This window comes from Passer montanus, unplaced genomic scaffold, assembly GCF_014805655.1.
Source record: "Passer montanus isolate IOZ18808 unplaced genomic scaffold, ASM1480565v1 scaffold4, whole genome shotgun sequence".
Lineage (NCBI taxonomy): Eukaryota > Metazoa > Chordata > Aves > Passeriformes > Passeridae > Passer > Passer montanus.
The window spans coordinates 2795670-2867073 of record NW_024368818.1 but is presented as its reverse complement, the minus strand read 5'-3'; the positions used below and the strand labels follow the sequence as shown (position 1 = coordinate 2867073).

Below are 71404 nucleotides of genomic sequence, written 5' to 3'. Positions count from 1 at the left end.
AGCAGCTGGAACCCAGCAGATCTCTGGGGCTGAGAACACAAACCCACTCCTCTCTGAAGCTAAAGCCACCCATCTGCTTGTCTCATCAGACTCAGGGCTCAGCACCTCCTGCCAGCTGTGTGCCACTGCTGGAATTCATTATTACTTCTATGGAGAATGTCAGGTGAAGAAGTAAACAACTTCACCTCTGGTTTCCCAGCCTTCAAAGCTCTGGGAAATGTTCTTCTGCCCCAGGGCATTGCCGGCAACAGAAGCGACAAGGGGAGAGGGTCCTGATCCCCTGGCAGTGCACAAGGGAACCACAGGCAAGGATGATGAACAGCCACACTCCCCTGATGACCCAGCTAATTCAACCTGTCACTAGGAACAGGAATGCCAACTATCAGGGTTTTCATCCTAAATTCCATTTAGGGATTTTCGAAAGATGAGGGAGTGATCTAGAATAAGTGAGGATTTTCTAAAGGAAAGCAGTCACTTTCTCTTCCTGCAAGATCTCAGCAATAAATGCAGCCTGCAGCCTTTGCAACATGGCCTGCCTGAAGGAGTTTACAGGGTTCCACCCTGAGATGGAAGATAGGGATGGGGAGCAGAATGAAACCCCAGATTCCAATAGGAAATGTTTAGTTATCCTGACCTGCTACACCATTTAGACACAAGTCTATGGGTCTGGACAGGATTCATCCAAGGGTACTGAGTGACCTGGTTCAAGTGTTCATGAAGCCACTTTCCGTCAGAGGATAGGTTTAAATTAAGTATTAGGAAGAAATTATTTACTGTGAGAGTCGTAAGCCTCTGGAACACATTGCCCCAGAGAAACTGTGGATGCTCCATCCCCAAAAGTGTTCAAGGCCAGGCTGGATGAAGCTTGGAGGAATCTGGTGTAGTAGAAAGTGTCATGGCAGGGAGATTAAAACTAGGTGATGTTTATGGTGCCTTCCACCCCAATCCATTCTACAGTTCTATGGTTTACCATAGTGGGGGGTGTTTCAGTTGGCTGGAGGTCAGCAAATGTGATGCCCATCTATAAGAAGGGCTGGAAGAAGGATTCAGGGAACTGAATCAGTTCCTGAATCAGCCTGACCTTGGTGCCAGAAAAGGTCACGGAGCAGGTTTAGTGGCATCATGCAGCACCTGCAGCACCATGAGGGGACCACACCCAGCCAGCATGGGTGTGTAAAATCAGCCTGATTTTACACAACACATCAGGTTGTGCTCAATCAGCCTGATCTTCTTCTGTGACAGGGTGACAAGCTTGGTAGATGAGGCAGAGGCTGTGGATGTTGTCTGTCTGGACTTCAGTAAGGCATTTGAAGCTGTTTCCCACAGCATTCTCCTGGAGAAGCTGGAATGATCATGGCTTGGATGTGTGCACAAAAGGCTGTTAAAGACAGGACCAATGTCCAACATCTTCATTCCACCTACAAATTAGAAAGTGCAGTTTGCTTGTCTCTGCTTGAATTAATACAAGGTAATTAGCACATCCCTTCAGTAACGCTGCACAGGCACCAGCTGGAGGGATAAATTACAGCTTGGGAGCTGATTTCCCAAACAAGCCATGGCAGGCACAGGGCTGAGGCTGGGGCTGGATTCGAGCCAAGGGAGGAAGCAGCACTACTGCCATCAGCTGTGGGGAACAACAACTGCAATTTTCTGTAACTCTTTAAAAAAGATAGCAATATATTTTTGTGTTTCAATAACTGGAACGAGCCCTCTTGACTTTGCCACAGACTGTTGGATGTGTAACAGCTTAAAGTGAATAAGTTTTGCCATAACTTTTTGTGATTATTACAGGGTGTCACTTTAGTTATTCATTGGGGAAATTGGAAGGGGAGGAATACCACATTTTGAATTATCACTGGAGATAGAGGTGCTGACAACTGTGCTCAGGTTTTTAGTGCCTAATTAGCAGCATGCTGGAACTGCACCTCCTCTCATTACTCCTGATTACAGCCTCACTACATTTTGTAAAAAAATAGTGTGATGTTTATAAAACACTTCCCCCAGAGTTTGTGTCTGAGGGCTTTTGTGTTGCTGCCAAGCTGTTCACCTCCCCTGGGGGCACAAGAGCTCGTATATTGACAAGGAAAAGGGAAGGGGGTGCTGGGGAGCCATACCCCCCCACGGGGTTGGTGTAGCTATGCCAGGGGAACCACTGCAGCAGCAGCTGGAGAAGGAGCTGCCACCAAAGGCAGGAGCAGCAGCACCCGCTGCTCAGCAAGTGGCTGGGAAAACTCCATTTCTCTTCATTGAAAACCAGTGTGTCAAACCAGACTGTTGTTTGGATGGATGGGTAACAGCTTACTCCCCGTCACTTCCCAGGGGTCCGTCCTGCAGCCACTCATTACCTGTGGATAGAAAACCAGAAATCCTCAGGGCTGCCATGTGTTCTTGGCTAGGCAGAAAGCATCCCTGCAAGCTTGGTTTGTCATGGCAGAACTGAGGAGTTCTGGGCTTGCTGTTAAACCCAGGAGCAGGAAGACAGCTGAGGGCAGGAAAGCTGCTGTAACACAGTTTTATCTCAGCGTTTCCTTCTTGCCTTACCTGGCAGCTGCTGGGTTTCGAGGTGACAGAGTTTGGGCAAGCTGCCCTGTCCTGAGGCTGGGGGTCACTGCAGGGCAGCTGGAGCACTGCACCCCACTGCTGCCTCACTGGGACCCCCCGCATGGCCCCAGCTCCACCACTGTGGCTTAACCACAGCATCAGGAAAGCCCAGTGTGTCTGCTGTGCTGGACAGGAAATTAAAATGGCAATGCATTACAGGCAGCTGAGAATGAGGAATCCTATGGCAAACAGTAATTAATGCCTCTTGCCACAGATAATTATTGCTGTGGTTTACCTTCTCCAGCATGCAGGGACCCAGCCCCACTGGACTTAGGCTGTATAAACTGGTGGAAATAGGCTGACCCCCCCCTACAGTTTCAGGATAACACACCAACTCACTGGGAGATATAAACAGATACGAGCAGTGCAAATTTAAAATTAGAAAATGAGAATAAATAGGATATTATTACCATCAAACGCAGTACCTCAGGTAATTTACAGGTGTTCCAAGGATAATTTTTCTTGAGAAGAAGATCATGAAGTGAAGTCACCTTTCCAATGATTTTTGTTTATAAATTACTAAATCTTAAGCAGAGCCCTCATGTTACTCATAAATGGAGATGAAGAAAAAGGTACTGTGACTTTGCTAGGAAAATGAAGCTGACACGGCTGCCCAAGCCAAAGTGCAGATAGAGATGAGGAGCAGACCTCTGACAGGTAGGAGACCTCGGCACTGAAGTGTGTAGCTTTGTATGGTACAACAAAAGCTCTGCACAGGAGTGTCCAGGCTGAAAGCAGAGTAAGTGGCAATGTCCCCTCTGGCAAGCAGCACTGCCCAGTCTCTGGTGAAGGTCCCCCCAGTGTGACATGGACTGCCTGGAGCCTGGGAATCTGCAGCTCTCAAAAGGCAGAACTCAGGAGTCAGAAATTAAATTCTGGTGGGGGTTAGGCTTGAATGTGCAGCAGAAACATCCTGCTGCTGAGCCCAGGTAGGGAGAGGCCAACAACTTCCAGTCTGAATGCAGAGGAGACAAATCTCAGATCTACCCAAGAGGAGAGGGAACAGAGTAAGAGGAGAGCAGGACTGGAGCTGGTGGGATGAGCTAGGCTGGGAGTAGAGGCTGAGGAAGACAGAGGGAGGAACAGAAAGCAGAATCATGTGGGTGCAGACATTTGCCCAGAGACAGAGTTCACAAGTGGGGAGCAGGTCCTATGGAAAGTGAGACTTACACACAAACAAAGAAACTTGGAGGGTCAGGGAGGGTGAGGTGAGGGCAAACACAGGGAAGAAGAGATTAGCCCTGTCAGGGGGACGAAATTGCTGGTTCAAACCAACACATACAAGGTCACATGAAAATTCTGATGGCAGATGAACAGAAAGGTACTGAGCTGCAACAAGCAGCCTTGCAAGAAAACCTGCAAGAGGCACCTTAAATGAGGAGACATTTACCACTTAGAGGTGTCCCCCAGGAGCAGCAGGATGAAATCTACAGCTCTGTGATACACAAGGGGTCACATGAAATAATAATAGGTCTTTGATTTTAAAACACAGAAGATGAAAGCCAGGCTATTCTCTGTGGTACGCAGTGGGAGGATGATTGATCATGGTCATAAATTGAAGAGGGAAAAGTTCAGACTTGCAAGGAGAAGCTTTCACAGCAAGCACAGTCAAGCAGTGACACAGGATGCCCAGAGAGGCTGTACCATCTCTGCCTTGGGTATTTTCAAGACCAAAATGGACAAAGCATGACCAGAGATGCTGTTTGAACACAGATTTGGGAAGGGAATAGCTCCTTCTCTTTCACTAACTGTTTTTAATTCTTTACAGTGAAAAGCAAACAAGAGAATGGCATTGAGAGAAAATTCCAGAAACTTGCCATGGGCAGACATGAAAAAACAGGGTTAAGTGGGAAACAATGTCCTCCAGCCTGGGGAGCCAGAAGATCATCCAAGATCATAATTTTTTTTTCAAAAGTCTCTGTGAAACTCCTTTGCTATCTCCTATGGTTTTTTTTTAATATCAAAGTCTTCAGAAGCTAATCCTGTGAGCTCAAATGAGTTTTCTGTACATATCCAAAGTTTTCAGGTCTTCTAGATACTGACAAATTATCAGCAAAATAAACCACCTCTCTCCCTGAAGACACAGGCTTCTCTCCCTGTTGTCTTTCAGTGAAATCCAGAAGGTTGCACAGCCAAGCTTGCAAAGGTAGCAAAGGGAGGAAGGCAGTCTCAATCCAGCCCCTTAGTGTGTGCGTGTTATCAGGCTTATCAAATGTTCCATCTGAAGCCACTGTATCTTGTGGAGAACTAAAACAAGCACAGCAGACTCAAGATACTAGTCTGAAACCCTCATGACTACCCTGTAGTGCTCCTGAAATCTGGACTCCCCATAAGCCCACCCAATGAGCTGGCAGGCAAGTGAATGGATCACTGGCTTCACTCTGCAGCTGTTTCACCAAAACCTGGTGAATTACACTCCCACAAAGCATTTCCGTTTTCACAAATCATCAGTTTCTAACAAAATTTTCTTTGCTGGAGAATCCCTACCCAGTTATAGCTCTGAAGGCACAAGTGCACAAATACAACAGGAGCAGACCCTCTTTGGAAAAGCCCATACCCCATTAGCGGATTTTACCCTGGCCCTCGGTGGTTTGGTGATCTCCAAGCCACCAAGACTCAGGGAGAGATGGATGGGCTCTGAGGAAGTTGAGACACATTCCACTGGTTCTCTGAAGACCAGGAACAGCACAGTGGATCTGTCCTGCTGGCAGCTAGCACAGGGCTTGGCATGCTGGGGTGCTGTGTGTGCTGTGACAAGTGCTGCTTGGTAGGTGCCCACTGCATGCTCAACAAGCTGGAACTCCTTCTATGCTCCTTCTCCATTCCCACTGCTTGCCCAAGCAAATTGCTGGATTTTATTTTGGTGTGGAAAGAGAAACATGTTTCAACAGAACCAGATTCCCTTTTCTCAGAAAGCTGCTCTTGCAGCCCTGATTTTAAAAGCATGTATTACTGACATGAACACAATTGCTTTTCCTCACAACAGCACTCTAAAGCAAAAAATCCCTGATACACCATTAGTCATCAGCAAAATTCCTGATGGCATTGAGTATTTATTACATATACAAGGCACTGCCTTGGCAGGACTGGCTCAATGTGTAGGAATTCTGCAGCAGAGTGCAATGTTTGTCCTTCCACAAAACAGCCAGAGCCAGTCCTGGAGCCCAGGTCCCAGAGTATCCTGGTGGGATCACTGCTCCTCTCAGTCACAACCACAACGTTTTGGTCTGCCTTGCTCTTAGGACATTGTTTCCCACTTAACCCTGTTTTTTCATGTCTGCCCATGGCAACACTAATGGCTGCTTCTATTATCCACACTGGCCACTACTCCTCGTGGTTTATCAGTCCTAATCCAGCAACAGGAACATCAGATTTAGGCTTTAATCTCAGGGCACAGCAGAGGCACAGGGGTAGGCACATGTATACATTCAGTAACCAAAGAATGACTTACAAAACAAAAGATCCAAACCCTGCAGTCAGGTGGCCATTCTGTAGCCTGGAATTGCACTTTATTAGTTAACATCATCATCACCATCAATGTTTATTCCAGTATTTTATGAAAGCTATAGAAACGGTTTCACAGAATGGCATATATAAAATAACTTTGTCATTTAGTTTATAACATATTCTAGCAGGGAGCTGTTCTTCCAAATAGCTGTATGATCAAAACAAAAAAAACTTCAGGTCAACAGCATAAGAAAGCAGACTAAGCACAATTTTCCAAGTCTTATTAATTGAGTTTTGAAGATTTAAAATTCTATACAGGATAAGTCAGCAATTACTGACATGTGAATGAAATAATTTTAACTATGCTTGTCTGCATACTTCACTGAGTTTTAGGCTAAAACCTATTCACTTGAATTTATAAAATCATCCAAATTTACTGCAAATGTTTTCTCCAAGCCCCAAATGGTATCTGAACGAGAAAGAATAGTTCAGTTAACTGAGGACAGTAAAGTTATAAGCAAAGACTGCTTTCAAAAGCCTCTTTAAAATTGAACTGCTTTTTCACACATAACTTGTGAAAGCTTCACTGCTGATGTTAGTCTTTTTGTATGAACAGTATTAATCATCCATAAACACAAGCCTTTGCTCACACAGGTTTAAATATGCCACACTTAGGACACTCCTAATGCTTTGACCATTGCTATTTCCAGCTCCAGTGATTTTAAGAAAACAAGGATTTTTTCATGCAAAAAAAAATTTTATCACCAGGCACAAAGTGGATTCTTTACCTTATGTAAAGCTATGGAAAATTTCTATTAATAAGTCAGGCCAAAATTGCCAACTCTGTATAAAAAGTAAAGCTTCTAACTCCGTATTGAGCATCCACATTGTAATGACCTATCCAAAGACACTGGGATTATGTAGCTCCTTTTCATTTCAGGGGACTTCTGCTGTTAACACTGAAAAAATATTCACAAGACAAGCAGCATTTCAAATCATATTGAAACGATTAGTTTCAGGCACTTACATTTCAGCAGTTTTTGTTTTTAAATCCATAGCTTGATTCCCCATACCAAAGTAGCACTTTGAAAACATCCACGTTTAGACACCACACTTTAAGCACTTGCACATCTACATTCAGCCTACATTTGCATGAATATGTCAAAACGTTTTTTTAATTCCTCTTCACACTTTAGGAGAAACATTCAAGAACTGACAGATTTGTGGAAAAAACCCCTCAAGTTGGCCATTAGCAAGAAGTCAGTAATTTACATATAATTATCTAGACATCCACAACAGAGCAATCAACCAAATAAATGGAACGCTAATGTGACAGCTGAATTCTGATCTCCACATCTTCCTTAACATAATTTTAAAAATAACAGCAACAATGGGAAACCAGCCTTGATACAAGACAACTTAGAACCTTAATTCACCAAATTTAATAATCTGTAAGAAGGATTCCACTAAATCATTAATCACAAAACAAAATGAGGTGTTTTTAATGAAAAACACCTCAAGCCTCCAAAATTACTGTAGACCTTGCCTGCAGAATAGGAAGAATACTTCATTGCTTTTCATTTCCCCAGAAAAGGTAAGATCTGCACTGGATCAGCATATGAGATAATACTCAGAGAGAAATGCTGCGCTTTGAGGGTCCATATACTCTTAGGGAGCACTTGAAAGGTTTGTTCTCTCAGATATTCAAGGCCATAAACTTTCATCACTCCTTGCTTCCATGTGAATTATGTCTTTCTTTTACATGATCTGTTTTCCTCATCCACAAAAATATTTAAAATACATAACTCCTATTAAATTTAATGATTAACTGGATTTTTGTAACCTTCCTGCATGTTGACCCTACAATCTTACCCAAACCTTGAGGGAACCAAACAAAAAAAAACCATTTCTGCTTTTAGTACGTAGGTAAACAGGCAAGAATATCAGGAAATGTTTTCTATGCACACCCAGCCAGGAATGGGAACTGGAGTCAGATCATGGTTCAATGAGATAATTGCCACGAGCAGATGGTAAAATGCCCCTCAGTTAAAACCACCAAACTGAGCAAGTTAGAACAAGATGTCTCAACTGTGAAAACCACTGAGCATATGCTAAGCCCTTGAAGCTGCTATGCCTGTTGCACACAAGAGGAAGAGCAGGCAACCAGTTTAGGCAGCTTTCTATCCAGGCTTACCACTAATTTTGCAAGGAGTGTTTTGTAAGAAGGAGTTTTTATCGCGCTTCACGTAGGTGGCTGCAACACTAGAACACAGCAGGACAAGTGCCAGGCAGGCCAGACCTCCTGAGACGTGTGGCAGCTGTTTGAAGCACACACATTTTCTTGATGGAAAACACTGAAGTGGGACTGGATTACTCAGGACTCAGCATCCCCATACGAATCCGAGATTTATCTTTTTGGGAGGGGGACACTTGGCAGCTGCCTTCTCACATTCTTCCTTTTCAGTTTCCAAAATGGAAGTTGGCATTTGTGCACTTAGAGTGCTGTCACTATTATCCCAGCCATGTTCCTGGTGGCAGTTTCCAGCTGAACACACAGCTGTGTCTCCTGAGGTGTGCAGATGTACCTGAAGTACAGCAAAGCCACCAGGAGATGCCAGGTTTTGGACACACGGACTCACAGTGCAGGCTGACAAATGGCGTAATATAGACTGCCCCATCAGCCAGAGTGTCACTGTTTTTAGAGATTTCAAGGCTCTGGGGCTTTTTTCATCTCACTATAATCCTTGTTAACAAGCTTTTGGTATGCTATTATTGTTAAATTAACCAAATTTGTCTAAAAGCAGCATTTCACTGCTTTATATTTTTCAAAAATTTTCTTTACTCACTGAAATAAAATTATCATGCATTCTACATTTTAAAAATGACCAAGTTATTTTTCAATTTCTTTTTACCCCCACAAATATATATTACCTTGCACACAATCCAATAATTAATAAAGAAAAAAGACAATTTAGGAGCTATAGTAATTTTTGTCTCTTTTCTCCTTTGGTGAATTATGAATAATTATACATGCAAAATATGGAAAAAAAGAGGCTAATTGGTGTTGTGATATATTTGTGGAGCACACTTGTTGATCTCAACTTGTAGTATCTCCCTTTAATACTCTCCAATAGAGGAAAAGTTACCAGAATTAAAAACCAACAAACAACACCCATGACAAAAAAAAAAAAAAGACAAAAAAGAGTGAATACACAACCTATAAATATTGAAATTGTACCTTTAAAATGGTTGGTCTCTCTTTTATGAAAAAAAAGGAATGGAAGAGAGTCTCAGAGTATGTATACTCAGAGTATACATACTCAGAGTATGCAGCAAGTACAGTCCTGATTAATGCAGTTTTTCTCACAATATTCACTGAAGGTTCTTGGTGGCTGCTCTGCAAAATTTGGGTCGTGTCAGACTGGGATTAGCAATTACAGTGACACCTCTTTGGCATCTAGCTCCTAACAGGTCTTCTCATAACCTGCTTCTGATGTAACGGTGCCATGCCATGCCATGAAACTCTAAATAAGCTCAAAAGCAATCTAAAAGGCATCCTCTGTAAAACAAAGATTTCATTTTTCAAGTATGTTTTTGATTAAGTAGAAACACTGCATGTCTTTCATAGTCTCCTTACAAAGAGGAGGAAAAGGGTACACCAAGGTTGCATTTGTTCAATCCCACTATTCCAATTTTCATTTTTGTATTGAAGAATATTTTCACCAGAGACATGACAATTTAGAAAACAGAAAGCACTAGATACTTTCAATGCAAATACCTCGTATCTCATCTCTGACACACAACCCAATGATGTACCAAACATTGTCTGAGGCTGTGTATCGGCAATCTTTCCTGACATGGAAGATGCAGAGAAGATGGATGTGACACAACATTGGGATAACGAGCCTCCGGAAAGCCAAATAAATGTGTGAGCATGGAAATAGGCAACTCGAGCTGAATGCTGTTAGCACATCTTGTAAGAGCTGATCACAGCAGTCACTGAAACGAAACAACACTCAGTGAAACAGAGTTGAAACAACAAACAATCACACCTCAAAGCAGCTGATGCACATCAAGTTGTGCTATGATGTGATGACACTCAAATTTACCTGATGAACTCAAGAGCAGAGGCATCCCTAGATATTGAATCACTTAAAACTACAACTAATAAAATATTCTCAGACCTTCACTATTTTTTTTCCCTAAAATCAGTTACAGAAAATACACAAATGGGTCCTAGTGAAGAGTCAGAAACTCTGTAGATTAGACCACTAAAATACTACACTCCACATATGCACAAATTGTTTCTGGAGGAGCACTCATTAATACAATCATATCAACCTTAAATATCTGTGTACAGACAAAAATTTCAAATAGACTGAAATAGCAAATTAAACACACACACACAAAGGCATGAAAAAGCCCAGAATGGCAGGATGTTTTGAGCACCCCCTAAATTCACCAAATACCAGAAATCTGCACCAAATACAATATTTTGTCTTTTAGGGGAATGCTGCTTTCACATCTGTTGTGTCAGTAAATAATTGTAAAGCTACGTCTCTCTACTTCCAGACAGACTCCTGCTGTGCATTCTCTCTCCTGGATTACATAACCTGCAGGATGCAGATCAAGGACACAAGTGATGGTCCTCCTGTAATTAAGAGTTCCCTAATTATGCCAACATGGGTTCTATAACAGTGACCTGGGTGCAAAGTACCTTGCCCTCTTCTGAGCCCTTACAATCTCTTATGCAGGAAGTAATCACAAGCCACTAGAGAGAAAGAAAGAATATAATTTATTTGTGCTTTTATTAAGAAACTCAAGGATATTACCTGTTCATTTTGAAACTGGTGATATCTACAATCTTCCTTATAAATCCAACACATTATTATAGAAGTACAGAAGTTCCCCAAAGAATATATTTTAGCAAAGACCAAAGAAAGTTCATTACTGCCTCATTACCACACTCTATCATTAAAGCTGGAAACAATGGATTTCAGGGATCTCTGTATTTATGAAGCTCGTGTTTGTTTGCATGGTAGTTGACTTGCACAGTTCATTTATAGCAATCAATCAAGTGGCAAAGCTGCTGCAAAGTGAACCACCCTTGAATACAGATTGTGCAGAATATTAATTCAGTAATAATTGAGTTCTTGGAGGCTCACAGGTAAAGAGACTAATGTATTATACATCTCACATTACGCTGTGAGAGGTTAGAGGACTTTGAAGCCTTGTAAGACCAAAACCATTAATAGTGCATATTGCATTGTCAAGAGGGAAAAAAACCCCCTGAACTTCTAAGACACACAAACTTAAGATCAACTCGGACAAATGTGGGGGGAAAGTGGAAACCTTACAAAGTAAAGCTACTCTTTGGAAGCAAACAATCAATACCTGCACTGTTTAAACTTTTAGAAAAGCCACAAAAGTACCATCAGTGCAATACTGCAGCCCACAGGTAATTAACATTTTCTGAAACGTTTTCTTCCCTTAGAGATAAAGGTAACCAAAGAGATGGTTTCATCTATGAATACAATTTCAAGAAACTGCTCTCAGGCAACTTTTAAAACCCCCAAATCAACAACAAAATGAAAATAAAAACCAAACCCACAGATCCAAACCACCACCCTTTTCCACAGGGAACAAGTCAGGATGTCCTACCAAGCTTCAAGCTGCTGCTCCAGAGGGACACAGATCTGTGGATCTGACATTAATCTGCCAGCCCCATGCAGATGGCACAGACTGTGGTGGGGATCTGAAGTGGCCCCAAATCCCCATGTGCTACCAGCACCTGAATGCCACCTAAGGAGATGCAATCTGATTTATGACTAAATTCTGAGAACACAACTTGGTTTAGCCATTCAGACATGTACCCCAACACCTAAAAGTCACCATTTCTGGGCAATGAAAGACTACAGATACAGTCATCACAATTATGAATATGGCAGGGTCTGAACTGTTTGTGAAACCCCACATTCATTTATTTGAATTACAAAAGAAGAGGGGACTCCAAGTGAAGAATGATTCCAGATCATCCATGGGTACTGCAACCAGCTAGTTTGTATTTGTGATATTGGACTCCAGTCCTTTGTCAGTCTCTAACAAGTTAATGCTGTAAATAATCCCATTTTTCTTTCCTTCTGTTTTCCCTCCCACAAGGTGGCAATCCAAGAAATCCCTTGGGTAACTCAGACGTGTGTTTTGTGGGAAGGTACAAATTTGTTTTTAAGGGAGAAGTCCAGGAAGAACACTCCCTTCTCTTCTACCTCAGAGACGTAGGATTTACCAAAAACTATTCCTAGAGAAGCACACCACCCCAAACATGGCTGCCACCCTATGATTTCCCTAACAACACACTGAGTAAGATACTTAATGCAGTGTACTCAAACACACCTCTCTGCACAGGTCTCAGGGCAGTTGGCCTAATACAGCAAGTTCCACATAGTTGGGGTTTTTTTCAAACATTTTAAAGTACAAAAAGGCAGCTGACTGACCATCTGGGCTCCACAAAAGATACAGCATGTATCTTTAGAGAACATAACTTTATTTAATAGAAGTTTTTTGCTCCAATATACAAAATAAGGGACTGCAATCCCAAGTGACATTTACATAGTTACACAGCAAATAAATTCCACCATTTACAACAATTGACAACTTTCCCACACTCCTCACTGTATTACAGTCAAGAAAAATTTCTATAATGTTTTACATACCAATCAGTTATATTTTGTATTTCTGTCTCTTTTAATTCTGTTTTAAGTTGCAGTTTCTGACATCAGTTTAATTAAGAACTTACAATTATTTCAGCTGCGCTAAAAGAAAAACGAAATATATAATTTGGAATACTATCTCAAAACCCCTATACAAAATAAAAGTCAGCATCTTATAAAAATACATAGCAGGAGTAAAACCAGTGAAACAACAAAAATGTTTTGAATTTTGTTAAAGTATAAAACATTTATCAACTAGCCTCAGCTTTCAACTACATTAAAACAAAAGAAAAAAAAACCAAAAAAAAAACATAAAAAAAAAGAAAAAAAAGACCAAACAAATTAGCAAAAGGTAATATGACAGTTCTTTTGCAATACTGTACCTTTAGTATGCAAAGGACTTCATCCTTCTAACATGCACCATTATTCAACTGATTTACCCCTTAAACCCTTTTTCTATTGAAAGCCAAAAAGATGTTAACATTATTCGAATCCTTTCAGAAAAATCCAATCATATTTTTCTGCACCTCCCACAATATTTAGGCTTTACTTTACAATGCTGGTAGTTTAATCATGATACATAAACTTCTATAAAAGAATTCTAGCCAAACCAAGGCATTAGAAACTCTGCATCTTACAAAAGCGATTTGTTATAGTATGACAGTTGCTAAATAGCCCAATTTATTTAGTGACCCTGTTAAAGATTTGTTCAACTGAGTGAATAGGTGAAGTCATTTCCTGAGCTAAAAGATACAGGTAAGTAAATAGTCAGTTATAGCAGCAGACAAATCTTTTTAAAAGTTGTAAGAGTATCAATAAAATAACCTTAGAAAATTACAGTAATGTAAAAATCACTAGCTGACAAGGGAGTGACAAGGACATCCAAGACCTGATTGCCATAATCTGGAATGCACATCCAATGACCTTCCAGAAATTACATTCAGTTACTGTCAGACAATGTACTCCTAAGTGAAGAATGTCAAATAGTTCACATTTCTTACAGATCAGGTGTTCTGTCAAGTTTTAATTCTTAATGCTGTTTCATAAGCCTAAAGCAAGGTAAACTGCTTAATTTAAAAAAACTTCCACTATACAGGACTTAAATATTATTATTTTACAGGTATGTGGTATCTTCAGTCTCATGAAATTCCAAATCTATTTCTTCTTATTACTCAGACTTAATTTAATGCTTAAGAGAAGTTGATCTGCTTTTAGGAGAGGAAATAATATTCTTAAAATATTTACTTTGATCCAAATCATTCTAATTTGCCTAGAGTATGAACCATTAACAAATCATCAAAGAACTACAAAGACTGGTATACCACCACTGCACCAACATTTTCTTATCATTTAAGTCTTCTACATAACAGTTTGATCACTTTTTTTACCCGTTAATGGGAAGAGTCTATTCTGATTTTATTTAATGAAGTACCTGAGTTAGATACCAGTTCCCCCAGAAGGAAATCTCTCTTCTGTGTTATAAATTTTTTCAGATATCAGAGGTGTTGCTTTTGTAATTTTTATTGTCTCTCCTTTAATATTTAAACATAATTAGTTTAAATTCAAATGAATATATAAAATTCCCAGTACTTGTTAGAATGAAGGACAATACACAAGATCCTAAGTTACAATAATTTATAAATAAAAAATAAACTATTACAAACCCAATCTTTCCCCATACGGAGATGAAAAGCCATAACCTTGACTGATTGTTCCCGATCACACGTTATAAATAATGTAAGCTTCTCCAGAGAAGCAAAGCATCCTTGCCTCCCTGACACCTGAACCTTCAGTTCAACCACTTCCATCAAGAAGGCAATTGAGTTGGGCCCAGACATAACTTTTTGCTAACATGTTAACCTTCCAAACCTCATTCTTTTGAACTTAAGCACAGGAAACTAACTTCACAGGGAATCCTTTACCTTTTATACACAAAGTCTGTATGAAATACAGATTTCTAACGCTCCTAACTGCACCAATCTGGCAGCACAGTGAGAACTGATCCAAAGGCCACTGAAGTCCATGGAAGGCTTCAATGGGCTTTGAACTAGGACCACAGAGATGGCATTCCCAAAGGAAAGCTCCTGCAAGAGTGGCTGGTATCTCTCTTTTTGCTTTTATGGGATGCAGTGGAGATGTGCAGTCAGCATGATACCTGAGCAAATAAAATGAAAATGGTACAAACATTTTAAGAACCCCAAACTCTTTTCTTAGTTGTGTGCAAACTGTGCTATTGCCCCTAGAGCTCCCTGCTTTCCTTCTCTTCAGTGCTTGCTCCATTCCAGGAAAGAGAAGATGTGAGACACAAAAATCTCTCTTCACTACAGCTCCCCCTCAGTCCCGAGACTGATAGAAGAGGATGTAGCCAGACTCAGAGTTCTTGGAGATGTCTGATGTCAACCCGTAGAATTCTTCAATAGCTTGTGCATCAATTTTCTGGATGTAAAAACACAAAAAATTGAAGCAATGAGGAATGTCTTGCATAATATCCACATAACATTAGGTTGCACTCTAAAAGTCACTGTCAAACCAAATTAACTTTCACATAATTACATAAAACAATAAAATCCAAATAATTCTTAAACTTGTTATGTCTCAGCTTCCCCTCAGCCATCAACTGCACAGAGGGCAGCAGCTATGTATGTTTTATATATAAATTTTTAAGTGTTGTTGTAACTATTGCATTAAGTTCCTATATATTGTAAGCTAAAACCCAATTCATCCATATCATTATTTGCCTTCTTGCCACAGAAAAGTTTATTAAACAATGGTGAAAGACAGTGGTCATAAACAAAAGAGTTTCTTTTAAGTACAAAAGCCTAAATGCAATTCAAAGTGTTGTACAGTCAAATTATAAGGCACAGCTCTGCACACACAGTTATTGCTCATTTAGACTGGGGTTGAAGCCCCTTTTCATCAGCACACCAGTCACTCCACTTTAAATAATCAGATCCACAAGGGGGGTGCATGTGCTCTGGTTGGGCTTACCTCAACAATATCATCATCAAAAAGCAACCAAAAATCATGACTCTTCACTATTGCAATATAATGTCCTCTGTTAGGGCCACTGTAAAATAAAATTAGGAAAGAACATAAACCATAACACACATATTATATATGTGGAGAAGCATTCCCTTAAATTACTTTTCTTGTAGAAAATGAATACTTAACAGTAATTAAAATGGCTACCACTACAATTTCTGTTTCGATGTGTCTTGTCTTTTTTTTTTACTCTCTACTTACATCATCCTCATAATACAGTCTTACTTATTATGCTAAATAAAGGATTACAATTTCAAATAAGGAATGAGCAGCACAGCCACTGAAAACATAAATGAAATCTTAAACAGAGACAGAGAAGTTAAATCAATAAAGCATTCTGATATTTCATGGAGACAGAACAGATCCCAAACTATTTCTGATCTTCAGAAAGAAAAAAGCCTGTAGAGCTGCTGCCTATCTCTGTTTACAGTGGACCAGATACAGTCTCTGTATCTGGTCCAGTGTAAACAGAAGCTGAATTAAATGGGCAGTTTGGGAGTCTCAAGAAGCTCAGCAATGAGAAGGGCTCCTAATTAAAACTGTTACAATGCTTAGCCTCTTCAGTTGTGGCAGACAAGAAATTTCTCCACGACTATGCCAGAAAAAACAACCCACCAGGTCTTTAGGATTGTCTTATTTCTCATCAGGTTTCCAGTAAGGAAAAAGTACAATTTCTGAAACAGCTGAACCTTACAAGTGAGAGTGCACAACCGAGTTAAAGCAGTTGTGGAGTTGCTGTAACTGGCCAGCAGCACTCCCATGGCTCTTGTGTCCAGGTCAGAGAGGGAAGGTGCCATCCTGAGGGAGATGTCTGTGCACCAGATCACCAACACCATGAAAACAGCATGGGCATCTCCCTCCTGCCCATGGCTCCGAGAACAGAGCAGTCCCCAAGAAGGCAGAAATGGTCAAAACGGCCAGAAAGAACTTCCCTTATCATCCAGAACAAGAGTGTCACAGAAAACTACAGCACAAAGGCTTATTTTCCAAAATTGTCCAATTTGAGATCTATTTATCTTAACTCTTTAGTCATTGTGAAAAGACTAAGTGGAGTAAATTGCCCAAAGAGAAAGGGAAATTAGGATTCCTAGTTATGAAACTGTGACCAGTGCAACCTAATCTAATGTCAAAGTTACCCTGCTTTGAGTTTTAGTATTTGACTTTGCAACATAAATTATTCTATCATTCTAGATGTCAACTTGTAATTTTCAAGTTTTCAACTTGGGGCTTTTATCCACTCAATAAGCAGTTTGTAGAACAAGCTGGTTTTGAGCCTTGAAGCCACAAGAACATTTGTTGAATATAGCAAAATCAAATACAAATCTAACAGTCCTATTCTGAAAGCAATGAAACAAAGTAATCAACAAAACTGATAATATACGGATATATTTCAGAAAATGTTGCTCAAGCCTTAAGAAAAAAAACACACCCTAAAGAAAATGCTTTATAAATTAATCTTTCTATAATGCTTTCCTTCCTAAGGAAGCTTTTTTCCTTAGAAACTGTTTTTAAATACTATTATACAATAATGTGTGTTTTGTGTTGTTGTTTTTTTTTTTCAACACAGTTAAGTTCATATAAAGATCTGTAATGTGAAATACAGTTGCCATGTTTCACAATGATCTCTCAAAGCAACAAGGCCATAATTTCTGTCAGGACTGATAGCTTTTCCCCATATAATTTTTTTCTTAAATAAGTTTCTTTTCAAAAGGTATTTATTTGCTATTGATTTATATGACACTGGGTGCTTTGTGTTGTTCTTTTAAGCACGGTTACACTCATAAAAAAATCCCTTGCTTAAAGCAGAGTTATTACCTTCCACAATGAACTACCACAGCAACAAGGTCATACATTCTGTCAGGATTGGTGGCATCTCCTGAGGTGTTAAATAAACGAAGCTCTAAAGGAAAAACTACTCTATAAGAGAGTTTTGTGTATCGATGCAGCTGATCCATGTACTTAAATCTCTTCAAATGGAGAGCTAGAATCATAGGCAGCTTTTTTACTTTCATCCTGAAAAAAAGAACAAACCCAAAAGGCCAACAGTGTTTCCAATATTCATCCTAAACATTCAGTCATATCAACAAACAAAAAACTTGTTTTACTGAAGTCTTTAAAAACCATTGCAAGCATTAAAAGAAACCAAAATAATTCTGTTTAAAAGTATCTTGTGTTGCTAAACTAAAGGAAGATTTTTAACTAAAAGAGAACCAAAAATGTATTTAAAACAGTAAGATATAGTATATAAAAGCAGCTATGATGAGCTCACATAATAATTTAGACATAAAGATCACATAGCACAGAATTCAATTTTTAAGTTTATTTACCCATAGCTTTCCAGAGTTCCAAAAGCAAAACCTACATCCCACTTGATGTACAGGGCAGGTTTTGCAACAGAGCTATTTCAGAGGCCCTGTTCCAGCTGAATTTCCCAGTAAACCAGCCAAGTCAAACAAGCTCTTTAAAATAAGCTTTGTTACACCACTTTGTCACATAAGTATTACTCCAAGTTTTCCTAGCCATTCTTTTCCAAGGCATTCATTTAAAATTTCCAAGGGACACAAATAGCCCACTGTTATGCACCTACCTCCTGCTATCCAAACAAGATAAGGCTGAGCTCTGGCACAAAAATTTCGTACAAATGTTGCAGCAATGTTTTACGGCAGTCAGAGCCAGAAAGGGACCCAGTTCTACTGAGGGCTCAATAGCCCCTTTCCCTAGCATGACGTACTGAGATCTCACATCAGTGCCCACAAATCCTGCTCAGCCAACCAGAGTTGGCCTGGCAGCAAACACAGACTTCCAAATTTTGGGCAATCAATCTGCCCATCTTAACAGAGCAACCAACAGAGCTCTGCTTCTTGGCACAGCCATGTCCCTTAGACCAGCACAGCGCTGACTTTTCAAACTTTCAGCCCCAAAAGGCAACTCAGAAGTCTCTGCAATACAGCCCAGGCTTCAGACATGCCTGTTAAGACCACACTTTCAGAATATCAGGAAATTTGTAAAAGACAACCCGTTTTCAAAAGATAGGGGGCTGTGGACAAATTCCTTGGTAACTCACCTGCCCACAAGGGAACTAGGACATGAAAACAGCTGGAGCAGGGCAGAAAGATAACAAAAACTATTTTTTAGGGTGAGTTACATTTTTATTATATTATGGCTACAATTTCTGCTCTCTTTTCAAAACTAGGTCCTCTCTTTATGATGTAACTGTGTTTGGTAATTGGAGCTCTTTCAGTGGTGAAGAAATTTGGTACACCATCTTTGCTAGCTGAGTAGTCCCCACCACAGATAAACTGTTTTATAGAGATGGAAGAAGAACATGACTGCAGTGAAACTGAACTTATGCCCCACGTGAAACCCAAAATATAAGCAATCAAAGCTGTGTTTTGCCACGGAACTGCCTACAGTACAGATTTATGTCAACACAATTTATATTGGTCATGGCTCACGTTACCTTCCACACAGAAAAAGAGCTCAGGCAACAGAAAACAGGCCTGGAGTCACCATCTCTAGCAGACACCAATTAGTAAGCTTAGGCAACATGTGAAGGCAGACTTGGCAGATGAGATATGCAAAAGCTGTGTGTGCGATCTGTGGCAAACCAAATAACCAGCAGCAGTGGTCTAACCAGTAGAGCACGTCAGAGCTCCCACTCCTTCAGCCAAATACTTTCTCAGATAATAAATAACCACACAGCACACAAATTGACAGGTTTTTCAAAGGTGTAAACAAGACTAGAATTATTAGGCAGACAAGAATTGGTTTTAAACAAGCATAATGCTTTTCAGGCTTCCACAGAGCTTCTGATGATTGTCAGGAGCACTGTCAAGCAGTCTAGCACAACTAATCAAACTAATTAATTTAAAACTAATCTTAAACACGTTTAAGAAATCAGAAACTCAGTTAACAACAATAGTTAGAAAAAGTGCTTTCAAGCTGAATCTTTCAGCAACTGGAAAAATTATTTCTTTTCAAAACAAAACTAAGTGTAAGAAGTCACATGCAATCAATGGCTTCATCATTGCCAATTACTTTTGATTAGTCCCCAACAGTTTGTTTTAATTGGCTTTTTAACTTTTTTTTAGTCTTAAGACTATTCATTTTCTTGTTTGTAAAATAATGATCAAAGGAGTCCCAAAATGTTTTATATGGATTCTCACTACTCATGGAAAGAGACACATTGAATTCTAGCAAGAGAAATGAAGGCAAGTTACTTTTAAGTGGAAGAAGAGTGGAAAAATGAAGGGGAAAAGGGTGTTCTCTCCTTTACACACACACACAGAAGTAGTACCAGAGTATTTTCACTGAATGCATGGGTTATTTGTCTCCTTCCCCAGCTGTGCTGTACCTTTTATGTGCTTCTTGCTTACTGCGACACTCTTCACAGTAATACTTGTATTCACTGCACAGAGTTTCTGTGTTGCTGAAACCCCTGAGTAAAAAAAAAAACAAAAAAAAGCTGTAAACGCTAATTTTTTTTATATATGCTGTACCTTTTATGTGCTTCTTGCTTACTGCGACACTCTTCACAGTAATACTTGTATTCACTGCACAGAGTTTCTGTGTTGCTGAAACCCCTGAGTAAAAAAAAAAAACAAAAGAAAAACTGTAAACGCTAATTTTTTTATATATTAAATATCCATATAAATGTACAATATCATCATAACAATACACTTCAATCTACATAAGATAGAACTGGCAGCTTATTTCCTGCTTTCTGGGTAACAGGTAAAGGCAAATCACAAAAATTTAGATTTTTGTGCCTACCTTAAACAGTGAGTGATTGAAGTATTCTGCTCCACGTCAACTGAAAGGTCTAGGAAGTCTTCATCCTTGCTGCTTACCTGCATGAAAAGAAGACCCAACAGAACATAGTTAAGACAAATAATACTAATATGCCTCTGTTTTTCAGTACTACTCTCTATTGACAGAATGCATCTTTTACTCTATAATATCCTTTTAAAAATGTTTGCAAGTGGCTTTTTTATTTCAGAGATTTGCTATATTTTCTGGGTTTTTTTTTCAGGAAGTGTGAAATGTGTATGAATCTCTGGGTGTATATAATGCCAGTTGTCATTATGCTGTGATTTCAGATCAATTATATTAATGCCAAGTTTCTTCTACAACTCAGATTTTTCAAAAGAACAGAATCAGTGTGATTGTTCTTCTTACTGCTCTCACTTCTGTTGTTCTGACTCCCTTGAACTGAAAGTTATGTATTTGCATGTCACAGTGTACCCAATAAACAGCATGAATATTTTGAAGCCTCTTCCAGGCTAGACTCATACTCTTAAAGGAGCAGCACAGTAAATTTGGCAAATGAGAGCTAGGGGCTTGGTCTGGCAGAGGCAGAATAGTAGCCAATTCTCACAAAAATGTAAGAGTAACAAGAAAGTAAAACAGAACATTCTAGAAGCAGAGAATAAATTCCACCACACACCCTGACAAATGAAAACATCCACAGCTGCCCTGAAAACCAACTATGTTATTGAAGTTTCAAAAAACAGTTATGTGTAACCTTAACTTTTGCCTGCTAGTGTGTCCTCTCTGCATTTAAAGATAGACATTCATGACAATGGTCTCTGCCTAGATACAGAACTAAATGCTCTTAGGAAAGACACCTGGCTGCAGTTTCTTGACTGAATGCAGGAAAAGTGATATGGCTACAGGAAAATAATGTAAGTTGATCTTTTAAACATACAAGATTTATGGTCCCTTTTCAACTCAGAATGGAAAAAAAAAAGTGGAAAGTTGCTCTCTGATAATCAAGATATGAAAAACACACAGCTCCTAAGGGCAGTGTACATGGAGAAAAAAAGAAAAAAGCAGATGGTTGAGACAACCATATTTGAGCATTAAAAACACAGGGCAAATCCAAACACCCAGGAAATTAAGCAGAAAGCTTCTGTTAATACCTGTGAGAAGACTGGGCTCCCACTGTTCTGCCCCTAGTCTTTCCAAGAGTTAAGTGTGCATCTCAAAAAAGCCACTATGTCAGTACACATGACTTCAACTGCAATATTCAAATGCTCAAGTATAGTGTTTATACTTTTAGAGATCACAGAACACATAAGGAAAACTTCCAAAATGTTCAGAGTGGGAAAAAAAGCCATGTGCATCTTCAGCATGCTGCACATTTCCTGTATGAATGTATCATGGTTTAGTTGTGTGGTCAAATCTTCAAAATATCCCCTTGCAAATCACTCCTGGAATTATCAGACCTGCATTTATAACATGAAGAACTCTGGTAGAAATCATTGTAACTGGGGATTAAGAATGACTCAGGAAAAAAAAATCAGTTCTAGAAAATACTCTGCTGCTGCAGTCTTCAGCTAGGACAGCTGGAATTAGGGAGTCATGTGATCAGTGTTATTCAGACATGAAATTAGATAATTCTTCCTCTTTTGGTCTAATCAAAGAAAATTACACGAAACAATACAGATTTCACAGGCAGCTTTATCCCACACAAAAGCTGTAAGGGCAATGGAGAGGAGGGAAGGGATGTGTTCTACTTGGTTAAAAAGAGATTGGTACTGAAAACCGAAGTTTGTAAAAGAACAATTTCCATTCTCTGTGATAATATGGCCTTAAAACACCTCACACAGGTTAGCCAGCACAGTGCACTTAGGATCATGAGATCCATTAAAGGCTTTATTGCAAGAATAGCCAAGTGGATTTTTTTCCATTTATGTTGGTGATTGATAAATTGGTATTCTTAATTTTTAAGATTCTGTGAGCCTTAGTATTCGAACAAATTTTTCTAACATGAACTCATACAGTTTTAATTAAAAAAAAAAAATTGAAAGCCACTCGAGTCTAACAAGCCTCACCCCCTTTTGTAAAGGTTTCAAATAAATATCACTAAGCTTCTCAGACTACAATCAGCAATGCTATATATTTCAATCATCTATAGAATAAAAAAAAGATGGGCATGATCAGAGAACCTCAGCACTTGTAGAATTGAGCCCTGATGTGCTCAAAAAGCTGTCCGAGTGCTCCTAACAGGAACATCTGAGTAATAGTGAGGACTTGGGATGTTCCAGTGCTCTGGCTGAAGAGGATGGTGAGCTGTTCCCACGTCAAGGACATCATCTGCACCCACACAGCTCAGCTGTACTCTGGTGACCAAAGCTGCACAGAACACAAAGCTCACAAGGCTGGCACTCAGAGAATCCACTATTTCTTACACTTGGGAATTTCACTGGCAATGTGAATCTGCCCACTGGCAAAAGAGCTTTTGCAGCTATAGACTGCCATGTGTGCTAAAACAGAAAGCAGTTTTCAAAGAAGCTGAAACGAAGTGTGTGATTTATCTTGGTTAAAAAAACAAAGAGAAATCAAAATTGAGCAGAGCTAAAGGCTCTGTAGTACTCATGTGAGAGAGAACACTGGGATTTTCCTTATTGCCTTCTCTCAGTCCAAAGCAGAACTGAGCCAAAGAATTTTATGCCATTTGAAGCCAAGAGCAAGACCATCACCTGGAGACTGATATGGTGGTTTTGACAATTTCCTGTATTTCTCTGTAGAAGTACTGGGCACATTTAGCTGTTCAAAATTTAATCTTAATGAAACAAATTGTAATACTTTCTGGTTTACTGTTATTCTTCTTTAAACTATGAGAGAAATCCCTAAAAACAATTAACTTCTAGTTAATGTCTATAAATTAGCCATAAAATCTACATTCACTTCATCATTCTACCTCTATCAAGGAAGGGTGAAAGCATTACAAAGAGAAACCACATTAAAAACATGTAAAGACAACTTACAATCCTTTTGTAACATATTCATTTCTTAAAGTGGCTTGATTCACAAGATGAATCTTTGTTAAAGAATCATATCTATGTTCCTTATACTCCACTGTCCACACTTAAACTGAGGATCCATCTTTAGATAGTTCAATTTTTATCTTTAAGATGGGCTAATGAAACAGTGCATCTGGAAGGATGCTCTTTTCCACAGCCAGGACAACCAAAATCACAATAAAATTTTACTCATTTTAGGAACATTGAGGAGGTTTGTCCAATTAGAAGATAATGACTGTCACTTTCAGCAAAGATATATGTTATACTTTATATTTAAATATGCAATAATTTTCCAATACAAATTAAAAATATACTAGGGCTATTGTCTTGTCATTAAGAAGCAGTAATTCATCCACTATTGTAATCTTGTACATGAGCTATCTCCAAGCACTCCTAACATTTTAACTTATATTTCTAAACACAGAAAGAATCTAAATACCAACAGCTTCTAATAAGCATCAAAACAATCATATATACTCAGTATTTTTAAAAATAAGACAAATTCACAGTAGTATTACCAATGTGTCCAAATGTGTTTCTAAGTGTTCATTTCCAAGTCACTGTATTTTAGACATAAGTTGATATACTAAAAAGACAAACTGATAAAAGAGTTTCCAGACTATTGTCTTGTTCAGCAATACCTGAATATTTCTATTAGCTATAGCTAATACAAAAAAAAAAATCCCTAAGCAGTGTTAGTAGAATTCTCAAAACTGTGACAGACCTGATAGCTAATAAAATATGCTGGCAAAGAGCATATCAGTGTTTTAAAATTGCATTAAGGATGGTACCCAGATCAAAATCCTGACAGCAGCAATTCATAATACCACAGTGAGGAAAGGTAATGATGCCAGTTGTGTCAAAAGACAGGCTAAACTCATGTTTCAAGGGAAAAAAAAGGAACAGCTCAAGAACTGGAAGAGAAACAATTGACAGCTGCCAAGAAATACTTATTAGGGAGGGGAAATCTGCCAGAAAAAAAAGATGGTAGCGTGGAACGAGCACCTAAATTACTCATAATCTGCAGTTACATTATACATGACATTAAGAAGCTCTTTTCTTTGAAATAAAAGAGATGGGTATTTCTAGAAGACTGAGAAAATTACATGACAAATATACAGATTGGATTAATTCCTCCCTTCCAATGTCATGCTGACATATCTATATTACCTAATTAAGTTAAAGAAAATTGGCATGAAGTTAGAGAAAAACCACAATCATTTAGCTTTTTTACAATCTCTAAGGAATAGAGACCATGACAGAACTACTGTCATTTTCAAATTGTTCTGCTTTTGCTCTTTCTCAAGCTGGTAAAATCCAATTTTAAGTTTTTATGAAACTCATTCTTTCTCTTATTGTAGAACTTCTCAAAAATATTTTAGTATAGCATACTCAGAGAAAGTTTATTTCTCAGGGTGTAGTATTAGAAGAATTCCTGTGGACAGACATTTAGGGAAGGATTAATTTCCATGAACATGAAGGTATGTTATTTGAGAATCCCAGTCTACTATGAATCAAAGTGCCAAAAGCCAACCATTAGTGTTTTGATTTCAATAGCTTTAAATTTAAAAACTAGGAATCCATGGAAACTGATTCATAATACTTAATTATGAGATGTATCAGTAAGCATGACATTAATTACTTAGACATTAAATTTAAGAAGAACCTCATACCCTTAAATCATAGAGTTTATTCTGTTTAAGAATACACCACTTTAGGATTTCCTGATCTAAATTTTGAAGGTGATTATGATCACAATGATATAACATCCAATTGGGCAATTTCCTAATATTGACCAAATGTCTCTTCCTACAGTTCACGTATGAGCTGCTGAAATGTTCTTACTAACAAAGAAAAACCACAAATATTCACACAAAGATCACTGAAGAACGAAACCAATATCATGGTCTGCTGGGATAAATGAACCGTGAAGCACGCAGCTCTGAAACGTGGCAGCATTTGTGTTTCCAAAGCACCTGAGAACTTACAGTTTCACAGGTGAGACACCTGGTTTCGTTCGTTAACGTTCCCTGGAAGATCTCGTGCACCCAGGTGGGCTCAGGAGGGCTGTTGCTCTCACTGTCCACGCTGCCATTGGGCACGCGCCCGTTCTGCTTCTCCTGCTTCCTCTCCTCTTGCAAGATGTCCGCGATGGTGTTCAGAAGGTAGTTCAGGAACTCGTGCGCGTCCTGCTGCATGTAGTTATCAAAAAGCTCTACGAGGTAAAACAGAAGGCTTACTAAGTGATCAGTTAGTGCTGCACTACAGAAAGGTTTTTAAGAGAGTCAGATTTCCAAACCAGTCCTTGATTTCACATCTTGAATCATTCCCGGCAATACAACACTAACCCAAAATGCCTACTCGATAAACTAAGCCAAAAACATAGAGGGTGGGAGAGGGGACAGCAAGTCAGCTTTGCTCTGACAGAAATCACTCAGCTGATGGAAATTACCCGCAAACTGAACCACACTGCAAGAAAACCAGGGCACAATTCAATGGCCTAAACACAGGTGTATGTGGAGTGCCACAGAACTGGTACAGGACATTCTGCCCAGCCTCCAGATGCCACTGGATCTCCTACAGCGGCTATGCTATCTCTGCCAAGCTTAGATCAGTGTCTTGGATAACACAGATTCAGTAATTGTTACTTCTTTTCTCTCTGACCAGGAATTGCTGAGAGGAAATTTACCTGCCTATTTAAACAGCATTCTATATCCCCAGCTAATATCATACAAGTCTTTTAATGTGCAATTACTTCACTTTGCTGGCAATCTAAGAATGTTCTAAGAGACAGGTCTTCAGTGTACAAGTTCATCTATCATCAGTGGATAGATGAATGAAAAAGACACTCAGTGAAGTTAAAGTTTTGAAATGCATACAGGCACGCCAGGGAAGCTTTACAGCCATTCACCTGACCAGGAATAAACTTCAAATAGAAAAAAAAGGTCCAGGGTTATTAGCTAAGCAGGGAAACCCCGATGCTAATCTAGGTCATTTGGAGAGGTTAAGTAGTGCAATAGGTCAGGCAAGAGTAGGAACCATGTAGTTTATTTAATGAACTACCACACTATTTTTGAGACAAGTGAGTTCAATCTAGCCAATTGCAAGGTCTTTATTTAATCAAGTAAATCAAGGCAGGGCAAGAGTTACAAGTCTCTTGAGGTAAAAGACTTCAGAGGTTCTTCACAGTGTAGTACCACAGGCCTGTCAGGGCTGAGTGCCCAGTCAGTAATAAGCACTAACCACAGCAAAGTGAAAGCTACAGATTGTTCACTTTACAATTAGAAGAACTTTACGCAAATACAACAATACACCTCCAGCTGACTTCAAGCCAGCAGCTGCTTCCCAGGCAATTAAACTTCAAGGTCATTAATAGAGAAACAGAATTCCTTGGGTTAGAAGGGATCTTGAAAATCATTGAGTTCCAACTCCCCTGCTCTGAACAAGGACACCTTCCAACAAGAGCAGGTTGCTCAAAGCACCATCCAACCTGGCTGTGAACACTTCCAGGGATGGGGCATCCACAGCTTCTCTGGACAACCTATTCCCGTGCCTCACCAACACCACAGTTGATAATTTCTTCCCGATATCTAATCTAAACCTGGCCTCTTTCAGTTTAAAGCCATTCCCCCTTGTCCTGTCACTACACAGTGGGTGAAAAGCTCCTCTCCAGTTCAGAGATGTATAATACATGCATGCTGTATTCAGACACTGCAAATACAGATGGAGCAGCAGCTTTGGAGTCTGGAATACCTTAAGACTGTGTCCTCAGTTATCACCCTGGTATAGCTGGATACTGACTGAAGAGACTCTAGACTGGTGTTGCACACCTACCTGGTTCTTAAACTAACTCTTCTTTAAGGTTCAAAATTATAAACCCTTCCAATAAGCACTTAATAGCATATATGATAAGCACATAATTGCAGCCTGAATGTAGCTATTTATTTGTACAAAAGATGAGAGTATCATCATTAAAGAGGTCCAAAAGTACAAGGGTTGAACTTGCACATCTGACTTCTCTACTGAAGGTTTTCCAATGGCCTTGCTCTGGGTAAAATTTTAGTGGCATGACATAATTACACATTACAAAGAACACTTTCTATAATGAACTTAATGGCTCCTGTGGTTTGCTTTCTGCTTTCCATCTGAATGATCCTCTGCATTTGTTATAATGAACTGTTTCTGTAAATGTATCAAACACAAGCACACTTACCCGAGTATACATGCCAAAGAAGGGAATGAGTTTTCTACTCTGCACAGGCAAGTGATTGTACAGCACCCAAGAGCTTTTTTTTTTAACAATATCATTACAGCTCATGGAGTGCATTTGCTGGAAGAGCCATGTCAAACTAAGAATGTCATCATAATATTTTATTTCTTGTTTTTACAACGGAGATAGTCATCATTTAAATGCTTTTTCAGTCTGTATTCACGGTCTTGGAAAAGACTGCAACAGTATGAACACATCTATTGCAGCAGTGTTAAGCATGGTATCTCATACAGTTTATTTAAATGTAGTAACTAATTCTTAAGGAAAAAAGTTGTGTTTTTATAAAAATGTATCCAAATTGAGTAGCAGATTAAAAGGCTTAATTTATATTTTAACATAAAGTAATTTTCTAGAACAGACTGAAGAATTAGTCCTGCAGATAAGAAACAAAAAAATGTGAAAAATCCCTAGAAAACTCTTGAAATTTAGGATAACAATGACATTTAGAAAACAATTTGCCACTACTTAGTGGTTTTAAAAGTAGGTCAAGTTACATATTGCATAAATTCTAAGTCAATTTTAAAAGGTGGGGGGCTTTAATCTAGATTCTTATGGGCAAATCTTTCCACAGACTCTGGGAGACTGATTCCTCCATTCAAAAAATAATCTTAAACAAAGAACAAAGGTTTTACAGTGAACTTTGGTTTTACAAATATTAAATTCCAGAGAAACAAAACTAGCAAGCAATTTCATAAGCGGATAGTGACAATATGACAATACACTTTAGCTCTATTTGAAGAGAGAGAGACAAGGATTCCCCCTCAAAACTGCTCCAGGGTTACACCCTTATCCTGAGGCCACCTCTTGTTTATACTACAGCACCAAGAGCACTTTCTAAATGGGTACTTTACAGAGCACAAATACACAGGCATTTAGCTGGTATGCACTATGTCAGCTTCAGAATTAAACCATAATTGCTATAATTATTACAAAAGAAAAAGAAAAAAAACTTACCATTTTCTTTTCGTAATCTTGTTATAAATTTCTTGGGAGGTATTACTCCAACTTTTTTCTTCTGGGTGGCTATACTGTGGAAGAGATCAGCTAAGCATGTAAGAAGATTCTCTTTTTTTCTTGGCTGACTCTTGTACGCTAAGACTTTGTCTCGAAATGGTCGACAAAAATAAAGTGCCTGGAGAACGGAGTTGCAGTAGCACGTATTCCCGAACTATAAAACAAGAGAGAGATCTGTGAGTTTGCATTGCATTGCTGTAGAGAGGTAAAAGTAATTCCAAGCTGTAAGAGAATGCATAAGCAGGGGTCTATTTTCTGCAAGTCATTTCTTCCTGACTTTAAGGTAGAGCAATAAATTGATGATGCACAAAGGATTACCAAGTACACTGTATGTAAGTGCATGAAAACCCTAGGCTAATTTGAACAATACTGTTTAATTTTGCCTCACTTAAAATTTAACTTATTGGTAATATTTTACATCTATTTGGGTCAAAATGTTAAAAAATACCCCCAATGTCACAAATCCCAAAATATGCTCAGGTAAAAATATCTGTCTACCACACATCAGTCACAACAGCAATGAACATGCACAGCATGACCTTGTACTGGCGAAGAAATTCAGATAAAAATGGAGAGTGCCTCACACACTTCAGGAATTAGATTCTCCAAATCTTAATAGCTGTCATCAAAGTCCAAAATAACTACTTTAACCTGCTCCTACATTTTCAGTTCTCGTTCCAGGGTGGCAAGATTTGTTTAAGGAAACTCCTGAATGCCAACGTGACATGGCCTGCTGAGGATTCTATGGCAGCTGGAAGCTTGAAATCAAGATTGAAGGGAAAAGAGAACACAACTGGGACGTGCACACTTTGAAGGAGACAAGCCACGGGACTGAAAGAGGAAAGTAGAATCAGCAAGAAAAGTGTCCATAACCCACTTTGTACCAGGACACCCCAGCTGGGACACTCCAGATGTCCCCCTCCTCAGACTCCTTCAGGGCCCTGAGGTCACTGGCACTGTCTGCAGCTCACCCCAACACTGCAAACATCCCCACCACTCCTGTCAAGGCATGGTGAGCCATCAGTGGCTAAAGCCATCCCAATTTTAAGCTGCCCTCCTCCAGTGGAACCTATTATCCAACAGTGAAAGTGTGGGAAAAATCTTTACGAGGCTCTCAGCAAGTAATCCAGCCTTTGAGCTGCAAGCCCACAAACTGCAAATTGAAGCATGCACCCATTGCACACATTCTGCAAAATGTGGAAATAACATTCAGATTTATGTTAAACAGAGATAGCAGCACATATAGGTAGCAAATTCTGAGACTTTATCGTTGTGATGGGGAGAATTATACAGCAAAGACTGCCTTCAGAGGTATTTTAAGAGCAGGCTCCTTCAATAAAGAACTAAAAGCTTTCACATCTTAGGAATAACAGGGAAGTAACTACTTTTTGCTCTCTCCCAATTAAACAAGAGCACCATGCAATTTAATTACAAAAACTTAAAAATTAATTACTCTCCTCTATTTTAAAGTGAAAATGAAATATGAAGAACTACTTTCTAAATAACCAAGACTCAAAGAATAAGTAGGAAGCATATTTTAAAAATATTAAGATGTATCCATACTAAAAAGTAATGAATTTAACATCCATTATTTTTCTTTATTTAAGCTAGGAAAAATGTTTCTATTAGCTTTTTTGTGGTCCAAATCTGCAAATAAGTCAATGAACATAAGAGAAAAACTGGGGCTTTTTAACTTATAGGAAGCTGATGAAATCACACAGTAGCTTCAGTCAAAACATTTAATATTGTAAGCTGTTTATGAGTTTATAATTAGAAACAGCCATAAAAAGAGAACTACATTAAAGTGTTAAGAAAGTTCTTAAAATTTAATCAAACTGGAAAACTGCTAAAATTTCTACAGCAAGTGTCAAAAGATGAAAAGCAAGCAAATTAGAATTTTCGTAAGATTCCAATTTCAAAAAGGAGCAGTCTGGTGATAAATTAATTAGAATGGCAACCATGCAGTGAGAGACGGACAAAATATGAAGACCTCAGAACACAGAACAAAATTCAGATTAATTTAATATGAATGTATGTTAACCTACATGCCTGTGAGTATAAAATAAAAGCAACCAGATTAAGTTCATAAAAGGCTTTCTCCAACCAGATTGAGAAACACAGCAGGCAACAGAAGAATGTTTGAAAGCAAACTCCTGAAGAAAATTTAATTAGTTCACATTTGCTTTATCTCTAAAGCATCAGTCTTTATCACTTCAAAACTCAAAATATTTTTAAAATAAATGCTTCCAATCATGAACAAAAATTGAAAAGGTACCTGTACTAAGCAACAAGTGGAAAATGGTTGGGAGGTTTCTAGACTACGCATCTACTCAATTTGCTAAATGAAAAAATGCTGGTCTGACCACCAGTATTTCTTCAGCTCCCATCTTTAGAGAAACACCCAACACCTTTGCTCCAGTCTCCCCATGCTCCCACCACCCACTCAACACCTACACTGAGCTTTCTAATCCAGGACCTTCAGCACTGGGCTGGGCTGCCAAGAGAAACCTTCCTGCTCCCCAGCCCAGCCAGCACTGCCGCAGAGCCACAGCACCTGGCAGTGCCAGCCCTGCACTCTGGGACCTCATGCTTGGCCAGCCCGCCTCAGAACAGCAGTAGAAAATGTCAAAAAGTCCTTGTTGGGGCCATCTTACACTACACATGACTAAGAGATGTAAAAAATCCACATTTTTTTCTGTTTATCGGTTCATACTTCTCTGCTGCTCTAAATTCTGAGAAATCAGACTGTTTCACAAAAATACTGCATTCTCTACATTTTACACACACACACCCCTTTTCTTTTTCTCATTTAAATTCTGAAAGCAAAGTTACAACACCCAAACCTATGTGGAAAAATTAGACAGTAGGCAAAACAAAAACACTGCACACCCAAAAACACTTAATAGTTTACTCTTCTGATGCACACACAACTGGGGAGAAATGTGGTTGTTGAAAACCCCATTCAACAAAGAGATTTACAAGAACTTAGATCTGTTTGGAACACTGTCTTTGAGCAGTTCTGGGGCTCCTCCCAGCTCTGATGCACTGGCAGCTCTAATAACTTTTCATTCTTGCACTGGTGCATTCCAGTGAAAAGGATTTCTGCAAAACACACAGATCCACTGCAAGAGACTGAATAATCAAATCTTCTGCTCTAGAAATCTGGTGAACTGCTTAAGAGTTTCCAGAGCAGCTCTCTGAGATTAAAAACCTTGTTTCACCCTCACTGGATAAAATGATTGATGTAATTTGTGAAACACATAGATTGGAACAGTTTGCATTACTGCACTGAAGAGGGAAAGAAGAGTGATAAACAGACTTGATGCTCCTGGTTGTCCAGATGCATGGGACATCACATTCCTAATGCTTTCATCTTACCACATATCTTAGATATTTCCTGCTGATTTAGTGAATGATATTGTCCCTTCAAGTCTAAGCTGAATTTTCCATTCCCATCAACCATCTGGTCTTCCATATGTTTCCCATAATTGCCCTTTCTTAGGTCTTCTTTTACCTCTCAAATTGCTCTTTCAGCACATCCTCTGAACAATCTCTAGATTCTACTACAAAGCGAAGAAAAGAATTAAAACAGTGCTTTTGCCTCCTCCTCTTTTATGCCACCACTGGATAAATTGACAGATCTCTACTTCAGGATTGCCATCTTTATCTAAAATGCTTTTCTGTATTCCAGACACCTCAAATGGCCACCTATCACACAGAAACCTACTGACTTCCATATTATTTCCCTTTTTGCCATTACTCTGGAGAAAGTTAGGACAAACAAAATCAATAAACAAATTAGAAAAACTTAGCAGTAAATGTTAATAAGCCTCTAGGAGATTCACTTCCTGTAATTGCTACAAATGAATTAGAGAAATCAATGAAGACAAAAACTATGATTTCTATCACTTCTCAATCTAATTATCTAGTATTTCTTTTCATTATCACTGTCATTCTTTCTAGTCATTGGCCATAGTTTGTTACTTTCACTTTTCCTGGTAAATTTACATGCTGCAAGTCTATTGCACATTTATGGTGTATATGTGATGTGTTAGCAAACACAACGTGCAGAACAGAGCTGAAAAACATTCAGGCACCAACATCACTGAATTTCCTTTGCCAACCACTCCACCTGAAAAACAGCACCAGTGTGCCATAAATGTAATGAGATCCTATCTTATTATTTGTTACAATTCAAAGAATTTTAGCCCATAAAATTTTATTGTTTGAAGCTAAAATAAGCAAAATTCCTGCAGTAGGCACAAAATTAAAAGCACTGTGATATACTGTAGCTGCCTGCCTCTTAAATGAGTGCAATGACAGATATCCACTCAAATTTCTACTCCCTCTTGAGCACAAAAAGCCAGAATTTGTTGATATATGTTGATACGACATATTAGGAAGATAGTCCTTTATTGAACCTTCTCCTAAGGGTAAAAACTATGAAAATCTTTAAGGTTAGGTGTACAATACAATTTCACTGTTAAGTCTTAAATCCTCTCTGGACTTGGACAAGAAATTAGGAAAACAGTTTATCTGTCAACAGAGTAACAGATCTGAGAAATCATGTCATTGGAAAAATGGAAAGCCTCAGCTCAGCTGCAGGACTGAGAGGCATTAACAGAGAAACTGCTGCATTTCCTCTTCCCAGAGAAGTAAAGCTGCACTTGGGGAGTATTGCAGCTTGCATGAGGAAAAGAAATCACTTGAATTTCAGTGACGGGGTTTTGAGATGCACGGAAGTCAGCTTGTCAGTGTTTACTGGCTCCACAGTGCATGCTCAGATTGCAGACTCTCAAACCAGGTCAGCGCTGAGCACCTGGAGGTAGAGACACCTTACAGTACCAGGACAACATTTAAATAATCAGTTTCACTAAGAAAAGCAAGACAATAGCTCTTATTAAATCAACCTGTTTTAACTATGTCATTTCTGAAGCCCAGTTAATTTAATATTTCACATCAGTATAATTCAATTTCTAACAAGTTACAATTTTCATCACTAATATCAGAAATTAAAGTTTAAATCATTCCTTAAAACAAATTATTGATTCAAACAATCCAATATATTTTTTTTCTGCTTTCCTCTTTGGGCTGTATTTTTTTTTTTAATTCTTTATATAAATAGCAGATATAAATACTACCTAGCATCACAGTCTTTCACAAGATTTTTTCTTTTAATAAATTTTTTTTTACTTTATTGGCATATTATGAACAACAAGCTACATATTTTAAGTAGCCTTCTTTAAGACTTACACATTTGAATAACATGAAAGTGATGTAAAAATTACCCTACAACTAATAAAATGAAATAAAAGTATTCAATAGAGAGCCCATTTTAACAATCCAGTAGCATATTTCAACAAATACACTAAATACTGAAAAACATTTCAATAATATGAATATTCAGTGATTATATTTTTCAGAAATTTAAGCATTCACTCATCCCAGTCTTGTTTAACCAACCTATTCCTGTCCTTTCAAAGCAGTAAGTTATGTTCTGAGACTCACATTAACCAAACCAAAATAGTGTTCATTGACTGGAAATTGTTCCGGACCAATCTCTTTCTCCAAAGCTGAGGCATTGGCGCCCTAGGAAAAAATCAAAAGCAGCAAAATATTAGTGTGGTAACAGTGAAAGCAGCTAAGGAAAAAAGTTTTTCAGCAAGAATAAGCAATCAAAACCAACAAACCATCCATTAAAAAAACCTGCAAAACACCTGGTTACAACTAAAAAATACGTTAGAGATGTTTCCAAATATGTGCTGTTCAAAAGGATCTCAAAGTTATATAGTTTTTATGTATTTTCATGCAATTACACTGTTTCAATATTCTTTACTTATTCTTTCCAGAGTCGAACTACTTTGGTAACACTTGCACTAACACAGGATGCAAAGCAGGTCATACAAGGCCAACTGGTGAGCTCCTTTTAAGAAGAGTAATTTTCACACTGTAAAGCACATTCCAGAATAAGTTAAGAGATGCAGATTGCTCACAGGAAGCAAAGACACTGGTCTGCTTCACTTACACTGAAAATATAAGTTATTCTAAGTGCTTTGCTAAATGCCTTAAACTTTGTAAAACTAAAAAAAATGTAGTACAGCTAGTGATGATGCGCATTACAAATGTTGCAGCCTTTGCCCAAAAAAAATCTGTTGGGTCTGATCCTCAAAAAGAAGCCAGAGAATGTTAGTTTGGGTACTCTGTGGCTGTTGACTGAACTGGTGCAGTAAACACTGTGCTTCAAAGAAAAACATTGTTTTCTTTTCTATTTAGAGACAGAAAAACTTGTATCCTGGAAAAGTCAGACTTTGGATGAGTTCTTACACTGATTGCTTTTAGAGAAATGGAAATGTATACAACTTTTTGCATTCAACAAAACTGATATCTATATATCTAGATCTATTTATATATATCCTCAATGAGACTAATACATGAGCATGAATATTCCAGCAGGAATACAAGTGCAGCTAAAATAGAGCATAATATGCATCAAAGAACCTTAAAACCACAACTCCATCCCAACAAGTTCATTTTTCACAGCAAAGATATAACAAATAGCCATTACATGGCATATTACAACAATTAATTTACACCAAAATCATGGACTGCACCAAAACCAGCACACAGGATTGCACAGATTAATTACAGACGGGGAGAAGTGTAACAGAAGGAATATTAGAACTGTGTTAAAATGTGTACAATAAAAATGAGGTGATGATGCGGCATCTGCCACAGTACGACCTGGTACTGCAGAACTTTACACAAACCACCTTAGCAGCTCTGAAACGGGAAGCACGTGCCCAAAGGTCCATGAGGAGGTAACAACCTTAACCAGAATAGGGCAAAAGCCAGGAAAACTCCACGCTTGACACACCACAGCTCTGCTCCATTCACAGCATAGCCCCAGCTGCTGTCATCAGTCACATCCCCTCCAATCACCCAGTTTGATAAAGCCTCTCCTTTCCTGAGGATTTAGCTGCAGCGCTTATTACTTCAGAAGGTGTTTTCAAATGGAGATTATAGTGCTGAGGAAACGGGCTATAAACCCTCATTTAAGATTAAAGCACTCTGAGACTCCGAATATTTAGTTTTGCAGCCTTATTTAAATGTATCCACAAGCTCCAGTAAGGTGAATATTACAAATAAACGAGGAAAAAGAAGGAACTGTGGGGGACTTTTACACTATTCTTAAAATCTCTACCTCTTTAAAAATAAATTCAAGAGCAGGTTTAAGGAAATTCTTTCTCTTTTCAAAGCTAGGGTGGAGTAGCTACTTTACTCCATCTTTGAAAGGTAAATATTATGATATAAACATTGATGTTTCTGTTTGCACAGACCTGAACACTGTATTTAGTTTTCTAGCACAATAAAGATCCGACTTGGCAATAAGAAAGACATGCTGAGATACTACCAGATCGTCACGGTTTTCTGAGTATTCAAAGAAGCTTCATTCAAGGCTCAGACTTTCACATGACTTCAAAGCACGGCATCATCTGTGTTTAAATGCAGCTGTTTATGAATGTTAGCACAAACCAGCTCGGATGTTTTACGCCACTGTAAAACCCCTCAAGCTACTCAGACTTCCCTTTACAGCTCTCTTTTTGTCTGTCATAAAGGATGCTACCTCTCCCTCCAAAGTAATAATTTATCCTGTGCACAGTGTAGTGGTTGCAAAGAGCAGAAACACAGCAAGAGTACACCAAATGCGTGTTCACAACTGACCCATAAAAGCTATTTTAAAACCTAATTATCCCTTGCTTCAAAGTGTTTCCCAGGCATGATTACAGCCCACATTATCAGTCCCAGCTGACTCTTCCATTATGGAAATACAGATGCAGGGGGGAGCACTGCAGCAGCACCAACCATTATGGCTCTGTGTCATCTCCTGGACATGAGGACACAGGAGGTTTAAGGCAGAAGTGGGAGTGCCTCTCTTCCTCTCTTTTCATCAGCCAAGTTGGAGTTACTGGACTTGGGAAATTTCAGGCTGTGCTGTATGTTGTGGAGTAGAGAATTTATTCCTCTGCCACTTAACTGGGATCCCCAGGGAAAATCCCCAAATAAAACTCTCTTTTTGGGGGGCCTCACTTAATAACACACACAACAGGTGTTCAGTCTCCACACTGCAACCTGGCCTGGATATTACACAGGGGACAGAAAGGAACATCATTAAGTTTGGTCAGCACATCATCCACCTCCAATTTCCCTTGTCCTTCTGCGGGGAAGCGCACCTGGTCATTATCCAGAAATGAGAAGCAACAGAGGCACAGCAGAAGTCCAAGAAGATGATAATATTGCAGTAGTATTGGGATTTACCACTTTTAGCATTGCAGCAGTGTAAAAGCTGCACAACCAAGCACTGCCTTACATTAACCCCCTTCCAGCACAAATACAATAGTACAGAGAGAGAGCACTAAAATTTCTTGTGGTACATGCAAACCAGCTTTAAAAGTGGGAAGTTCTGCAACTAAGGTGTGTTTACAAGAACATAGTACGAAATCAAGATTTGCTTTTTATTTGTTACTGAAAATTATCAATGATTACACAAAAACCTTTACAAACCTAATGAAAGTCAGGTGTAAAACTGAACTACTACAGATTTCATCCTTCAAAATGATAAGTAATGTAACCTTTATTTAATCATGTTCAAAGCAGTTGAACATTAATTGTTGTATCTCCTCCATCAAGTTAAAGGAAAAAGCCATACTACTGGATTTATAAATTTTGCCTTAAATGCTAATTTCTTATTGAAGGGATAAGGATCTATTTGTCAAAGAAGTCCCTTAATTGTCTCAACTTTTTTTTTTTAAGAGCTTGAGTTTTGTACAAATCAACACATTTAACACTAACTAGATGAGGGTTTTATTTCAGTTTAGCGGAATCAAAGCCCAGGAAATACAGTGGAATAGGAAGGTGTATTATCTTTGAAATGTGTACGGTTTTATTTTCCTGATTTTCATGTTTTACAAATATACATCATCTCAAATTTCTAAAACAAACTAAAAAGCCCACTGATACCATATGTTTCAATGGAAAAGGGCAGAAAAAAACCAAAGCACAGACCAATGCAGATGCATTTTTTTGTTTGTTTTGTTTTTCACTTGCTGAAACAATATCATTAAATGCCATTTATTACTGCCTTTTCTCAAAGCCTCAGAGCTACACTGTTGTGGTGTTTCGTGTTGAACTAGTCCTTCTGAGACACCAACAGCTGACACAGGGATAAGGTAACTGGAGCCAATCTGTAAAACAAATCAGTTGGTGCTTAGGACCTGGCATACACACCTTGGGCTGCAGAGCGTTCTTGCCAGATTAGTTACAGGCTGCTTTGTGACTGAACACCAGCTGCAGCTGATCTGTGTTGTCTGATGTAATTTCCTCCAAAAGTCATCTAATTTGGGCACTCTATGACTGCTCCCAAGATGCAAACCAAAGCAGGGGAAACTGGGATGCCACCCTACAATAAAAATACTGTCTAAAAGCATGTCAGCAAGCAGGCAAACAACTGCAGCATTAAAGTGTCCTACCTGGTCATTAGCATCCAACCTAGCAGGCAGAATTTCTCTTACAAAGCCTTGATTCATAACCAGCCTAACGTGCTTGGAGGCTTACACATCCTATTGGCCTGGGATAGGGGGGTTTGATCTATCCCTTTCTGGAATAAAGATCACTTGAGAGCTTGGTGGGTCATCTTTTTACTGTTTAACAGCTTTACCTTCTAGTTTAACTAAGCTGTATATTTCCTCAGTAAAATGAGAAATGCTAATTTAATACAATTTTCTTTTCTGAAAACTTACATTTGTCACCAGCATCCCGAAGATCCACTTCTCCCTTCACACGTGCACTATGCTAGATCCTTCCCTACAATGCTTCCCACCTCACTCAAGAAGCAAGGAACAACACTGATTAAAGGTGACTCAAATAACTAAACCATGTTGCACAGGCATATGTAAGCAAAATTTTTTAAACATGACCTTAGCTACAGGTAAATGAACCATACCACCACACAACACAGAACTATTACCCAAAATTTTTTAAACATGACCTTAGCTACAGGTAAAATGAACAATACCACCACACAACACAGAACTATTATTCTTTCTAGTGACAGAAGGGCATCACAAGTAAAAGGGAAACTCAGGAATAACAATGTTCCTGAACAAAGGTAAAATTAATGGAATTACTTGTAATTTGCAAAAATAAATCTCAGCACAGAAGCACTCACTACTGCTTTCCCTTTTTTCTTTTGATTAGAAAGATTCTTCCTTGTCTATGTAACTAGTGAAGATATACAGAATTTCACAGCCCAATGCACTAATTAATACACTGTGGCAGGAATTCTCTGCTAAAGAAGAAATGCAGAATTCTACCCTTCCAGTTACATTTTATCAGAATATGTGAATGCCTACATTTCTGTGTACTCACACAAATCAGGACTAAGAGCAAAGAGAACAGCTATCTTAAATCAGCTCATATTTGTTGCTTCAATTGCAACCAAAACTGAAACACAATTCTTTTGATAGTGTTTCTAGCCAGGAAGTAGCAGTGAAATATGAGTGGGATTCAATAATCCTTGCTGTTCATTTCTTTGCAAAACAACATGCATTATTAATACATTAAATATTTGGATAGTTTCAGTTAATGCTTTTTAAATACTTCCAAATAGTGTTATTTTATTAATCAGTCTAAGACATAGTCCTATATACTCTCATCATGTGCAGCTAAGACAAAAGATTTTCTGAGTATGAAGTAAAAACACCTCTGTCCGAGTAAGGAAAATTATACCAAAGCACAAACTTAATTTCTCTTCACATTTGGTATGTCTACCAAACCCATCTTTTCAAGCCCCACTGAACAGTCACAATGTATTTTCCTTCACAGCAACTACAGGTAGCAGCCTGTACATGAGAAGTGTAAGATGGTGCACCCTTTTGAGTACTGAAGTCAAAGACAAGCTAATACTTCAGAAAAATTAGACTCACCTAACTACCCAAAATGCAGGGCAAGTGGGGAAAACACATTTGCTCAATAGCTGTTTTTTATAAGCTGCATCCTGTGGTGTGTTTTATATGCTTTTATTACTTACATAATTCCAGTTTCAGAAAACAAATATATTGTTTTTATAACTTCCCGTTTTCATGGAATCATAAAAAGAATTTGAGTTTATAAAAGATGGTAAAGATGTTTTCTTATTTTGGTCTACCCACATTAATACAACCTTCTGGTTTTACTGCAGAAAATATATAGATTATTTTTCTCCTCAACTGAAAGATCAGATAGATCTTACTGAAATGAACCATTTGTTAAAAGCATTTTACTTTAGCAATCTCCCTAAGTCAGGAAAACAAAAGTTAGTCCTTGCACAGCTTTTATACACTTCTTCCCCTCAAGAAATTTGAATAGAAAAGGCCCTCTTGCCACATTTTTACAGAATCATTCCTAGAAGTTTTAATGCAAATTAGTTGCTTCAGGAATGTAAAAAGTAAATACAAAGACCACATCACTGACTGATCTAATTATTCAAGTGTTGTCTAGTAATGGGATCAGTTGTTCCCACTGACACAGCTAAAAATTCTGCTGCCCAGACTAGAGTCCAAACTGGTATTTCATTTTCCCTTGTGCTTAGAACATGCAAGATGAATATACACACATGTGCAGGTAAAAAGAAAATGGAACAGTTACATAAATCAAATCATCCAAATAAATAATAAGTCAAGTAAATAATTCCCTGTACTGGTATAGATACTGCTTTACAACTAGGTAACTTGGAGAATTTTCTTCTTTGTGTTTCATATTTGACAATTGTTTTATGTTAAGAGTCATATTTTGACTTTGATGAAAATTGAAAACAAATTTGTTGAAATTAATTAGTATACTAAACAGTGCCACAAACCCAGTATTCTAAGGACCAAATATAAATATTCATCTTTTATTGCAGCATGTTACAGCTAGAAAAATGATGATGACAAATCCTTGAATCTTAGTGCCGTGTTTATCATCGAAATGTCTCCTGATAAGAGCTCCAACAGACGAGTGGACTTCCCCACTGTGGTGCAAGCTCCCACCCCACTGCCCAACAAATACTTCTCCAAAAACTCCCGGGCTTGCAACAGAGCCACCACAACACAGCACATGTCTGAACACCCCGGTCCCCGGAGCACGGCACGTCCAGGTCATCGTGCCAGAGTGAAACGCCGTGCCTGACACACAGCACATGTTCCTTCTTGCCAACTGTGCTAAACGAGCAGGTCAGACAGCTGGATAAAGGAACCCCACAACACTGAGGTTTCCTCTGTGTTGCTTTAGTCCTCTCCTTCTCTGCTGTTTTCTTTTTCTGTCACCTCCTCGTTTTGAAGCTGTTTTCCCATAACTTTTCTCTCCTTGCTGTAATTCAATTCTCATTTCTTCCAGCATGGGTCCTCTGTATACTTTCCTGTGGAATCTGTTAACCTGATCATCAATTAATGTTTAAGTCTTATAATCTGTGCTCCAGAGGAGACAGTGCAATTAGAAGGAACACGATGAGTACATCACAGCCATTGCTGGCTGGCTGCAGACTCTGGCAAACATCAATTTACATTAAGTGCAGATTTCACAATCAGGTTTGAAACCCTACTGTAAACAAACAATTCCTGAAGCAGTAAGAAAGCCCATAAATGCACACCTCTTTCACAGTAAGCTAGAAAATTTTCCTGCAGCTGGGATTGTTTATAAAGCCTCTCTGCTATGACACTCAAGGTAGGTGCACTTCAACCTTCCCTCAGCTGGGCACTTCCAGGGTCTGTTTCCTCTAAGATGCCTTTTCCCACACATGCTTGTTTCAACTCTAGCACCTCTGAAACATCTTCACCCTAGTGAAATGTGACTGAAAGGGACAAAAGGGTGCTCCTGACAGTGCCCCTCGAGAGGAGGCAGGCAGGAAAAGGACAATAGCCAGCCATTCAGAGTGACTCTGCACGTCTTAATCCTCTCAAAAACACAACAAAAATTTGGATTGTAAGACAAGCAGAGGTTCTCACGCAGAACACACTGTTACATCACACAATCAACATCTAACCACCAACTGTGTATTCCATGTCAGGGCTGGGGGGCTGAAACAATCACTGAAGATATTCAGTGACAGACCTGCATGCAAGATGCTGAGATGGCAGACGGAGAAGGGAATGCAGAGACAAACACCCAAAACACGAAGATTTTGATGTCTAGTGCTACAGCTTCTAGATTAGCATAGTTTTAAAATATTATCACACTTCTTCAGGTTGTGTCAACATCATCAGCCACTTTTTAGAAGAAACACTGAAAACAAGTACTACTGCCATTACAACTTCCTTGAGCATGTCTGAGACTGACATCTCGGAGGCTTTTCATAGCTTTTAAGCTACAAATGTAATTTCTATCTTCTCTCTGCTTCAGCTACTCAAAGACTTGATGCCTTTTAACTGCTAGCAAGTGTTTCCTGGATTCTAGACAACAGAAGCGGAAGTCAGAAGTCCTAGATGCAATCTGTGAGTATAACATGGGGCACATCTTCACTGCAGTTAGCCTAGGTAACTTTATCTCCTCAGACATGCATAAAAATCCCACACAGTTCAGTGAAGTAAGGCTTTGACTGCAGTTTTAGTCATGGATGAGGGTAAAGACCAAGTTCTACTTTTACTGCAAAGACTTTAAAAATAATTTTAAAAAGCAGACCACACAATTTTAACCTCATCCAGCCACAACAAGAACAGTGGCTAAAGCACTCAAGGTAAAGGTATTTTCAGAGCTTTTCCACAATCTCCAGCCTTGTAATTAAGACTTACTACAGCACAAGGAAGCATGTGAATGGTGATATACAGCAAAGAATTTTAAGGAAGCTGAAAGGCAATACAACACTAGGACACATTACTGCAGAAAGAGCCCTGTTAACATTGGCATGAACACTGAGGTGTTTGACCAATGAACTAATGCAGCATATACAAAGGAACCAACCAACACAGACAGGATGCTCATCCCCAAAAGGTACCACAGATAAACTAAACATACAGGTTATCACTCTTCACACAACATGCCCATACTATAAAACATAATATACTGCTTCATAATATTCAGGGCTTGAACAGCAGGGGTAAGACACATAAAATATAAATGTATCAGCAGAAGCAAAACTTGAATTTGGATTAAAAAAAAGAAGTCATGTAACACAGAACTGCAATGGAAGAGTTTCTTCAATATAGTTCTAGACTGCTCTGTTACAGATTTAACTGTACACACATGCTAGGTTTGTGTAGGCACAAACTGTCTCTTGACAAAAATTGCCTGTTAGTGGTGTTGTACTAACAAGAACTTTTTTCTTCACAAGAAGACACAGAACAGTCTGAGAGTTCTTGTAAGAGGCATGGGAAAAGGCAAGAAAAACTTGTAAGAATTCTTCGGTAGTTGTCTGGCACTTTATCAAAGTGTGTTGACACAAAGAAGCATTGCCAGAAAAAAATTAGCATTACTCAGCAATTATAATCCTCTTCCATTTTGTAAAACATATGCTGAAACATAAGTATTTGACTCTTGTTAAAGATTTGGCTCGCCTCAACCACACAGTTCTGAACAACACCGCAGCAAACACCACGTGCTCCTTCACACTATCTTTACAGATACACTTTTAAGCACAATCTTCTATTAACTGCTGAAAAGCTTTTACAGCTGGTATCCTATGCTAGGTGTCCTATATCACAGTACTATTAAAACTTATGGATTAGAAAGGCCCAACAAAAATCTTATGCCTGGAGTTCATCCACCTCAGTGCACATGACAGTGATTGGACAAATAGTATTTAATTGCCACCAGAATTTCAGCTTTATGGATACAGACACTTTAGTCAGTAATAAGAAGATTTTTTTGTTGAAAATTTTATTTCAGGATTGACCTAAATCTCAGTGACACAACATCATTTCTAATAAACATTAGACACACAGAATAATCTTAAACTATCTGCTTGTGCAGTCCAGACCTATGCTTTGTGCGCAGTCCAGAAGCAGAGCAGTGAGGTCTCACACTTGACCCAAATCAAGAGGCCAGCACTCAATTTATGCTGACACAAAGGCCAGCAGCCAGCTCTGGGTGAAAAGATGTCAGCTAGAATTGCAATAAAAGATCACCCCAGCTCAGGGGACAATCACACTGATTCCTCAGCAACCCAAAACCTGCCTTCAGAGAATGGACACTCCTGAAGCACATGGTACATGTCCCACCAATCTGGCCACATCAAGATGTCAGTATGATGCCTGATAAATATACAGCTGATAAATTCAAGAAGTCAGACTCTTCCAATTCCAAACTAAAATATGTCACCTCCCATGTCAAAAAACCCCATTATTCCAGTGACTAAACACCACCTGAGCAATCCCATCCTATGGGCTTACAGATATTCACTCAAAATTCTCACAGGCCACCTCCAGAAGATCTGTTTGAGACATTCAAGCCTCTTTGCAGCACGATTTATGAAAACCATAAATCGGTTTCCAATAATATGAAACGTAAGCATTTCTCACTGTTTGATGAGACATAATAATGGCAGTTCAGCAAATTAACAGAGTAGATGACAGAGCGCGTTTTTCCCCTTTTTCATCTCTTCCCTTCCCCCGTGGAAACACATTTGGTAACAAGAACTTCCACACGGCAATGGAATAGACAGAAGAGAGCACAAATGTAAGAACTTCTGCTATGAACCATCAGCACATCTCTTCCATAACAACCAGTAACTTCTACTGACTAAGGGATATTTCCTTCCTTAAATTCATCACTCCTCCATCAGCACATTACTGAGCTCCCCACCCCTCTTTAAAACAACCCAAGAGAGCTCTATCACATCTGTGCTCCTGCTTATGGCTCTAATTCACCACGGGAGCGAGCAATGCGAAAGCGATCAGGGGGAGAAGCCTCCTGTCGGGACCTGGATCGATGCACACCACACAGGGAGCACGGGATGCCCGCACGTGTCCGGGGAACCCGGGGAGCACCCGGGCTTGGATGGGCCGTTCCAGCCCCACTCGGGAGCGCAGGGACGCTACGGAGTGTGCCGGGAGAAGGCGGGCGCTTCCAGCAGCCCGCCCGTCACCACCACGGCTGCAGCGGGCAGCCCGGGCCGGAGGCAATGCCCGGAGCGCTGCCCCCGCTCTCGGCACACTTTGGGGAAGGCTGCGCTCCGTCCCCCCGCGCTCCAGCCCCGTCCGCAGCCGGGACCCGGCTCATCCCGCTCGGCGCCCGCATCCCGGCTGAGTCTGCCAAAGCCGATTAGCCCCGCTCCGCTCCCGACCGCCTCCCACGGCCGCGCCCGCGCCCCCGCAGCCCGCCCAGCGCCGGCCCTCGCTCACCATGGTACAGATGGAGGCGATTTTGGAGACTGTCATTAGGATTTCCATCCGCCCAGCGCCATCTTCCGGCCCAATCACAGCGCCGAGCCGAGCGGAGCCGGGCCGGGCGGGAGCAGGAGGCAGGGAAGGAAGGCAGGGGGGGAAAGCAGGGAAGGCAGTGAGGGAAGGCAGGCCGGCCCCGCCTCCCGCCGGGTCACAGCCCGCTCCCCGCCCTCCGCCCCGCCCGCCAGGGCCGGCACGGCTCGGCACGGCGCCGCGAGAGGCACGGAGGGAACGGGCGGGCTCGTCCGCGGCGCCAGAGTTTGTACAGAGTCACCGAATCGGCAGGGATGGACGAGATCGCTAAGATCTTCAGTGCAAGCGTCCACCCAGCACTGTGACCCCTGAACCACATCACCCAACGCCCGAGCGAGACGCCTCTTAAAACACCTCCAGGGACAGCGACTCCACCACCCCCCTGGGCAACCTATTCCGATATAGAATCACGGGATGGGTCAGGCTGGAAGGGGCCACAGTGCGCCAGCCTCAGACATGTGGGAAAATAAAGCTGATGTGCAGAGTAGTCATACCCGGTAATTGAGGGACGTACTTGAGAAAGAGCTTAACCATATTGTTTGTCTGCAGATTGTAAGAAGAAATCTGGATGCCTTGTTCAAGAGTTGATACCTGCACTGAAGAAGCACAAAGCTAGCCAAGATATCTGCCACCCTGTCTTTTTTCACACATAGGAAAAATCTTGTAGATCAAGATGAATTATTATTAAGAACAATGTCAATGCACACAAGGTCTTGATCATAAATACATCTATTCACTGTAAAGTGTTTTAATATCTACAACATTAAATCATTGCAATTTCTACGATCTTCAGAAGTAAATGTTCTTTAGCAACTAAGTTAATGGAATAGTAAATTTTCCTTCAGCTGAAACATAAAGGATATGACTTTAGAAAGTATTAAAAATGAACTCCAGTGCAACCTGAAATATCCTGAAAATGGTTTTATATCACATAAAACCATTTTATAAGATACCTGTCATCTCAAATAGTATATTTCAAAAGTATGGTAGCTGAGAAAATGAACACCTCTTGGATGAATACATTCTGAAACTGTTGCCACAGAAACCATGGGGGAGGACAGCATCAGGGGAATGAGAAAGAATAGAAACAAAAGTAGTGGATTGGCCATTTTTGAGCAAAAAAAGCAAGAATGGGTATTTAGCAGGATAGACCTGTCAAACCTTCAGATATCCAGCAGTTCATCTACTGAAATATATTTGCTGCCAGAAACATCTCCAAAACAATTCCTTACAGTATTAGTCAGATCCACCACAACAGATATTCCTCTGCCATCCAGAGCAGACCAAATTTCAAAACATGACATGAAAAAAATAAGGCAGTGTGTTGTCTCCCTGAAGCAGAAAAGCACAAAAAGCAATTGCACTGTTGCAGAAGCTGATACCGTTATCTGGGAGATAATTCAGTTTGGAACCAATTATGTAGCATCAAGTGGAACCGTTCAGGCCAGAGAATACTGCAGGAAATTTTGAAAGGCACTCAACTGGAAAATCAGAGATTGCCTAGAAGTTTCTTCCTTCCCATACATTAGAGAAAGAAGGTAAAGTATACTTGTTGTGAAGTTCTCTTTCTGTCTCTAGTTCCAAAGCAAAAATTCAGTTATTTTGGAGTTATTTCAGTTATTATTGGCTTACATTTCAAAAAGTGTGGAGAATGTATGGCTGTGCTGGCCTGTATCTGGCAGGTATGGATAATCGTGGTCGGAGACTAAGAGCAGCTGGGAAGATGCTAAATTAGTAACATACAGAGAGACTCATTTTGTTCTGTGTAAACTGAGTTGCTGTGTTATAAGCAAACTGAACTCACACCACATAGAATGAGGGGAAGTACAGAAACACTTTCTGCACAATCAACCATTAAACTAGAGTAAAATATGAAGAAATGAGGAATAGAATTGAAAATCATCCCGTAATTGTCATCATCAAGCCCTTTGGGGCAACTGGAATTATTCAAAACCGAAGTCCATTTGGTGAACTAAGGAAAAATAGGGTGGGTAAACCAGGACTGTGCATGTGTTTGTGTATACTTGAGACTACAGAGTTTTGAAAACAGAATGACTGTAATTCATATAGATCAGCACGGTGACTGACCTGGTCTGAGAAAAGATATCAGTCACGTCCTGTATCACTGCCTGACAAAAGGCAACCAGAGCATCTTTGCCAACTGGCCAGCCAATCTGCTGAGGGGAACTGTAATAACAAAGAAGGAAGTTTCTTGATCACAAACCATGGGTTTGGGGATAATTTTAGCCTGTCTGATATCTACTGCAAGTATAACACATTAGGATGCAAGCAATCAGGGAGATTGCTGGAAGGCATCAAGGATAACTTCTTAACTGTGGCTGAGCCACCCAGGAGTGTTTTGCAGCTGGATTTGCTCTTCACTACCAAGGAGGAACTGGGGATGTAGTAATCAATCCCTTGGTTATCAAAGCCTGGGCTGTAGTGATTGAGGAGTTCAGTACATGATCCTGTGCAGGCCGAGGAAGGAGAGGAGGAGATTATCAACCCTGGATTTAGAGGATCAGGCAGGTTTATTCAGGAAACTGGTAGATGAACTATGCCATGAACAGCAGCACTGAAGGGTAAAGTTGCTAAGGAAAGCTGGCAGGAGAGTGCTGGGATCCTAACAGCAGGAAAAACAAATAAAGGCATTCATGTTTTCAGCACTGAGAAAGCAAAATTGATATGCTGTCAAGACAGAAGGAGTAGCTAAATGAGAAATTAAATTTTTTCTGGGATTATCGTAAGACCTGCATTGTTTGGAAAATTCATCCCATTCAGATGCATTATATTTTGATATATGCTCAAGTAGAGTCACTTAAAAATACAGTGAGCAGGTCACATCTGCAGAGATGAGGGGCTTTGTTGCGCAGAGCAGTGACTAAAAAGAAATTTGGAGTGGCCATGGGCCAGTCTAATGCCATGGCATAAGCAAATAAGTGAATTCTTGCCTATATAACAAGGGAACCAGGGATGTGGCAATCAGGAACAGACATTATTTTCCCTTCAGATATGGCATTGAACAGATTTTTGTGGTAACACTGTACTAGCCTCTGGTGTCCTTGCTGTCAAAAGAGTGCTGAGAAATTATCTGAGGCAGGAGAAAATTCTTTGTATGGAGAGACTTAAAGAGCACAATCTGCTTGCCTTTTCAAAAAGACTGGAAGGTATCTACAGTGATCTTTAATCTTGCACAGTGAGAGGCATAACATGAAAAATACCTATAAGCTGAAATGAAACAAGTTTTAATTATAAATGGCACACATTTTTTTAACAGTGGGAGACATTAATGGTCAGAATATGCTGCCAAGAGAAATGGCACCCACACTATCTCCTAAGGGCTTCACTAAAGAATGGATTCTTTTCTTACAGAGGTACATCAGTTGAACAGATATAATTATTTCCCTGCCCTGAAAATCTTTAAGAGCATGAAGTTGTGGTTATTGCATAGCATTTGTACTAGCACAACATCTAAGAATACAAGTCAGAGGCCACTGACTTGTGAAGCACTTTGCCTTCTCAGTCAATATGTGAGACACTAAGAGAAAACCCCATTCTATCTTCTGAAGAACTTACACCGTGAGTGTACAGAGACACAGAGGAGCAAAAAAAAATGTAACAAGGGTAAACTGCTGCTGCTTAACCTGTGCCTCTCCTTGTTTCATAATCTTGTGGTTTGGCAAGCACCCAGCTTACTCTAGGGTGTGTGGGTTGGCTTCAGAAAGTGAAGACTAGGCATGGTACAGGTGTGTTTGTGCCTGTACCATCCATCTGTGATTATAGATGGTTCTGCTGAACCTGGGGCCCGTCAGGTTTTCATTAATGTTGCTTGACAACAGAATTGGTCCCACAAGTCTATTTACCCCTCTGCTAGCCAGTCAAACCAAACCACCAGCTGGTCTGACTATTGGTGCACTGCCTGCATGCATTCATACCACACCTGCTGTTGGACTAGTGTGCACAGTGCTCTCTGCAAGATCATACTGCAATAGGGTATTTCAGGTTGGACAGGGCCTCTGGAGGTCCTCAGTCCAAGCTTCTGCTCTAGCACAGTCAGATCTGAGGCCAGAACAGGTTGCTCTGTGTATATGGCAGTTAGGGACATGGGCTAGTGTGGACTTTGAAATGCTGGGTAAATGCTTGGATTTGATTTTAATTGTCTTTTTCCAACCCAAATGGCTCTATGATTCTGTATACCTCCACTTGTTCTGGAAACTCTTAACTTTGGATCCAGACGTAATAGTGGGGGTGGTTTTGTCCTTGCAAAAAAGTCATCTGAATTCACCATATGTATTTTTATTGACACATATCCCAGCAAAGGTCATCCACCATTCTCATGATAGATTAACCAGCCTTGCTATGGAAATGCATCTTGCTTTGTAGACAATGGGTGTTCCGGGATTTGGGCTATGAGGCAGTAGAGAGTAAGACATAAAGGAAATTTTCCCCAACTCATATCTCATAATTCCAGGAAAACCTGGTGCTGCATAAATTATACAGCACTGGATCTTAATGCATTATGAAAATTGAAATTGGATCTCTCTGGGGAACTGAAGAGACAACAGGAAATATATTTTCAAAATAATGTTATCAAACCATCTTGTACTGACTGACAGTGAAACATCTGTATTGGTACATTATTTTTGTAAATTACATTGAAGGTATGTTTTCAGAAAATACAACTATTTTCATAACAGTTGTACAGGCTCTCAGGCAGCCACAACAGGGGTGGTGGTAAATTACCTGGATATGGGGGGATCAGAGCAAATAGTTAAACAAGTGATGCATTTTTATTCATGGGTTCAAAAGCATGTGTTTTCTTAGTTGTAATCATAAGCAAGATATGAGCAAGTTATTATTATAGGAAAGTATATAAAATGTACAAATTATGATGTATAATTGTACAATAGATAAATATTTTTTATTTATTAGCGTTTTTTATCAGTAGATCTCATAATATTTTACAAAGAATTGTGAAAATAATCATTATTAGACCAAATTTGCTAAGAAAATAGACTAGGCAAGAGTTCTCAGACACGGTAAAATTTGCTCATGATGATTTTTTTCCCTTACATTCATTTTAGAAGATCAAAGATTTCCTCAGTAAAGGTGTTGAATTCTCTTGGTTTTTTTGTTGGTTTTTGGTTTTGATGGGTTTGGTTTGTTTTATTTTTTTCTTTTTAAGCAGAGGTTAATATTTGTTTCTTGCTGAGTTCACAGACGGAGATATTTTCATACTTTGCTTTACACAGCTCAGCTGATACTGGGCATCTTGCCAAATATGTATAGCTGGCAAACAATTAATCTGCTATACAAAGGATAACCAGCATCTGAGAAGCTAAAAGGGAAAATAAAACATGTTATGCTACTAAACTGAATAAAAATTTCTACAAATATAAAATATACATCAGTTAAGAGAGATTTCCAATGGACTGTAAAATGTAAGAATTTAGTTGTGTTGAAAATAACAGTAGATTTCTAAACTGTTATCACAGTTTGAGTCTTTAGACTTCTAAAAAAAGATGGAATTCTAACTGGAAAAAAAGTTATAATTTGTAGAAAAAGAGTCCATTTATAAAATGGTAACTCTTTTGAACAATGTTATTGTATTCTGCAAGAGAAGTGTGCATAGCTTGGGTCTCGGTGATCTCGATATAAAAGGATGTGGGCTACGCACAAAAATAATAACTGTGCTTTTTTACACTGTTCTGAACATAATCTTTTGAATAAATAGGGCCACAAGTATGTTTAAAAAGAAGGGGGGAGGGGTGTTAATAGTGTAATGAAATGCTTTCGAAATGGAAACTTTTTAAAAATTAATGGCTTTGATCCTTGATCCAGGCACTCAAGATGCCACTGTTTCAGTAACTCCAGTTTCTCCTTAGCCTGAAACTTCAGGAGTCAGTGACAGTGTCTAACGCTAACTTGGAAAATCCATTATTAGAGGTAAGAAGTGCAAGATGCCTCCTCAGTCTCTGTGTTCCCTACCAGGATACCAAGCAACGCTTCCCATTGCAGTCAGCAAGGTTTTATTTTTGTGATCTGCGCAGCAGTTTCCCAAAAGCAAGATTAGCTGTCATGGAATAACAACAGTGACGCACCATCTGACAACAGGCAGCCTCCAGGTGAAGAGTTTGTGTGTTACAGTCTCCCCCACTAATCAGTTCTCCGCAGTACCAGGATACAAGGGAGGCTAAGGAGAAATATGTAAACCAGCATGAAGTATATGCAGTAGGAAATAATATCCAATAAGAGGTAGAAAAACATATTGGAAACTGCTTTGTGGTGATAATAAATTTGTTAAAGAGCACTTACTGTTAATAGCCCGTGTCTTTCATGACACAAAGGGATGGTGAATTACTTTTGTTTTAACTGAAACATGTGTCACAGCAATATTTTGTGTTTCCGCTGATCTAAAGCTATTGTTCAAGTCCTTGTTGCAATCAGTTCTCAAACAATGCTCTCTTTGTCAGCAGTACAGAAGTAGAATAATTTTGATTTCTTCTCTTGCAAGATTGATACCCTGGAGAACCCACAGTTCCCCTCTGTACTTGCAGATGGTCAGTTAAATACTCCCATCTGGTTATATTTGTTTGTTTGGTTTTTTTTTTCTGGTTATACTTATTTTTTTTCTAAAAACAAAGCTAAATAAAACCCCATAAACAAACAGAAAAGGGAAAAAAACAAACAATGAAAAAATCCAAACCCACCAATCAACTGCAAGTTATCAAAAGAGCAGCAGAACTAACAAAGCTCCATTTCCTGCAGTTTGTGCCCTGTGTCTTTGTACTACAGTAATGCAAGCATCACCTCTTTGTCCTGTATGGTCTCATTTCCTTTTCTCTCCTGCCCTGCAATTTCATTTCCTTTTCTCTCTCTGCAGCACTTATTGCCACATGCCCTGTGGGAATTTTTCCTTGTTTTGTCCCTTCACATGACTCTCTCCCTTAAATAAGTTGCAGCTACCTTGGAACAGCCCATATGCTGATTAGCTCATATTACTTTTTGCATATTCCATGAAGGACTCCAAAGCATTTCACAAATACCAATTAACTGATCATTAACAATAACCCTGCTCCATACATATGTCCTACTATTCCTATTACATAGATGGGAAAGTTGGTCTAGTTTATCCTCGATTGGTCAAAGTTTGGTCAGGTTTACCCTTTGCTAATTCTCTGTTTCACTTCTCCTTGACCGACCATTAATTTGTTCTTTTCTGGCTACAGTTTTTGTTCAGAGCAGCTATCATTGTCTCACTGACAGGGGTTGTCAGAGTGTAGCCAACTCTCATTATTTTAACACAAGCCTTGTGATATTTGATAGCTCCCTTGCAACCACAGTTCCTGGGATCAGGTGATGAGGATTACTTGAGAAATTCACCTTATTATAACAAGTTTATGGCTCAGTCAGCTAGAAAGCTGGAAAATGATGGCAGGACTGAAAATATTCAAAACTGGGCGAAAGTAAACACACATGTACTTTTTAAAAATACAACTGTTTTAAGGCATTTGTGCCTTGCGATGCAAGGACCCTGTCTCAGGTTCACCATTTAAGATACTGGTATGTGTACGACTGCAGAAGCTACAGACCATTTCCCACTTTGGAAAGGAGGCAAAAAGGAAATCACACAGTGAAGGCCAACATTTTCTGACCACAGATCCAAACTGCTAAAGCACCTAGGAAAGAATACTTAAGTGGAATTACAAACACATGCAAAGCACTCTTAATGCAGAGAACAGTGTGCTTTTTACTGCTGTAGATTCTGGATGTGATCCTTCCTTCCTTTTCTTTCAAGAAGATACTATGGAAGCAGGATAGGAGTTTCTTTTGGCATCCAGATATTTAAATCTAGAGTCAAGACAATAATGTTTACGGAAAGATTGTTACAATGAGGTTGCAATAACTCTGGTTACTTCATGCATTATTAAAACCACCATTTTGTAGCACTATTAAAATCATAAAGCGTCTACTTTGTCTTTAGGCATTTATACAGAAAAGCAAATTTAACCTGGCATAGCTGGAAGAGAAATTTAAATTTGTGCTTACTGGAGTTCAGCTAACACTAAGTAGAAAACATTTATTTACCTGAAATAAAACTAGCAATATTTTATACAGCCCTTTCATTCCAGCAAGGTTCTTTGCCATTTCATAAGTAATTAAAAACAATTATGCTAATAGCTGTGATCAGAACAATTAATGAGAAATGCAAATGGCTACTTCAGATGCCAATTTGCTAATAGAATGCCACAGAGTATTTATAGACTAGAGAATGATTCCACCCACATTTTTACTTTGTGCTGTTATATCTATCAGACCTTTTTAAACTACAGCACCTTTATTTTGTTGATGATTGTGATCATCCTCAGTACACAGCAGAAAGTATCTCAGAAGTAATGAGTTCACAGTAAACAAGTTAACTGGGACTGTTGTGTATAAATTGGATCACTGATAATCAAGAGAGGTGTGTGGGAATGGGAGAAAAGGCACAGAGCCTGCTAAGTGTGTGGAGGCTTCAGGAAAATGGAGAATTTAGTTTGGTAAAATTAAAGTGTAAAGGAGATATTCTGTGCAAATAATTACAGAAAAAGGGCAAGCATTGTTCTTCCAGCTAGAAGTACGCATGAGATCAGACATAAAGGAAGAGAAAATAGCACCCTAATCATTAAGCCAGTTCTTAAACTGTATTAGTAACTCCCAAGAGGGTAGCAAAGGGCTCAAGGTTGGATTGTGAAAGATCGGATTTTTTAAAATATATTTGAATATTAATTCTATACTGATATTCTGTACATTATCAAAAGAAAATCCCCACAAAAATCCCCACCTTATGCAGATTTGCTACTGGCAGCAGCCGAGTTCCTCCATGACAAAGGAGTGGAATTTTCTGTAATTATCATCTGTATCAGTGTAGGAGTGGCTAATTACCTTTAGCCAAAACAAGTAAATGTACAGTGAAGCTGATGGTGACAATATAAGGAGCTGCTTGTTCCTGGGTAACTGGTTTGGACCCAGGAGAGGTTGCAGAGAGACAAAAATAACACAAGAAGCTTGAGAAAACATTGAATGATGATACCCGTTGAATAACTGAATAATGAACACATTGAATAATAAAACCAGTTGATTGAGAAGTTGCTCTGTTAGTAAGGAAAGAAAGGGACCTTAATTGCTTTTGAAATGATAAATCCGAAGCTTGATAAATGTCTTATAGTAATTGGTACCTGTAAGAAAATGGTCACAGTTACAAAATTGCTTCCTTGGTAGTTTCTGATGATTTCTCTATGGGTAGAATGCCATGTTACTCCAATAAGCAGTGCAATGATGGAATTTGTTCAGTATTTCTGATTTCATGCTGCAGTCTAGATAATAATGGAAAAAAGGCCATTTGTTTCACTCTGGTGTCAATCCTCCTGCATTGAGGAACACTTTGAATTGGCAACAAATTTGTAAGTACTGTAAGTGTAATGAAAATTTCCACCCATGTGTGACATGCTGAGCCCCATCACAATTCTTGGTCTATAGAGTTTTTGCCTTTTTATTTCTCTCAAAGGTTGTAATTTTTCCCATTCCTTTCTTCATGATATGCCTCACTGGCAATGCAGCTCAGTATATCCACCTGTACTGGCACTTCTGCAATTCCACAGTGAATCCTTTGAAGAAGTTCGTCTGCACTGTCATTTTTGGAAGGAGGTTGGTTGATTAGACACTAATCTGATTGATTTTAACTGCCAATCAAGCTTGCATTTACAGAAGGGGTTTTGTGGATAAAGAGAAGAACTAACTACAGAAATAAAAAGGTTGGTTGTTAGGGCTAGAATCATGGGGGAGCTGAAGAGACCACAAAAGAGGACAGAAGCATGACTCGCCATATAACAAGATCCTTTTGGAAAGAGTGAACAAGGGAATAACTGGGTCAGCTGAGGAGGTGACAGATTACTTTGGTCAGTAGTTTTTCAATCAAAAGCATAGTACAGATGCTGCACTTCTGTGGATGGGGTAACCAATTAACGTCACAATCTTAATTTTCGATTTAGGATCTTGGTTTTGCAACGTTATCACAAAAGGAACTGCAGATTTTAATCCTATTTATTCTCAGTTATTTCTGTTAAAATTTTACTCCAGTCCTAATTAGCTATCTTTTTTCTCTTTTCATGTAATTAATGCATTTTGTGAGGCACAGGAAACCTACACTCCAGTGAAGGGGAATATTTTTCATTTTTCACATCAAAGCCCTTTAAAAACTCTCTTTAATTTAAATTCTTTCCACACACCTGCTGAATTACCCAACACAAACGGAATGTCACACTCAGGATCTCTGTGTGTATCACTTGGTCTGCTAAGCAAAGGAGCAAGCCAGATCCCACTGTGCATTAAAATTTCAGTGAAGGATTCCTGGCAACCCCATGTGCAGAATCATCACAGCACATTTATTCTTTACAGAGAGCCATCATCCCCACAGATGCTGCAGAGAAATGTCAGAAGTAAATAGGGCTCTCCCAGAGAAGACACCAGGATCCTGACTGTGGGAGCTTGGGGAGTGAAAATGGTTAGGGCTTGGCATGGTATTTTCCACTGTGAAAAAAACAAAGTGATGTTTATCTACTCTTCACTCCTCTGATTTCTAATGAGCCCTCCCTTTCAAGCTCCCTTCGCAACTTTTGAATTGGCTCCCACTGAAGCTGTTTTCCCTGTCTTGCTCTACCTCCACACCAGGCAAAGTGGGAGGGAAAGTTTACCGTGGTGTAGAAAGATTTTTGGAGTACGTCAGTGGGTGGAGCACCAGCCTGGGACCTTCCCGGTGTTTTGGATCTTTGTGTTAAGCTGTGGATTGCTACTTGTGTTCACCCGTCTTGAGTACCTGGTGTTTCTGGAGCAGAACCAGATGTGGTGCTTGCCTACAGCCCAGGAGAAATTGGAGTGTGCATCCTACAACCTGCGGTTTGATGAGGGAAAAGGAGCTCAGGCTGGCTGTTTGAGGGCAGGGCAGGGCAGTAAGGGGAGCACACGCAGTCTGCAATGCAGAGCTGCAGGTCGCCCCCACAGCTGCTTGGCTGCTAGCTCCAGCTTCCAGATCAGAACCCACCCCACAAACTGTGCACCTTTATCTGCTGCAGACAGCCATTATTAAGCAATCTTTTTGTGAGCAACATGTACAGTCTTTAACTGCTCATCAGGTCTCAGTTTTGGGAAACCATGCATCAAATGTTGGTAGATAGGATGGATTTCTGGATCTGAAATCCATCTGACTGAGCATGCCTAGGGAGTGATTCAATGGAGACAAACTGTGAAACATGATTGTTTCTTTGAAATGTGGAGCTAAAGAAGGATCCTGGGAATGTGCTAATCAAGGTAAATTTATGAATAAAAAACATTACAGAAAATTGAATAATGTGATTTATTCAGGAAAAAAAATATGTAGCAAATTCTGAAGGTGTTACTTGGCCACAAACAGAGCAGAGCTCAAGTAAGTTCCCAGATACCACTCCCTTATGAATGGCACTTTCCACACGTGTTTCCATGTGTTCTGTTTGTGGACCTGGGTTTTAACACGTGGTGTTTCTTCCCTGTTCCTTCCAGGTGGATGTGAAGATACATCCTCCACGTAAATCACTGGTAAGATTAAGGCATGCAGTTCACTCACTGCAAATGCCTAGCTTCCTTTACCCTATAATGCCTTTTAGGATTTGCCTTCCTGTCTTTACTTTGCTCGATATCCTCTCTGTTGCCAGTGCACTTTCTCACCGAAGAGCTGTTCAGGCTTGTAATGATCCTCATGCTTGGAAAAGTTTCACGGTACCTAGGCTGAATGCATATTAAATTATACAGATTTTTCTCTGCATAGATATCAGGTGCTGTAAATTCTACATTTTTCATGGTGAAGGGATGGAGTACAGACACATTTTTCTAAATATAACACTTTACTCCAAAGCGTTTCATGTGGAGACAGGTCCTTTCTGTCAGAACACGTCCTGCCAGGCAGCTCTGCAAGCAGAACTTGACAGTGAATTTAATCCTCCATACCCATTCTTGCAGTCCATAAATATTAAACTTGCTTTAAAGTGATGATTGAAAGGGCTCGAGTTTTGCAAGACAACATTACTAGAACCGTGAAGTCAGTCAGAGGATCAAGAAGGTTTTTATACCCCACTTTAAGTAATCATTCCTCCCCTAAATTAAATAAGTGCTTCGTTCATTCAAAACAAAAATTCCTGCAGTAGGGCAGCTCCTCGCTGAGACAAGTTTTGAACCGTCCCGGCACGTTCAGCTTAGGGGGAGGAGGCGTCCCTTGCCTCACTGCAATTCCCGTGGTGATTCCTGCCTGCTCCGGCACCGGAGCTGCACAAAGCCAGCGGCTCCCTCTGCCAGCTCGGGAACCTGCTCAGCACTCCCCTGGCTCTGGGAGCCGCTGCAACCTGTAAGAGCTCTCTGTGGAGAATCCGGGCTTTATTTATCTGGTGGGAATCTCTGCCACACAAATTGGAGATTGCGGCGTCATAATACGGAAAACCTCATTACAATACTAAGAAAACCCAGACCTGCGCAGCCTCCTCGCCTCTGGTTGTTTGGGATGCTTCTCCCACCCCGCTTCCCTGCCCGGCAATGCGGGATCTCCGCTCGCGCAGCCGTGACTGCCACACGCAGCGCCGGCAGGCTCACACTGCCGCCAATTTAAATGTACTGCTTTCGTGTCGTAAAACACCCTGCCGGCTGCTTATGGCTTGTATTTACAAACTTGACTCCCGGAGGATGGCGGGCCAGCTGCTCGCCACAGCACATGGCGCAGGATCGGTGCGGACAGCTCCTGAACCTCTCCCCTGAGGGAGGCTCCACAAGCGCTCCGCGCGTTCTGCTCCAGCGCTGCACAGGAAACACGCTCTGCCTCGCGTTCAGCTGAGCTTCCTGTGCATCGCTTTCTGCCCGTTGCCATGAAAACACACGCACAGCCGTGCATCCCCCGGGCTAGTCCCGCTTTAGCCGCGGGCTCAGCCTTGTCCCGCCGCTGTTTTCCGGGATCAGCATCCGGGGGTCGCAGCCCCTCAGGCCAGCCCTGCCGTCAGGCGCGGCGCGGGCAGCCCCGCGAGGCCCCGCTGTTAAGGGCGGGCGCGGCGCCGCCCCCTTCCTTTGGAGCCGGGGCGCCATTTTGTGCGCACGCACGGTGAGCGCCCGCGGCCTCCGCCGCTCCGGGGGACGCGCTGGGGGCGCGGGGGGACAGGGGTGGGAACGCGCCCGGGGGGGTCCTGCTGCTGGCAGGGGCGGGCGGGGAGCCGCCGGCTCTGAGGGGAGCACCACGGCCTTCCTCGGGCGGGGATGGGGGAGCGGGGAGGCCGCGGGTGGCCGTGCGGGCGGGCTGCGCTGAGGGTGCTGAGGGAGGAAGCGGCCGCCGAGGCCCGCGGCGGGTGCAGGTGCGGAGCAGCAGCGCTGCAGCACGGGGCGGCGGGCCCGGTCACCCCGGCGGGATGTCGGCGGCTCCTCGGGGCCCACAGCCCCGGCATGGCCGCGCGTCAGGCCTGCGGAGCATGTGAGCCTTGTGTCAGACCGAACAGTGGCCTGTAAATTCGTGGTGGGGATCGTGCCTTATGGATGCCTTGTAAGGAGAGGCTTAGGGAGCGGGGCAGAGGTGTCATCGAGGTACATCTCACAATATAAAGATGTATCCTAGCGCCTGGCAAGGGCGTGTGGAAGAAGCATGAAACAAGCAGCTGAAGTCAGAAGGAGTCTCCCAGACTGGATGTAAGGGGAATAATGTTAATGGTAACAGCCGGGCCTCCAAATGTGCTCCCTAGGAATGCTGTGCAGTAAGGTCTTGAGGGAACTAATACAAGGAGCAGCTGAGGTCTCTGGGAATACCTCATCACTACAGCTTCTGCACAAATGGACATGGAGGGGCAGGCACTGATCTTTGTGGTGACCGGAGATGGGACCTGAGGAAGTGACATGAAGATGTGTCAGGGGAGGTTTTAATTTGGGTATGAGGGTTCTTGTGGGTCCCTTCTAATATCGAATATTCTTTGATCCTTGAAAATCCTTTGATCATTGACTGGAGAAGGTTCTTGAGTAGCTTGGTTTGATCTCAGTAGACCTTGCTGTAAGCAGGAGTTAAACTGAGTACCTTGCTGGCATCCAGTCTAACCTGAGTTAGGCTGTGGTCCTGTAAGCTCTGATTCCTTTGGATGCCTGAGTGAATGCCATTGCTTGAATTGAAGCAGTGTCATTCTGAAAGGCTTAATCTGAAATACCTGAAAATTCCATCAACTTTGTGGTGAGTGAACTAGTGGTTCTGAACAATTTGCCTCCCTTTTTTGCAGTAATCAGCCAAAATGACGAACACAAAGGGGAAGAGGAGGGGGACGCGTTACATGTTCTCCAGGCCCTTCCGCAAGCATGGTGAGTGTCCCTTGCACTGCATCCACTTACTGACCCTGCAGTCCCTGGGGATGGGCTGTGGAACAAGGGCCTGTGCCAGAGGGTTTCTGACAACTTGGGCTAAAGGCTGTGGAACTACACACGGAGCTCTGAGCTCTCACTGGTTCTCCAGGCCCTTCCGCAAGCATGGTGAGTGTCCCTTGCACTGCATCCACCTGATGGGCAGCTGCAGTCCCTGGGCATGGGCTGTGGAACAACTGTGCCAAAGGATTTCTGACAACTTGGGCTGAAAGCTTTAGAACTACACACGGAGCTCTGAGCTCTCACCTCAGATGCATTGGTATTCTGGTTGCTTGACAGTAGCCACAGTGCTAATTCTGTCAGTGCTTGAAAATTAATTCTAAGGTGAGGAAAGTATTTCAGCAGTTACTTAAAACATAGAGGTTTTTTCCTCTGGTCAATAAGCAGTTGCATTTATATTGATAAACTAAATAGTTTAATGTCTCTTCAATTTCGGCATTAGGAACACAAATCTTAATTTTTCTTTAGCTGGATATTTTAAAAATTTGAAGTATGTGACGTGAGTAATTACTGCTTTAAAAAAAATTGGTTTGATTTTTGAGGTATTTAGGAAAATTGTATCAAATGCATGATCTTTGTCCCCCATCCTTTTTTGTGTGTGTGAAATTCTGGGCTAAGTCTCCAAATTTGTATCTCTTAACAGGAGTGGTCCCTCTGGCTACCTACATGCGGATCTACAAGAAGGGTGACATCGTTGACATCAAGGTACTTTCTGCAGTGCTGTGTGACACTAAAAGCTGAAGCACTGTGGTCCTGTGTGGTCTCCAGCTCCTTGGGATGGACTCCCTTGTTGCTTGGGTCACGTGTGTCAACACAAGTGCCTGCTGCTCCCTTAGGGAGCAATGGAATGACAGTGCTACCGGACCAGTAGTGGCACTTCAGTGTCATATGCTGCTGTATGTGGGGTTTTGTAGATACATGTCATTTGGGTGTGCTTTGTTATGGTGTGTTCAGCTGAAGAACAGGAGTGAAATATGCCATAGCCAGTGTTTGAGTTGGCTACTGGCACAACTTTCCTAGGAGCCCCAGCTGTCACTTAGTAGATACTCTGTTGTGAGCCATGATTTGTGGTGGGGCAGTTCATAGTTAGGTGATGGCAAAGCTGTACTAAAACTAGAAATCAAGAAATAAATGTGAGGATGCATCATATATATCACTAAAGGGGGAAAAAGTGAAGTGGCATTTCCTGTCACTTGCTATATTTCAGAACTTGTCTTTTAAAGTCAGCTGTGCTTTCACATCTGAGTTGCTGTGAATGTGGAAAGCCTTTCATCAAGGATTCCTGCTTGGTTGAATCCTTTGGTTTCATTTGGAATGCCACGTTCCCGTAGCAGTCACACGGAAGGTGGTGGTTAATTTGCTGGTTTGTTGTTTGACTTGGAGAACGTATTGTTCAGAATTGACACTTCCTCACGCACTGGAGCTTGATGATGAATGTCTTCTGTGATTGCTTGCTCTTCCTGTAAGCAAAGTGATCTATCATTTCACCGACACTGAAAGCTACCAGAACTGACATAGCAAAATTTGGTAGTCTTCAGATGCAAAATGCGTGGTTATAAATTCCAGCTTTAGGACAAAATGGGAATATTTTATAATAAATCTCAAATAATTTGAAATGTATAGTTTAAATTACTTCCTAGAGAAAAATAATTGATGCTACTTTCCCCCCCACCCATTTTTTTTTCCTTTTCTTTTTGCTCCTTAACAGGGTATGGGTACTGTTCAGAAAGGCATGCCCCACAAGTGTTACCATGGCAAGACTGGAAGGGTGTATAATGTCACTCAGCACGCCGTGGGCATTATTGTTAACAAGCAGGTTAAGTAAGTAATGAAATTCTGAGTATTGGAACTTGATATTTGAGGAAGTTGAACTGCAATTGCACCCTCCTTTCACTTTGCCAGTTAGACAGTTCTTGTCTTGATTGGTCATTCAAGGTGGGTAAAGTGTATTTCCTTTTTATAACCCAAGCAAATGGTGCTCATTTGACTTGGATCCTGTCAGAGGAAACATTTTTTGTTTCTTTTACCAGCACCTAAAGTCACATTACGTGGCAGGGCTTTTCAGCCAGTGTGCTGGTATTGATACCCTTTTAAAATACTAGTATGTAGGTGTATCCAGCTGAATTTTGTGCTGTTTAGTCAAAAAAAGACAAGTTGGGGTTTTTTTTGTTCCAGGAGCTTGACTGCTGTGCATTGGTAATAAAATTACTTGTTTGTATGCTAAGAGGCTAAAACTACGTCTTCTCCACAATTTTAATATGAAATTTTCAGCACACTGTCGTATATTTCACTGTTATATAATAATAATCTTTTAGTTATATGTAAGTTATATCTGATGTGCATCTGTAGCTGTGTTTTGAGGTATTGCCCTTTAAAGAAAAATGACCTGTAATTGAGCTTATGGAGTTAGTTCTGAAAGTCTTGATTTAATGTGACCTTTTTCAAGTGAAGATTAAAAACTGACTGCCTTCCTTAGGGGCAAGATTCTGGCCAAGAGAATTAATGTGCGTATAGAGCATATTAAGCATTCCAAGAGCAGAGACAGCTTTCTGCAGCGTGTGAAGGAAAATGAAAGGAAGAAAAAGGAAGCAAAAGAAAAAGGCATTTGGGTTCAGCTGAAACGTCAGGTAATGTTTCTGTTGAGGTCACAGTCCTTGGGCAGGAGATGACTTAATTCTGGGGCAGTGGCCTCGTGCAGTGTGTCGGCATTTGGGCTGTCTGGGATGTTTGCTGCCTGAGCAGAACTGCTCTGTGCCAGATGAAAATTGTAACTGTAGCCCTGAACAAAGGCTTGGGTGCTTCCTGTGTTGTTGCTTGTCTGCAGCAGCAGCTCTGGGTGGTTTTAGGATCAGTAGAATCTTTGATTTAGTTGAATTTTTAGTTGCAACAGGTTCTATTGTAACCCTTGCAGGAAAGAATTTATGACCAGAGAATAGGTAATGGCTGTTGGTTCTGGAGCTGCAGGATACATCACTCCATGTTCTTTGGGTTGGTGAGCTGCAGAGAGTAAAGCATAGGTTTTTTAATTCAGAAGCGAGAGTCAGACACACTTTCTGACAGATCATTTTCTTACTGCTACTCCTTGAATCAAATTTATGAGACTAGGAATGGTGAAATTGCTGTAATGTTTACATAATAAGGTGCTAAATGGTTGACAAAATGTTATTTTCTGAAAAGATGTTTTTGAGCTGTAATGTCATAAGTTTTCTTTTTTATTTTTCTGTTTATAGCCTGCTCCACCAAGAGAAGCACACTTTGTGAGAACTAATGGCAAGGATCCAGAGCTGCTGGAGCCAATTCCTTATGAATTCATGGCATAATGTATGTTTAAAAAATAAACTAAAGATATGGTTTTGGACAAGTGTATGTGATTGTGGCTGATTCATTTAGTTGGGTTTGGGGCTTTTTTGTTTGAACAGATGCTTTAGAAACCTTCTTTTATTGAAGTTTATTTATTTAGCTTGCATTTACCACGATGCTTAGTCATTTAAATCATCTGCAGCTTTTGCTGATGAGTTCCATCATTTATATAGATGATAAATATAGGAGCACTGAAATTTACTAGTGCTTAGTAATGATCATGAGCTGTTATGAGGAGACATGGAATATTTCACCAGCAGACTAAGAACTTGTATCAAGAATTGCCCAGTGCCACTTGAAGGCTTGATTTATTTTTTTTTTTAATTTTTTAAATTTTTTTTTAGGAAAAGAGATAAGGTGTTTCAAGGTTGATGCAAGGTTTTGGCTAAGGGGCCTCATGAATACTGAGGAATTGTTGAAACCATTTTTGAAAACAGTGTCTAGGGAGATGTCTAAGCAAATTTTGGTTTTCTACCAGTGTAACCTGCAAAATAGTGTTTACAGCATCCCCATGCCAATAAGCATTCTTAGAAAATGGTAGTAGTTTAGAAACAAGGGTTTCATTCCAAAACTGCCAGCCTTTATTTTGATTTTTAATACTTTAATTGGCTGGCACAGCTACTAAACACTTGTATTTTATATGTTTACTGCATGCCTTTTGAATGTTGCAGTGAATCCCTCTCATCCCAGATTCACTGATGTCTCATAGAAGCCCAGTGCTACCTGTGCACTTCTTAAATGGAAGAAGATCTTCCTTCAGCTGACTGTTTACCAACCAGTGCTGGTTTAGCAGTGAAGCTTGCTAGAGACTGCTGAAGGGAACCTGCTTGGTTAGCCTTGGAAGCACAGTCTCAGGCTTAATTATTTTGTAGTTACAGGTAAATAATGGTTTACCTTGAAGTGTCATGTCAGGCATTGCTCAGCTGTGTTCAGTAGGTGATGTAAAATCAATGTCTACGTGGAGAGAGAGAAGTACTAGAGAAGCAAGTGACCTCAAGCTGCTTGTAGGTGTTCACTGTTGAGAGTTACTGAACAGTGAATTGCAGGGCAGCTTGTAAGTGTGGGAGTAAGGAACACAGAGATGATGAGGTTTGCTTTTACCTAACTCTCAGTCGTGGGTGTTCCCATTCTCATGGAATGTAGGTCTTGGACCTTGAATTCAGAGTCTAGCTTGGGCTGGTATTTAAGGCTGATGGGCTTTAGGTTGGATGGGCTGGAGTTTGCAAGTTCCAGTGAGCAGATTATGTTTGAAGTTCTCCAAGCTCCCATCTCAGAAGATGCAGCAGGCTGTATGGGTGGAATGACTTTGGAAGTGACTTGGAGCTTGCCCCTTAGCAGGCTGCTCCATGACAGTAGAGCTGTATTCTGACACTGGAGGGGTTGGACATGGAGTGCCCCACTGTATCCTGAAGTCCTCTCTGCTGCACTGGCTTTTATGGTCAAGGGGCTTTTCTTGGAGCAGCAGGATTTGTGTGCTTTATCAACCTCTTTGGCTTGTCACTTTCCACAGCCATTTAAAATTGGTATTTGCCTTACAAGATAAGCATCATTTTCCACTAGGCTTTGTAGGAATTAAGTGGGAGGCTATTGGATACAAACTGGTGATGGCATTTTAAATGTGCTTCTCATGCATGCATGTCTAAGCTATTTTGGTTCTGTATTTGGTTGCTACTCATTTGTCAAAATCACGGCGGATTAGCTGTAGCAGCATGATGAAATGATTAACATCATAAGTGGGGCATAGTTCTAAACTTTTGAACTTAGTTACAACAATTTGCAATAGTAAGACTGGACAGCATTACAGTGGTCTTGTTTGACAGCTGTGCTCCCAGAGACACTGCATTGCAACACTTTCCAATTTATTTAGAAAAAGTGTTTTTAAGGTCACTATGCCAACGGTAGTTGGTTGTAAATGCGTATTTGAAAGACCTGTATGGGCTGGGAAGAGAGGTTGGGAAGGCTTTCCTTGGTCAGGATTCCCAGAAATGACTGAAAATGAAGCTGAATTTGTACAGGAAGAAAAGAACCTCTTTTTTTGTTTGTTTGTTTGTTTTTAATGTTTGGAAACAGGACAAATAAACTAAGGTGTAACCTGTCTGTTCATTGCTCTCAGTGCAGTGGGGATTTTCGTGCTCATCTGAAGTTTGTAGAAACAGCCCAGGCACTTAACAGATCTCGGTACCTGATCTCGGCTGCTGAAGTTTGCTTCCTGTGTGTTCTGCTGCCCTGTTTTTGCACAATCCTGACGAAAGAGGGAGATCTGTGAATTGGCAAAAGCTGAAGAAGTGCCTGTTGGGATATCTCCAGTCCTGAGCTGAAACATGAAGCATGTTCCTTACAGGGTTTGGGGTCCCCAGTTTTCACTTGCCCTGGAAGGGTTTTACACACTAAACCCATAAGCTGTAACCAGTTCTCTGCAGTCCTGTTCTGAGGCTCCTTTACAGCCACGAACCTTTACTGCTGGTTCCTTGCCAAAAGCCCTGGCAAACATCTGTTGTCTCCTAGAGAAGCAGCAAGGAAGATGTCTTCTGAGCTGTCAGCTTCACCTTTTATAGCCTGTTGGCAACACCAGGATTTGGGGTTTCCTGAGCACTGTGTAGGCAGTGTTAGGCAGGGAAGGTCAGTGAAAAGGCAGGACTGGGAAGGGGGAGGAAGAACCATTGTCAGTACAGAGGCTGCACAGGGTAGGAACATTGCTCCCACCACCAGCACCCATACAGCTTAGGAACCGAGGAAAATTTAAAAAAAAAGAAGCTCCAGATGTTCTCGGGATGTCCTCCATGCCACCATCACAGGAGCAAGCCAAAAGTACTGCTGTCGAACGTTGCCAGAGCTTGGAACAGGGAGATGTGTCGGGCAGCAGTATGGCATAACTGGCACTGAGCAGTGTTGCTGAGGGAACGGGGATAGTGTTGGGCCTTAGGGATAGTGGCATAGGCCATCCACAGAGGGTGGGTGAAAAAGTACAGCCTGGCACTTCCAAGTGGGGCCTGCAGAGCAGAGAAAGGCCCCTTGGAATAGCCTGGGGCCCCGCACATCCTGGGGATGCTTAGTCTGCAGCGTGGGGACAGCTAATCTGGGCCCCAACTGCTTCAATTTACTGAGCTGCTCCTGTTGCACCTGGGTAGGTGTTGATGGAGACACAGTCACAGCCTGGACATTAATTCCTTCACAGGGTGTCCTGCCTGGCCTTGGGCAATGTTATCTCTCTGCTTGACCACCCCCATTTGCCCTTTGGGGGTGCTCCCAGCAGCAGGCAAGGCAGCTGGAGTCACAGCTAACCAGAAAGAGAGCTCCTCAAGGTTTGAGAAGGACAGTTGTTTAATCCTGCTTTCACAGCTCTGCACCTGGGAATCATCTGTCTGGAACGGACTTGTTTCAGTAGCATTCTTTCAAAGGCACACTGAATGTACTCTGATAGCTCTTTTGTAAAGAAGTGTGTAAAAATAGCTGCTGTGAGTGAGGCCAAAGACAAGCAATCCCCTGACAATAGGAGCAGGTGACAATAGCGGGAACCTCTGGACACCAAAAGCTTTTAGTGATACAGGAGAAATCTTATTTCCCAAAAGAAAAGAGCTTGCTGACATGATGGGGAGTAAAGTAGAAATTTTAGGGGCAATAGCTTTTGGAAGTTAAAAGAAATCCATAGGGGAGGGGTTCTTGGGCACTAGAGTGGCACAATCAACAATGCTTCTTCCACCATGCTTTTCTGCAGGTACTACTTTAACTGATGTAAATTAGCATTGTCCTAACTCAGCTGCCTGTGTGTGAGCATCCAGGGTCAGCTGGGCTGTCTAAGCATCAACCTGCAGCTGGGGCCCAGCAGCTCTCACAGTGCCTCCATCCCTCTGTGCCATGAGATTAGTCCATTTGAGTACCATCCACTCTCCTTTTCCATGTTGTATCCTGCTGGCATGTGCTATCTCCCTGATAAAAATGAAAGCAGCCTCTGAATGGATTATTTCTCTTTTAAGCACTTCCACAGTTGCAAGGCGGCACAGAGCAGAAGCAGGAGCCAGGGCATTGGTTTCTGGGGACTGAAACACCTGCACAGCTGCTTGCATGTCTGAGGCTCATTTAAGGGCAGTCCGTGGTAGAGCACCATTCTTCTCCAAAACTTTTCTACTTCAAGAACCCAGAGGGCCCAATCAAGACCGCTTGGGTTTTAGGGCTGGCTGTTGTTTCATCCCTAAGCTGAGTTTTCAACACTGGGTGTAGAGGGATATGTTTGGGTGTGGAAACAAAATAATCTGAGATAAAACAATAATTTCCTTTCTTTCAAGACTGGAGTCCCGCACTGCAGGGAGGGTGGTGCATTTTCCTGTCTTCCTCGGGCAGGGGGATGCTCAGCAGGGTGCCTGTGCCCGCGGGGGCCACCCCACGTCCTGGCAGTGGGCAGGGTGGGAGAAAGGGGAAGGGCTGCAGCCCGGGCGGGAGGGCCGTGGGGCGGAGCCGCGGCACGGGCGGTGCCGCCGCCGGGGCCTTTAAAAGCCGCCGGGGCCGCCCGCTCCGGGCGCTGCCGGCCGAGCCGAGCGGAGCCCTGCGAGCCCTCCGGCCGCCGAGTCGCCTCTCCCATGCGCCTGCCGGGCATGTCCCAGCCCTTCCTGCTGGCGCCCATCGCCGAGTGCCCCCCGGGGCCGCCCGGCGCCCAGGTCCGCCTGGCCGTGCTGGGTGCCCGCGGCGTCGGCAAGAGCGGTGAGTGCGGGGCTGCCCGTCCTCCTCCCCTGCCCGTCCTCCTCCCCTGCCCGTCCGTCCGTCCGTCCCGCCTAACGCGCGCTCTGTGTTTCAGCCATGATCGTGCGGTTCCTGACCAAGCGCTTCATCGGTGACTACGAGCCCAACACAGGTGAGGCGCGGGGCGGTGCGGGGCGGTGCGGGGCGGCGGGGCCCCGCGGCCGGCGGCTCACGGCTCTCTGCTCCCCAGGAAACCTCTACTCCCGGCTGGTCCATCTCGACGGGGACCACGTTGCCGTAGAGATCCAAGACACGCCGGGATGCATTCAGGTACGGAGATGTTTTGGATCAGTCGGTTGTCGTCCGCTACCCAAAGGGTCAGCTCTTGAGCCCAAATTTCCTGCATGCCCGGACTTCGTCTCCTGAGACAGAGCTCAGCTTCCCTTTGGACCCGTTGATGGTGCTGTGGTACGGTCCTTACATTTCATGTCCCAGTGCCGAATCTGTGCTCTGTGTTGTACCGCAGGTGCAGGAGGACTGCGTGCAGGTGCTGGACTCCCTGTCCCGGTGCGTGAAGTGGGCAGAGGGCTTCCTGCTGGTCTACTCCATCACCGACTACAGCAGCTACCAGTCGGTCCAGCCCCTGTACCAGCACATACGCAAGGTGCACCCCGATGCCAGGACTCCCGTCATTATCGTGGGGAACAAAGCTGACCTCCTCCACGCCAGGCAAGTACAGGCAAAAGAGGGACTACAGCTGGCAGATGAACTGGGCAGCCTGTTCTTGGAAATCTCCACCAGCGAGGACTCCCAAGGTGTCTGTGATGTCTTCCAGTATCTTTGCAAGGAGGTCAGCAAACTACAGCATGCTGGCAGCACAGACAGGAGGCGGTCATCCATCATCCCTCGGCCCAAATCTCCCAACATGCAAGATCTAAAGAGACGTTTCAAACAGGCTTTGTCTTCCAAAGTCAAGTAAACCTCCCAGTGACATCCTCTGGGACTCAATAGAATTTATTTTTGTAAACTAGTTAATAAAAATCTTTATTTTTGTACTAATGCCAGCAGTGTAGAAGTAAGTATGTCAAAGCTTGCAATTTCCTTGCTGTTCTCTCATTTGACTGGTTGGGTTATTTTTAAAGAAAAAAAAAGGTTAAAAAAAAAGGTAAAAAAAAAAAAGCTGAATATCAACTAAATAAAGGTGGACTTTTGGAAAGGGGACTTTTGTCAGGAGGCTTTGATGCATTTTCTTTTTTGGGGGAACTGGGATTTTCTGTGTTAAGCCACTCATGATTTTCTTTGGAAGCTTCAATTTCCTGTTTGTAAAATGGGAGTGTTAATGATGTAAATCATTACCCGCCTTTATACAATGCTTGGAAAGCCTTGGTGGAAAACTTTGTAGGAGGTAAAAAAAGCTCTATTAAATATGAAGATGTCTGTAAGAATTCTGATTATAACAGAACTGCTTCCTCCCTCAAAGCTGCTGTTCTGCTTGCACCTGTAATAGCCTGAATGCTGATAGGCTGTTAGGAATGAGCTCCAATTTCCGATGTGCCTTAGAGATCTGTTGTACAGGATTAATCATTTGAGCCCCAAGCATTTAACAGGAGGGCTGAGTTTCTCCTACAGATTGCCGTGGAACAAAGTGCTGAGCAATCCAGAGCAGAGGAGTGTGTGGGTTGGCTGTTGCTTTCTCTGGAGATGTATGATAGGAAGGACTGATGCGTAGGACTTTTTCCTTGGACAGAAAATAGCTACATTTAAAAGGAATCACACCTTTATCTTCCCAGAGTAATCTTGTAGCTATTGGAAACAGCTCCAACGTTACTCTTACTTCACATAAACTCTAAACCATACTAGAATGGGTTTTATTAAGTGTTTGGTGGATGCCTGAGCATAGAATGTAGGTTTTGCCCTTCCAATATACCTCTGAATTATGTATATAAGAAATAAAACTACTCCATGCTGAGTAGAAATTGTGGAAGTGGATTAATCTGTACAGGGGAAACTTGCTGTCCTCACTCAAACACAGCTCCAGGTTGTGCTGGTATTTTATAAATTAAAACCTCTGTGAGGTTTTTTTTGAGATTAAGTCAAAAGACCACTTTCTTTTTCCCTTTTGTTGGGAAAAGCAGGTAGGTGCTGTGCCTTGCAGTTGGTGGGCAGTGCCTGTTGTTTCTGATCCCTGGGCCTTGAAGCTTCCTGGGCCACCTTCACTCTTTATCTGCATCTGAGTCTTCCTCATGGTGGTAATTGAGGGAAGGGGGACTGGGGAGTGAAAGACAATGCTCTGTGCAGAAGCAGCAGAGGTCTGGGTGAGCCTGGGCAGGGTGTGGGGTGCCAGCAGCACTATTTCCCACCCAGGGCTACGTGCACATCTTCAGCCCAGGCATGTCACCTTTGTCTCCTCCCTGAAGGCCCTGTGCTGCCCTGCCCAAGGGCACAGGAGAGCTGATCCCAGATCTTCAGGAACAGACTGAAACCGGGACTGCAAGCTGGGTCCAAAACTCTTGAAGGAAGCAGGATGATGGGGTTGGTGAGAATGAGCGTGTCCCTGGCAGGCTTGAACTCACCACATGGACCATGTGTCCATGGGGAAATTTGAAGAGGAATTGAAAAGTCACAAGTGGGATATTTGTGGAACATTTCACCATCTTGAAACCAGGATAACAAATTGTTTCCAAGAGAAAATACCACTCTGGTAGTTTCAGTTGTTTTTTAACCTGCAGCTTTTGTCTTTGGAAATTGTTTCCTACTCATGTATCCAGTACAGAGTTTCACCAAGCAAGTTGCTAAAGATATTCAGTGCACACATGGTACAAAATATGCTAAAGGGGCAAGTGATGTTATTGGACAAGTCTGCATCTCACCATCGTCCTCAAGGGCCAGGTGCAAAATCACATCAGGCATGGACTTAGGTGCCTCCCACTGCCCCCGGCAAAGCAGGAGCTTGGATCCCCACTCTGGTACAGGGGAACAGTTTGTGCAGGAACCAGTGGGCACTCAAGGGGCAGGGATGGGCAGGAGCAGGGGGATAAATGCAATCATTTTCCCCATCTCTCTCTCTCTCATGGGAAAAAGCTAGAGATGTCTCTTGCTATGCAGGTACTCATGCTCAGGTCAGAGGCACAAAACCTCCTGTCTCCATCCCGTGCTTCTCATGCTGCTGGGCTGCTTCAGCCACATGTCAGGAGCAGGATGAGCCCCTCAGGGAGGTATGGGGAATCTGGATGATTAGGGCATGTCGATGGCCGGGAGGGATGGCTGCTCTGATACACCTCCAACTCAAGGCAGCAGCTCCTTTGGCCCACTCTGGGTAACATTTTTGGGTAGAGGTACATAAATTAGGCATTTAGTCTGTTTGAACTTCCCCTGGCTGGCACAGTCTCACCCAGAAGTTTTCCACCCTGAGCTGACAGGTAAAGAACAGGAAGAACCTGCTGGCTCCCAGCACATTTTACGCCAGCATTTTCTTCAGTCCTGAGTAAGCAAAGAGGGGCACACCAGGGCAGGGAGGGCAAAGCATCTCGCAAGTACTAGCAGAGCAGCTCCAAAGCCTGGTTTCTCCTGGGCCATGCCACTTATGCCTTCCCTACTGAATACTTGCCATCC

The 71404-nt window shown here is 41.1% G+C and overlaps 3 protein-coding genes and 2 non-coding genes across 6 annotated transcripts; 4 read left to right on the top strand and 1 right to left on the bottom strand.

Moving 5' to 3' along the window:
- Nucleotides 1-12571: 12571 nt before the first annotated feature.
- USP12 (ubiquitin specific peptidase 12) lies at nt 12572-45412 on the bottom strand. 2 transcript variants are annotated; one of them, XM_039718523.1, is made up of 9 exons: nt 45242-45412; nt 34401-34481; nt 28833-29046; nt 25597-25823; nt 20574-20650; nt 20300-20383; nt 17616-17813; nt 15747-15825; nt 12572-15194 (listed from the first exon to the last, which is right to left on the bottom strand). In XM_039718523.1, exons 1-9 carry the CDS (start codon nt 45287-45289, stop codon nt 15093-15095), a joined length of 1110 nt encoding a protein of 369 aa, XP_039574457.1. In that variant the 5' UTR covers nt 45290-45412; the 3' UTR covers nt 12572-15092. The 2 variants fall into 2 exon arrangements, with proteins under 2 accessions (XP_039574457.1, XP_039574458.1); XM_039718524.1 differs by lacking the exon at nt 45242-45412 and having other exon boundaries at nt 34356-34481.
- Nucleotides 45413-58388: 12976 nt separating this feature from the next.
- Nucleotides 58389-63124, top strand: RPL21 (ribosomal protein L21). The gene is made up of 6 exons (XM_039718544.1): nt 58389-58469; nt 59620-59698; nt 60402-60463; nt 61467-61579; nt 62235-62385; nt 62989-63124. The coding sequence occupies exons 2-6, from the start codon at nt 59632-59634 to the stop codon at nt 63076-63078; spliced, it is 483 nt and encodes a 160-aa protein (XP_039574478.1). The 5' UTR covers nt 58389-58469; nt 59620-59631; the 3' UTR covers nt 63079-63124.
- On the top strand, nt 61180-61260 carry LOC120506790. The gene has a single exon (XR_005628593.1). It is a non-coding gene; the product is annotated as a small nucleolar RNA SNORD102 (small nucleolar RNA).
- LOC120506793 lies at nt 61639-61771 on the top strand. The gene has a single exon (XR_005628596.1). It is a non-coding gene; the product is annotated as a small nucleolar RNA SNORA27 (small nucleolar RNA).
- Nucleotides 63125-67529: 4405 nt separating the features above from the next.
- RASL11A (RAS like family 11 member A) lies at nt 67530-69013 on the top strand. Its single transcript, XM_039718719.1, has 4 exons — nt 67530-67813; nt 67908-67964; nt 68043-68122; nt 68319-69013. The coding sequence occupies exons 1-4, from the start codon at nt 67693-67695 to the stop codon at nt 68769-68771; spliced, it is 711 nt and encodes a 236-aa protein (XP_039574653.1). The 5' UTR covers nt 67530-67692; the 3' UTR covers nt 68772-69013.
- Nucleotides 69014-71404: the final 2391 nt, after the last annotated feature.

Excerpts from the sequence above, each read along its gene's own strand:
- USP12 (XM_039718523.1), bottom strand. The coding sequence starts at position 45,289 with ATGGAAATCCTAATGACAGTCTCCAAAATCGCCTCCATCTGTACCATG. Across the intron at positions 20,384-20,573 it reads TCAATCACTCACTGTTTAAG|GGGTTTCAGCAACACAGAAA; the intron begins GTAGGCACAAAA and ends TTTTTTACTCAG. Across the intron at positions 15,826-17,615 it reads GTGGTAGTTCATTGTGGAAG|TGGCCCTAACAGAGGACATT; the intron begins GTAATAACTCTG and ends TTTATTTTACAG.
- RPL21 (XM_039718544.1), top strand. The coding sequence starts at position 59,632 with ATGACGAACACAAAGGGGAAGAGGAGGGGGACGCGTTACATGTTCTCC. Across the intron at positions 59,699-60,401 it reads CAGGCCCTTCCGCAAGCATG|GAGTGGTCCCTCTGGCTACC; the intron begins GTGAGTGTCCCT and ends ATCTCTTAACAG. Across the intron at positions 60,464-61,466 it reads GTGACATCGTTGACATCAAG|GGTATGGGTACTGTTCAGAA; the intron begins GTACTTTCTGCA and ends GCTCCTTAACAG.
- RASL11A (XM_039718719.1), top strand. The coding sequence starts at position 67,693 with ATGCGCCTGCCGGGCATGTCCCAGCCCTTCCTGCTGGCGCCCATCGCC. Across the intron at positions 67,814-67,907 it reads CCGCGGCGTCGGCAAGAGCG|CCATGATCGTGCGGTTCCTG; the intron begins GTGAGTGCGGGG and ends TCTGTGTTTCAG. Across the intron at positions 67,965-68,042 it reads TGACTACGAGCCCAACACAG|GAAACCTCTACTCCCGGCTG; the intron begins GTGAGGCGCGGG and ends TCTGCTCCCCAG.